The following is a 72089-nucleotide window of genomic DNA, read 5'->3' on the forward strand; positions in this document are numbered from 1 at the left end:
TATTCTTTTCCGCATTATATTTGCTTATATAATTGAAATATCACAGGTTGTGTATAGTTCAATCAATTGGTAAATATGACCTTGCTTGTTGGATAGAAATTGATTGACGCTTGGATATTAGTCTTTTGTACCATCCAAGTTATTTCTCATATCGATATGGCTCACAGATTTCTTTATGTTCGATTGCAGATTGATTTGAGAAATTGAGATTTAACTCTTGGATACTTTTCCGTGATTGAGTCTAATTGTTTAGTTGATTCTCTTGGATATGTATTGGAGTTGTCCATAAAGATTTTCGAACGAAATACTTGGTGGGGTTGTTAGACCCCCGCCTTTTCAATTGGTATCAGAGCAGGCGAACACGCTAAGACCTCATAAGTTTGTGTTTGTAGCAATCTGACTCTATGGACATAAGTGTTATCTCTATAAACATATCGCTAGTCTTCGATGGCTCGAATTACTTATGGTGGAAAATTGTTATGCGCGCCTTTCTCCAAGCATGTGATTTTCAATCATGGGTTCGTCTAGTTAATGGATATAATACGCCAATGGTTACAGTTGACAATATCACTGTTACAAAGGATATTGGTAGATATGAGCCCGACGAGATTCTTGTTTCAAGGAAAATTTCTGACGGCTTAAATGCTATCATACATGCCATTACCCCAGATCTTCAGCACCATGTGACTACGTGCACTCGGTATAAAGATGCTTGGGATATCTTAAAAACCGTATTTGAAGGGAATACCTCTGAAAAGGAATCTAGGCTTCAAAACCTAAATTCTGATTGGGAAAACCTTCGTATGGATGATGAAAATTTATTTCATGAGTTTAATCACAAAGTTCTGAAATTGTTAATGCATCTTTTGCATTGGGTAAGACTATTCCTGAAAAGGATATCGTGATGAAAATTCTCAGATCATTACCAACCAGATACGATTCTAAGAAGCATGCCATCGTAGAAGAAAATAACCTTGATACTCTTTCCAAGATTACACTTGTTGTAAAGCTAAAGATATTTGATCATGAGATTACATCCAAAACTGGAAAGGATATTGCTTTTAAAGCACAAAAAAACACTAAATTACTTGATAAAAGTAAGAGTGTTGGTAACTCGGTGGATGATCCGATTGAAACCGATTCTTCAGATGAAGATCTTGATAATTCAGTTTCTCTGATCACAAGAAAATTTAGAGATCTTCTGTTAAATAGGAGTAAACGTTTTACCAGAGAGAAGCCTAGGTCATCAGTTAAGCCTCACGACTGTGTTCCTCCTAAAAACAGAAATACTGTCGAATCTGATGATGAGGATATGCCACAGTGCTTCAAGTGTAAAGGCTTTGGTCATTTTGCGAATGAATTCCCAAATCGTAGAAAATATACTGGAAACAAAGGTCTTGTTGTAACTCTTGATGAAATGTTTGATCACTATGATTCAAATGATGACGAAAAATCAAGTATAGCGCTCCTTTGTGAAAATATCAATTTTGATGACTGTACCAATACTCATATCAATCTTGATGTCCTTCCTGGAAAATATTCTTCGAGAGCCTTGGAGGATGAAATGGATTTTACTATGTCTAACAAAAATTGTTTCTCACAGGTTTCAAGTACTTCGTTATGCTTAGAAGCATGTTCATCCACGGTACCTGAATCTTCCTCCACTTTGACATGTTCTTATTGTACTTTAAATGGTCATGATCTCTCTAAGTGTTTTAAGTACAAGCATAAAGTAAGATATGTCAACAAGCTGCAATGAAGAGCAAATCGTCTAGCAAAAAAGCTCAAATTTTTCTAATAAAAAATTCGCCAGAGGTAAGTAAATTTAACTCATCTCCGAATAAGTTAATTTCTAAAGAAAAAGTTATACCTTTGTAGAAAAGAACTAAGTCTAAGCAATCTATAAAATAGGAATGGAGATTTCCGTTCAGGAATCACATGGTGGACGAATTATTGTTCACCCCAACACAGTCTAAGTGTGTTGTTGGTACACCTTGTCTCTCTGCCCGAACTCAAAGAGACAAGTGTGGTTGATCGGGCTTTAGAATATGATTTTTTAGAGTTTATTTTTTCTCTTTATTTTTTCTGTCATTCTGATAAGCTTTTCATATCCTCAAATGGTATTGAAAAGATTCACCCTCTTTGATTTTTACAAGAGGGTTAAATTCGACAATTATACCTTTTCTAGGGTTGTAATTCAGTCGTATGTGAATCCTACTCTATATAGGTTCTGTAAACCTATATTCTCTTTTTCCTTCTCTAAAAACTATTTTTATCAAAAGACTGCTTGTTGAGATTTTTTGAGTATTCTCTCAATTTTATGGAGACTCCAAGCATCATGTTTTCTAACGGAAAAGATGTCAATATGATTGTTAAGCCATCAATCATGAAATAAAAAGGTAAATCTCATCCCTCTACAACTTTAAAGAGAAAAAGGAAGAATATGAAGAAATCAAGGGCTAATCCCTCAAACCTTCAGAAGTTTTCTGGTGTTCTTGAAGAGTTGAAAGAAACAAGGATGAAGATGCAACAAATAAAGTCTATTGTGTTAAGAACTCTTGAAATTCAGAAGGCCTTGGTTTTCCATCAGTCGAAAAGGTATGTTGAGATTGAATCCTATCTTTATGAACCTTAAGTACCAATGTCTGTTGACGACAAGGAGTTCGGGGACGATAAAGAATTTTTCAAGGATCTTAAATCCTAGGAAACTTCTTATGAGAATTTATTCTCGTGTTTCTAAGAAGGATAACTAGGGTTTGGAATAGCAATTATTGTGTTTTCACATGGCTATTGTCAACTATTTTCATCTTGCAATGTTTTTAGATTTATTCATTTAAATTCTAAGTTACTTGGAAAATGATTTTGCAGTATTAATCTTTATTGGTTTTGTATATTGAAAAAATATTTTTGTATGGGATATGTGGTTTACGTCCGTGAACTGTGATTATTCCATACATGTTCAAAAAGTTAAGTCTATTGTGTCATTGTGCAAAAATTGATGGAAAATAGAATTAACTTTTGGATTAAATGTCAAAGATTAAGTATATGGTATCATTATGCAAATTTTGATGAGAAATATAATGAATCTTTGAATATTCCGCAGTATTGATCTTTCCCTGATCCACTTTACGTGAAAGTACTGTATGGCTCCGTAAGTTTTCTTATGTTGAGCATTTCCGATTAAATTGATCATTAAGGTTCCTTTGTGGTTAATTTATTTGAGTTTTTTGTATACAAATTCATGTTTCATGTGATTTGTTAATGTCCAAAGAAATCCTTCTTTTCTTTTGAAAATAAGGTCACTCTTGTTGTTCCTTCTGGGAATGACATTTTATGGGGAAGACTTCTCAATTAAACTTGTGCTTAATTGCCAAATATTTGTGGGGAGTGCGTCTGTGGAATATTGTAGGAGTTATCTTGTATCTTTATTAACTCCTTGGTGAATACACTAAGTTTCGACTATGTGAAATCATCGAAACAAAGTTGATATGTTCACTGTTAGTTATGAATTATCTATATGATAATTTTATTATGATCTCGTTAATTTCCGTACCTTTACCAATTTATATTGAAAAAAGGGGGAGAATTATTTTGCAGTTCACACTACATACATATGGTTTACGGATCATTCTGTAAAGGGGAGTGGTTTTCATTGTGAGATGAAGTATTGACTAGGGGGGGTTGATACATATCACCATAGTATTATTATCAAAGTTGTGGTACAATTGAAATTTTGTGTTGTGTAATAATACTATGACACTGTATAACAATATGAAAACAATCTTGTTGATTATTATTATTGCTACGGATCTTCAACAACAATGATGATGGGTCAAACACATTCAGAGTCACTGGAATACTTGGAGCAGCAAAGAATTCAAGTAATGTTGAAGAACCAAGGAAATCAAGCATGATGGATGAGAAGCTACAAAGTCTTATTTATTTTGTAATGCATATGTATTGATAGTTTTGTCACTAAAATTGACAAATGGGAGATTGTTAGCGCATTGCTCGGTCAAACTCGCAAGCGTTGCTATCTCCAGCTTGTTTTTCAAGTTTAGTTGATCAAAACTATAGTCTTGATTTCTAGTCTACCTATAGGAGTTTTGGACTATGATAGATTGTATAATTGAGCTTTAGACTTCATGGCGCTTACAACTGAAGACGAAGATCTAATGAAGAACTCAGAAGAACTTCATCAACAAAAGGTATGTGGAGACTAAAACTTATATGTTCTCAGAAAGTCTATTCTATTCTTACTTATCTCTTATTGAGACAAAAATCGTATACGATATAGTCTTTCGTATCATACACATTTGATATTTCGAGCTGAGTATAACTCGCTTATCTATTTCTTGAAATACGTGTTTATAGCTTTCTGTCTTAGCTACATTCATCACTATTTGTGACTTTATGTCAAAAGACGGTCATGTGGAAATTGCCTTGAAACATCTTACATGATTTGTGTGAGACAGTCATTTGATGTCGACTTGAAAAGTTTCATATTGATCATTCGATCACTTGAAAATTTCTTATTATCTAATGGTGTGTGTGAGACATCCATTGTCGTCTACTAAGAATGTTTCAATGATTGAAATGGAGTTAAGAGCTAAAACCCATGTGTGGATACATTACAGTTTGTGTACTTAGTGTACGAATTGTTTTGACGGAATTCAAGACCGGAAGTTTGCATACCCGTTCTCAAACTTATTCAATTTTTTAAGTCAGGGTACTTAAGTTTGCATACCCGTTCGCAAACTGATTTAACTATTGAAGTCCGGGAACCAAGTTCGCATACCCGTTCGCAAATGGTTTCAACTGAGTTCGATCCGGAGCTAAAGTCTGCTTACCCGTTTGTAAATTGTTGGCTTGTGACCAATGTCCAGAACTTAAGTTTACATACCCATTCGCAAACTTAAGTGGTGCAAGTTCTTAAATTGGTAAAGTATGATTTCATACTCATTAACAAATACATTTATATAACAAGGAATGCAATCTTTGCAAACCGTGTCTTAAATGTTCGTAAATTGATTCTTCCGACTCAATCGGATCTTGCTTCGATTCGTTCATGTATTTTACTATAAGATAATGAACAACTGAACAACTCTATGAAGAACACAATTAGATCATTTTATTTTCTTTGACCATCATAGTTGATCTAGATGTGTTAGATGAATGTGAATTAGACAAAAGTGTTCATGTGGCTAACTTTGGTTAACTATTATTGAGCCAATCTCATGTACATGTTTAGGTACGATTACTCATATCTAAATGAAGTATATTTCATTTGTGTGTGACAAGCTAAGTCCATCTAACGGTGGAGAGATATTGTTTTGGTTTCAAGAAAAACTTAGCTTACATCTTAAATCTGGATTTCATCTAACGGTGAATAATAAATGCTTTGTTTCTAAGCAAACTAAGCAAATCCTGATTTAAAATCTATATAAGGGAGAAATCTAGCAACTGGGAAACCTAATCCCCACACCTCATGTGTGATGCTAATGGCGTATTAGAGTCGGTTCTCCATTAACCCAGGTTTTTCCAAAACCGTGTAGGTTAATGACTCGAAGGCTTCATTGGGATTCTGAAGCCAGATCCAACTATTTTCCCTGTAGTTCGGTATTCTGATCTTACTTATTCTATTGTATTGAGTACTGTTTTCTCTAAGATTGACTCGAGATTTATCTCTGATTGGTAAGATATAATAAGTAATCAAAGCTCTTTGTCTCATTCTTTGTGATTCCATAATAACTTGTTCTACTAACATATAGTTAAGTTATTGTGAGGTGATTGATATTTCTAGGCTGTTCTTCGGGAATATAAGACCATATTATCAATTGGTTCTTGTGCACCTTGATTTATCATAAGACGAAACAAAACTTCATAGGTATTTCTGTGGAAGACAGATTTATCTATCAGAATAGACATTTCTGCGGGATATAGATTTGTTTATGAGTCTTCGACTTTGGGTCGTAGAATCTCTTAGTTATGGGTGAGATCATCTAAGGAAATCAAGTGCGTAGAGTCCTGCTGGGATTCAGAGGCGTAAGGAACGCGACTGTACCTTGATCAGTGTGAGATTGGTTAGGGCACAATTACATTCTAGTCCGAAGTTAATCTTGTAGTGGACTAGTGTATGTAGCGTCTTAACACAGTGTGGTGTTCAATCTTGACTAAGTCCCGGGGTTTTTCTGCGTTTGCGGTTTCCTCGTTAACAAAATTTGTGATGTATGTGTTATTTCTTTTCCGCATTATATTTGTTTATATAATTGAAATATCACAGGTTGTGCATAGTTTAATCAATTAGTAAATTCGACCTTGCTTGTTGGATAGGAATTGATTGACGCTTGGATATTGATCTTTGGTACCATCCAAGTTATCTCTCATATCGATCCGGCTCACAGATTTCTTTCTGTTCGATTGCAGATTGATTTGAGAAATTGAGATATAATTATTGGATACTTTTCTGTGATTGAGTCTGACTGTCTAGTTTATTCTCTTGGAATTGTATTGGAGATGTCTATACAGATTGCCGAACGAAATATTTGGTGTGGTTGTTAGACCCCCGCTTTTTCAAGTTTGCTGGTCATCCTATTGGAGAAACAACTCTTATAACTATTAAATACCCACAAGAAAACCATGGACGTTGTGTATTAACTCTCTTGAAGTCGGCTTCTACTAGAAACCTTATAAGAACTTTATTTCTTATACCACTGAAAGTAGTAACGGTGGGAGTTTGAGCAAGAGGTCATTGATCACATATATAGTAACGGATGAAAGAAGTAGGTACAAGAGTTTCACTGCATAGATAGCCAACCATACACTACTTCCAGTTGTTATCAGATTCAGCTAAGATTACTGTTTCATCAATAAACACTGGTTCAGAGAGGGTTGAAGGTAAGGTTAACTTTTCATCCATTTGAGTAGTGGGTTTTGAATGTCTAAAGTCGAAGGATGACAGTTATCAGATAAACTGGGAAACTTCATATACCTTATAATCTTGATAAGTATGAGAAAATATATATGGTGAGGATAAACATGAGTATAAAATAAAATATTTATTTGTATAGAAAGGAATCTTGCTTTGGTACTTCTATGATGATACCGGAAAACTATCAAGATGTGGAGAGGAGATCAAGTATTATCTTTTATTAACGACTGAACCTTAAAATGGGAAGTATGAGGTAGTTGAATAAGTTTTAAAGAGTGTTCAGGTGAGAAATGGTATACTGTTTTAGTTGTTTTCCTGTTATTATTTTTGAGTTGAGAATCTTTATCATTAGATATGTCCTATTCCACCACACTTGTTAAGGGGATTGAAAGAGATATAAGCTTTAATCGCACGTGGGACTGGTAGCAACAATCCAAGGCAACAACTTGAACTTGTCCAATAATTCAAGATAATATTTCCTTATTACGTACATTTGATATGTAAGCACGATGAGAGACAAAGTTGGTAAGCCATAAATGGGTTTGTCTTTGCTTGGGTTGATACGAGAATGATGGCACAAGCGGCCAAGAGTGATTAAAGTATTGTTTTGAGGAAGTGGGTGCTGGTGGTAAGAGAAAATAGGGTATTGGGTAATAAGATCTTGTGGTTGGATGGGATCTGATGGTTAAAGTAATTTTTGGCATGGTGGTTCACCAAGTTGGTTAGGTTAGCTATAGGGGTAATCAATCTAGTAGACGTATCCCAAGTGCCAAAGCTGCCTCTCGACATGTGCTGCTTACTCCAGATCTGCATAAAATCAAAGATTTTAATTAAAACCATCAAATCTCTTCAAGAATAGGTGATCTACCAATACACCTCTTAATGGTGGTTCCAAAAGGAGTAAAGGCTAATGAAGCTTCTGAAATTAGACTTTGAAAATATGGTTTAGGGTGATAATGGTTTTGGAGAAGGTGTGCATGGCATGGAAAAGACGTGAATTTCCAAGCGACAAGACCCTTAACCAATAGCTATAAATGGATATTAATAGGTTTGCTAGGCTCTTTATAATGAGGATTATAGGATAGATTACCATATCAGTTCATAATTAAACCCAATAAGGAAAGATTTAGAGAGAAAAAAATCAAAAATGACAAATCCTGGTGAAAACAATCTTGTCAACCCTCCTTTTTCTGTAACATATGATCAGGCCAAAAATCTTGCATTGTCATTGAACAATCAGGATTAGAGCGGTTGAAAAATGATTTTCATGTGGAAATAGATCGATGTGCACAAGAATTAGCCAGTCAGCAGAGGAAGAAATATGAAACTGTTGAGTTTTTTGAATGGAAAGAGAAGAGGCTTGCCAGAGATGAAAGGAAACATGAAGAGAGGTCAGTGAGATGTAGGCTGAAGAGGTATGGCAGTGCAACAGAGAGTGATTTAGAAGGTTCTGATGAAGGGTTTGAGTATCACGTTGAGGAAGTAAATACAAGTGATGAAGATTTTGATGTTGTTGAAGAAAGGAAGAGGATGAAGAGGTATTATAAGAGGCATCTTTACAGGCAATACGAGCTTGAGAAGGCCAATCCAAGAATCTTTGCCAGGACCATGCGATAAGGAGAGACAAGTGATGATGAAGATGAATAGTTAGAGATGGAGACTGATGAAGAGGAAAGTAGTGAGGCCAGCACCTCATCTGGAAGTGTAACTTCTGCATCTTCTGGTAGTGACCACAACAATGAAACAGATGAAGAGGACTGGTTGAGCTACGATGAAGATGACTAATAATAGTCTCTTATGTAGTATCGAGGATAGTACTTAGGATTTGCAAAAAGTATGATAATGGTCAACATGTTTTTAACAAATAGGTTATCTCGATGCTTGCTCCTAGTTTTCTTGAAGATGCAGTGATTAGGTATTTTGTTATTGAAGATGTTTAGCAGTTTATTTTTTTGTCCGACAGTTATCTTAGGTTTTAAGTGTTGATGTTGATATTTTCCAAATATGAACTTTGTAATTATGAAAGGTATGAATGATAGTCTTTTGCGGTTGGGTACCTGAGTGACTTTTGTTTTTTTTGTAAGAAACTCATGATGTAATTCCTACTTTTTCTTAGAACTTGTTCTTAGAACTCTGGTACTTGTTATGAAAAATGTTATGAAGAATATTATTTGTTTCTGTGTTGTTGAATTGAATGTTTTCTTGCTTGTAATGGATATTGTTGTTGGTGATGGTAATTTTTATGGAGACTTCAGCTAAGAATTTAGAAATTGTGGTATACAAACTTATAAAGAAAATCAGTAGAATAGCAATGAGATTACTTGAGATGTCGTGACTTGAATCAATAGGATGAACATAGATCTACATACTAGAAATTTAGAAAGAAATTGTGGTATACAGACTTGTAACGAAAATCAGTATAATTGCAATGAGATTACTAGAGATGTTGTGACTTGAATCAATAGGATGAACATAGATCTACATACTAGAAATTTAGAAAATCAGGAAGAAAAGTATTAGGTTGCCGACCCTAAACTCGTCATAAGCCCATGGGTATAACTCAACTCTAAAACCGGTCTACAAGTTGAGGGATCCATTGACTTATAAACTACCCAATTATGCCCCGTCAAACCAATGTGGACTAAGGTCTCAACATCCTCCCACCACGCTTCCAGACTCAATGTCCTCATTATCCCACTCTATCGACATTGGCCCGGTGGTAACCCTTTCCTTATGGCGTCCTCGTTGGCCTACTCTGTCGACATTGGCCCGGAGGTAGCCTTTTCCTTATGGTGGCTCCACTCGACTACCAGTATTCAATGTGGTGGCTACTACGCCCATACATAGGTGTACTTACACCTTAATCCATCCTATAGGTCACCCCTTCTGTGGAGCGGGTATGGGTCGTGGTGGTTGGCTCTGATACCAAATGTTAGGGTACCAATCCTAAACTCGTCATAAGCCCATGGGTAGAAGGTACCAACCCTAAACTCGTCATAAGACCATGGGTAGAACTCAACTCTAAAACCAGTCTACAAATTAAAGGATCTCATTGATTTATTAACTATCCAATTAAGCACCATCTAACCATTGTGGGACTAAGGGCAATTTCTATGGTAATGTCCAAATGAAATTTTTTGTTGAGCCAGGTGGATGGCCAAACAGGTTTCTCCACTATGGAACATGAATGAGCGGTTGATCATCAAGCGCATGGGCTAAAGACATAGGCCAGCGTGTGAAGGTTAAACGTCGGAGTTGGAAGCACAAGTGATGGCGTTCAAAGCATAAACGCGGCGCTCGAACATAGAATGCTGGCATTTTTGCTAAAAACGCCAACGGGTAGTTTTTTTAAAATTCAAAATTCACTTTTTACCTCTATAAATTACCATCATCTTCTAACAATTCACTCACACCAAAATTTACTTCTCTTGAATTCTATTCTAAAATATTTTCAATTTTTTAGTTTATTGTTGGTGAAATGGCTGAAAAGGCGATCACACTTTTTTGCGATGCAAAACTTGAAGCTGTCGTTTCTAGAATATGTGGGAGTTTTAAAAAGATTGAAAATTGTAAGAGGTAAGTGCAAGTTTTTGAAGTTTCTCCAAGAAAATGTTCCGCTAAAAGTCAAAGAAGAGCTCCAGTTGTGAAAGTTAACAACAAAAAATTCAAAAACAAAGGCGAAACTATCAAAGAGCGCGTTGAATGGAAGATACGTCAAATGAAGATAAACATGAGGCCAAAACTTGTACTTGATTTTTACTGAAGTTGTTTAGACTTTTTATTATTGTCTAAGTTTATATTTTTGTTATAAATACAACACCAGGCGTTGGTTTCCTGGGTTTATAAAAACCTAGTGCTGTATTTATAACAAAAAATAGGTGTTGGTAATTCAAACTGGCCGTTTTAGTAAAGTCGCGCAGTTTTACTACAAACGCCAACTCCTATGGTAATTCAAACGGGTGTTTGAAGTAAAGGCGGGCGGTTTTACTACAAACGCCAACGACTAAATTTCCAACGACTCGATTTTATTTTTCGACCTATAAATTCCATTTTTCCCATCTCCAAAATCACATCTTCTTCTTCTTCCTTTTTTCTTCTTCTAAAGCTCTTAATCTCTCTCGCTCTACAGAAATGTCTGTAAGAAATTGTGGTCCCAAATTTACTGAAGAAGAGGATTTAACTATATGCAAATCATAGGGTAATCACTGGTGTTCTTTTTCAAGACGGTTCTTTTTGGGAGAACGTTTTTTCAATGTTCGTCTCACTGACAAGAAACCCAGGAAACCTAGATGCTCGTCGATTGCGTGCTCGTTTCAAATCTATTAGGCTTGCAGTCCAGCCATTTCTTGCTCTGGTAGTGGAAATTGATCGAGAAAAGTTATTCAGTGTAACTGAAGAAGAAGTGATCCAAACAACTCTTGATAATTGGGAGGAAGCTCACGGTAAACCTTTTCGTTACGAAGCGTGTTTTAGAATTATAAAAGATGGTCCATCTCAAGCACATCCGTACTGCACTCGAATGCCTCTCTCGGTCTTTACAATGGAAGTAGAGGTTACTCTTGTTCGATCTTGGTTACATCGTATGATGAGACCAATGAACAATGACTATTTCTGGGAAAGAGTATTGGGACATTTTGTAGCATCGCGAAATGGAAACCATAAGAAACAGTAAGAGCCTAGAACTAAGAATTGCATTCATCACTAAGGAAGTCAAACAGTATACAGAAGTTTTGTGGATGGTTCACCGTAGCAATTCCGGATTATCCAACGAAGAACTGGTGAGTATCTTACCTTTGTCCTCATGGACTCAACTGCATCATAAATATCTGAACTTGTTGTTTATCTGTTTTACAGAAAATCATCGCTCAGACCAAATTTACTGAAGAAAGCGGAAGAGAGTTTAAGCATTTTGAATGCTACGAACTCTACAAAGAGAATGTCGCTGGATTTGATGTAGTTTGATGTTTTTGTGGTGGTTTATTAAAATGTAGTTTGATGTTATTTGCAAGTTCAAATTGTAATAAATTTCGCTTAATCTGAAGTGGAAATCTCTATTTTAAAATCTAAAAATTTTCATTCAGTGATGCCAATTCTTTTACAAGATATAAACTTAGGCAATAATAAAACGTATTAAACAACTTCAATAAAAATCAAGTACAAGTTTTGGCCTCCTGCTTATCTTCATTTGACGTATCTTCCACTCAACGCGCTCTTTTGACAGTTTCGCCTTTGTTTTTGAATTTTTTGTTGTTAACTTTCAAAACTGGAGTCCTTCTTTGCCTTTTAGCGGAACATTTTCTTGGAGCGACTTCGAAAACTTGCACTTCCTTCTTACAATTTTCAATCTTTTTAAAACTCCCACATATCTTAGAAACAACAGCTTCAAGTTTTGCATCGCAAAAAAGTGTGATCGCCTTTTCAGCTATTTCACCAACAATAAACTCAAAAATTGAAATAGATTTTAGAAGAAAAAATTCAAGAGAAGTGAATTTTGGTGTGAGTGAATTGTTTGAAAATGATGGTAATTTATAGAGATAAAAAATGAATTTTGAATTTTTAAAAAACTACCCGTTGACGTTTTTGTTACAAACGCCAACGTTCTAAGTTCTAACGTCGCGTTTGTGCTTTGAGCGCTAGCGCTTGTTCTTCCAATGCTGGCACTTAACTGTCGGATGCTAGCATGTGTCGTAAGCTTTGGTGCTTAATAATCAACCGCCCAATAATTTACCATAGTGAAAAAACATGTTTGGCCATCCATCCCGCTCAACAAAAGTTTTCATCCGACCATTACCGTAGGAAGTGCCCTTACTATTTGTTTCTCTTAATAAAAGCCTTGATGGCAGACATTAAGAGAATTCCAGAAAAAAATCAAAAGAAAAGAAAAGCAAATGATTAACAAACAACTCTACGTGTCGTATTATGGACCATCTTTCTAAACACTCATCGGCGTATGGCCTCGTTTCTCTCTTTGATTCTCACAGTTTTTCTGTCTACTCTGCTCTGCAACCCAAAAAACCCAGTCCAGTCTAAAACCTTTTTCTTCTCTTCAATTCTATCTCAATTCGTGTAATTCTGGTTATCCACACCGTCATATTAACTAACTACCAAATTTCACTACACTACATAACAAGTGATACTCACAAAAAGAAGAAAAAAAATCTCAACTTTTTTAATTTATTCCTTCCATAGATTCTAACAATAGGTATGTGAGATCTTGTATTCCTAAATGGTTTTGTGATTTGGGGTTATTTTGTGTAAGTTTTTCTGTCTTCATCATGATAATTCTCTAGTTTGGTTTGACTTTTTAGAAAATTTCTGTTTAGTTTTTGTAATTTGTGGATAGATACTGCTTGATTTCTGTGATTTTTCATGTTTTTAGTGTATTATCTGATATGGGGTTTTCATTTTATTTATTTTAATCACTGTGTTGTAGAGAAATTTTCATTTTTGCAATGAAATATCTTAATTCTAGATTGATATTTTGCAGTACATACATGGTTAAATTTGGTTTGTTTTACTTCATTTGATCTCTAATTTGGACAATATATTTGGGTTTGATGAAGAATTGTGATTTTGTGACAATAAAAGATGATTTTTGCTTTTTGCAGTGAAGACATTGATGATGACTGGTCAATAGTGAGTAATGCTTTTAGTTGAGGTACCTGAGACAATTTCATCACCAATGGTTATAGATTAATATGTATGAAATAGATAGTGATACCGAATTTGATGAAATGGGTTATACAATGAGTAAACTAGAAATAGATTCAGAATTATGTGATGGTTCTATGAAAAATGGAAATGAAGCTTCAGGCAGTAGGAAACAGAAAGGGAAATTTAACTACTTGGATGGTGATGAATTTGCTCAGCTTACTAAGATGAGAACTGAACCGAATGAACGTCTTTGTAAGATTGGTCCTGGCAAGCCTGATTTGCCTGTTTCAATGGTTAAGTTGTTGGCTGGGCGAGAATGTAACTTTACGGGAAGAGGGAAATTTTCTTCGGCGGATTGTTGTCATGTTCTCAGTAGATATTTGCCTGTTAGTGGACCTTATAGAATTGATAAGATGGATAGCCGAGCTTATGTTTCTCAGTTTTCGGCTGATGGTTCGCTTTTTGTTGCCGGGTTTCAGGTATTTCGTTGCTTTCTTCTAGTTTACTTTTCATATACGTTACGTAGAAATGTGTAACCAGTTGAATTTGAAAAGTTGTGTTGTTTACGGCAATTAACTAACTGGTTAACTTGAACAGGGAAGCCACATTCGAATATATGATGTCGAAAATGGGTGGAAAGTTCATAAGGACATCCACGCTAGAAGCTTGCGTTGGACTATCACTGATACATCACTGTCACCGGATCAACAGTATCTTGTAAGTTCCTATTGATTGCTGACGGTACCGTGTATACCATGGAACATGATGGGGTAGTCATTGTTATCTAGTAGTCTCATTTATTCATTTGTTACTCTGCTTGCAGGTTTATGCCAGTATGTCTCCGATAGTCCATATTGTTAATATCAGATCTGGTGGGAAACAGTCACGTGCAAATGTTACCGTAAGTGCTTCAACTAACACTAATTATCTGTGCATTTGGGGTGTGATTGGAGCTATTATATAAGTCATGCAAGTAACAGTTTACGGAATCTAGAAACTCCCATGGCTACTTGTTTGTGTGACCAATCAACTTGTTATAGATAAATATAGATTATTAAGAGGAGCCGGGCACCCAATTTCATAAGACTCCAGACTGAGAGACAACTGATTGGAGTGGTTCTAATCATGCAACAATGATCTCATTTCTTTGTTCTCTGTTCCTTTTGGCGAATTATGCAACAGTGATCTCATTCTGTATTCAACTTCTTCTGGTTTACTTACTTTAGAGGATTAGTGATTAGCTTAATAGTTCATTTCTTATAGCTGTCATGAAAATCACAGTGTTTATTTTGGAAGTATCGGGTTTATCTTTCCAAGTAATGTTTCACATCGAAGCTCCTCTTAATGCAGGATATTCACGAAGGTCTAGATTTCTCTGCTAACGATGACGGGGAAGAAGAGGACTCTTTTGGGATATTCTCTGTCAAATTCTCCACTGATGGACGAGAATTAGTAGCCGGAAGTAGTGATGATTCGATATACGTCTATGACCTTGAAAGGAAAAAGCTTTCACTGAAAATTGAAGCACACACGGTATGAGAAGCTACCCTGTTCCCAGTTGAATGAAATCCTCTTTAGTATAAGTTGTTTTGATATATTTCCTTCAGTTTATACAAGTCGAATTGCAGAAAACTTCTTAAGTGCTTGATGAGCGTTTTCTCTGTGGCCAAATTCAAATGTTTCTTGTATATATTCTTAGGGAATTTTGATAGTTGTACTTCATTTTAAAATCTGCTTGTATATATTCTTAGGTAACCTGTGAAAGGCCAGTATAAATTTACTAAGATCTTTTTTTTATGCTATAACAGTCTGATGTTAACACGGTATGTTTTGCTGATGAATCTGGCCATCTCATATATTCGGGGAGTGATGATAATCTTTGCAAGGTAACCGTTAGATTTCTCAAACATATTTTGTCCTTCACGGAACAGACTGAGTTTATTCATGATTTCAGCAAGTGAACTCTGATGGCCTGTTAAAACTTACAAAAATGCCAAAAAGAAAAAAAGAAAAGAATACATAGAAAAATTACCTAGAAGAAGTTGTTATTCTGTAATAGAGGATAACAAATTAATGAGAAATAATAATTTCATTTTTGTTGGTAAATTTCTAGGTGTGGGTGGGATAGGCACAATTTCTGAGGAAGATTCATTTCTTTTTTGTTGGTGAATTTATGTTTCTTTAGGTGTGGGATAGACGTTGCTTTAAGGCAGAAGGAAAGGCAGCAGGTATTCTTGTGGGACATCTAGAAGGCATTACATTTCTCGACAGTCGTGGGGATGGACGCTATTTTATTTCAAATGGGAAAGATCAAACCATCAAACGTTGGGATATCAGAAAAATGTCCTCAAATGTTGATTGGTATGCATACTTCACCTGATTTCCATGTCACTCTCCTCACTTTATTTTCTTAAATCATACGTATAATTCATGATTATCCAATTTTCACCTATTTCAATGTCTTGCACTTAACTAAAGACTAGTGGTGACCAAGCGCTATTATAGGAAAGAAGAATTACCTTAGGAGACTCGTACTCTTAAATGGTGATTCTTTCACCGTTCTCCACTACTGACTGAGTAACAGATGTAGCTTTCTCGAACTTTTATCATGAGTGTGATTTGACCTTCGAACTATATGCGTATTTCCCTGGTTCAAGTGTACACCAATGAAACATTTAAGGCATGCCACGGGCAGAAGTGTTTTTCTGCATTACTGTTTTATTGGGTCAGGGAAATTGGTTCATACATTTCGTTTTCACTATCAAAGGTAAATTTATCTTCCTATGTTGCATGATTTAGTTACTCGACAAGGTACCTTTTGTCAAATTGTGTTGCGTATTTGTATGTACATAGTTTTGGTCAAGGCTGCAGATATGGTCTACTTATGTGTGCATGTCTTTCATGTATAGCTTGTAGCGTTAATGAGCGTATTCGCTCATCTTCATCTGTAGTTGTTAATTTGTAATCAGCATGGTCGTGAAAATGCCGAGTTATGAACCTTATGAACCTAACTCGACAGTTCCTTTGACCAGTGACTCGGGCCTGAGTTTTTCAAAGTAGGTTCTATTAAGGTTCATAGGTTTGTCAAGTGCCATCTGACTGTCCCTGCATCCTACTATATATTTTCTTTCTTCAGCCACGGTAGATTGAAAAACTACGAATGGGATTACCGATGGATGGAATATCCAGCACGTGCAAGAAAATCAAGGCATCCATATGATCAGTCATTGTCTACATACAAGGGCCATTCGGTTCTGCGTACTCTTATCCGTTGCTACTTCTCTCCAGTTCACAGGTACACGCTTTTATAACTCACAACTCCAGTGAACTATTTGACTCTTATTAAATACTGGAGTTCTATCCGAGTCAACTTGGCTTGCTGAAATCATCCAAACTACAAACCTGCTATGTACTGTGAAAACCTCTCAAAGTTTCTGGTAAAAGACTGTAATTTTCTTTAGTTAGTATGAATTTTGATGTTTGTCTTGCTGCAGCACTGGACAGAAGTACATATACACTGGATCTAACGACTCGTCTGTTTATATTTATGATGTGGTGAGCAACCAAGCTTTTTCAGTTACCACTATTTTGTTTTGTCATTCATGATAAAAACTATGCTAGAGGAATAATTACTGCCGTGCTAATGTAAGAAAGTATTGATGGTGGTTCATGTCTATAGGTAAGTGGATCCCAAGTTGCGAAACTTCAAAATCATGCAACAACTGTCAGAGATTGCAACTGGCACCCTTATTATCCGATGCTCGTCAGTTCCTCTTGGGATGGGGTCATTGCTAGAAGTGAATTCCCCGGGAATGCAGTAAACCCAACACCAATTCCGCGAAAAAGAAGCCAACTACTCCCAATATATTGAGAAGATGTGATATAGCTGGTCCATGTTGTTTAGGGTCAGATTAAAAGCGACAATGTTATTACATAGGATATAATGTTACCGATTTTTTTTTCTTCCTTCCAACTCGTCTTTAAGAAGTTAAGCTCTTCATCAAAGAGCAACGAACATATGTTTGTATTTATAGTATTCATAGGACCTGTATCTATCTCTCTCCGGTCTATGTATATAGCCCATCTTACTCTTGCAAGTTTGCAGTAATAAATTAGTGAATGCACTTCCTTGTAATTGAGGTTTGATATTCGCAAGTGTGTAGGCAATCCGCATGGTAGTTTTGGATGCTTCACTGTGCAGAGCACTATGAAATTATTTTGGATGCTTCACCGTGCAGAGCACTATGAAATTAGCATCGGACGACATTAAACACCAGTAAATACTTTATCACTGCAGTCACTGCGGAGTATGTAAAAGCAAGATTAGAGAAAGTGGTTTCACATTTCTTCTCAATAACCTGAAACAGCTGTCTCCAAAAAAATACAGCCTTCTTCGCATTATTTCTTATTTACATTAGCAGTTGCTACATATCCTTACAAAATGGAGAGCTGCTTGCTGTTAGTAAATCCCAAATGACCACCTTCCACCACGCACAGAAATCATCCAAACGTACAGAAAACCTATCGTCTCACCCGATTCCCAGTCGGTCATCAACCTGATGCCCAGTTTACGGACTCTTTTTGCCATACCTTGAAACAAATTATAAAGATTAACACTAAAATCATTCAGAGGAAAACAACTATAGTTAACAATTAACCTCATAAGGATTTCAGACGAAAGATATGCATCCACATGAGAAAAATGAAACTGATTATAGAGAGGAATGGAAGGAAGAGTGAAACCGATGCAAATTGGATTATCACTACATTCATTCACAGGGAAACAGTAACTAATGCAAATTGGATTATCAATACATTCATTCACAGATTCAAAAGAAAGCTAACATCGATATTGAAGATAAAACAACACCAAACAAGTATTTCAGTTTGCCGAATCTTTTTGCCATACATACAAATTATAGAGAGAAATGGATGGAAGAGTGATATTCATGCAAATGAGATTAACACTACACTCATTCACAGGAAAAAAACAATTAGTAGGGACTCAAAAGAAAGTTTCACACTTATTGAAGATAAAACAACACTTACCATCCTAAGGATTTCAGTGTGCGGACTCTTTTTGCCATACCTTTATACAATTTATAGAGAGAATGGATGGCAGAATGATATTCATTCATTCACAGGAAAAACACAGCTAGTAGAGATTCAAAAAGAAAGATAACATTGTTATTGAAGATAAAATAACAGTTAACATCATAAGGATTTCAGTCAAAAGACAGACATCAGCGTGAACTAGCAAAATAAGCAAGACATAAGACAACAGATGTTTGCTGTTATTGGTAGGAACATGCGTCATAACTGTTGCGCTAAACTTAGTAAACAAGATGAGCAATTTACCGTCCTCTTGCAATGTAAGTCGCAGATGCTGCAGCAAAGATAGTGGTCGCAGAAGATACCAATGCCCAAATGTTAGAACTCTTCGTAGCAGACTTCTTCAGGTTCTCAATCTGTTGAGTCATTTCTTCCAGTTTCTTATCCTTACTCTTGAAAGCCTTTCTGATACTTTCCAACTCAGATGCAAATGGTCGGATATCTTTCTCGGTTTTCTTCATATCAATATCAGATTCCACAGTTGCTTCCCTCTCTTCATCTTCAGCTCCGCACATTACTTCCACAGCATCCTTCAACATCAACAAAGCCTTCTCAGCATTCATTTGAGCAGACTTCATCTTTGAAGTCAAACTTTGGTTTCCCTTTTCAACTTCATCCAATTTCTTCTCTAGTAATGACTTCTCTTTAATCAACATTTCTGACCGAGTTTCCAGCTTCTTCATTTCACCAGAAAGCGAACCCGTTCCTTTCTTTTGCATCTCAATCTCCTTCACTGTATCATCCATACTCTTTTGCAATTCCTTCACTTTCAAACTCAAAGTCGACTCTTCCTTTTTCTTCAACTCAAGCTCCTTCACTGAATCATCCATACTCTTTTGCAATTCCTTCACTTTCAAACTCAAACTCGACTCTTCCTTTTTCTTCAACTCAAGTTCCTTCTGAATTTCACTCTTCTCAGCAGCAACCCTTTTGAGATTATCATTCAAAGACCCAACCTCTGACTTCAGATGCTTGTTAGAATCCATTTGATCTTTGTAAGACTTCTCAAGCTGAGAAACCGACATTTCAAGCGCACCCAATTCATTCCGAAGCTCTTCAACCTCATTTTGCATCTTCATCTTAGTTCTCTCAATAACATCTTTCTCTTCAACAATTTCCTTCACTTTCTTTCTTTCTGAATCCAATTCCACTTTCAACAGTTGTTGTTTCTCTAAAGCTTCGGTATAGCCTTTCTCCATTTCATCAACTTTCTTTCGCAAAAGCGCGTCGTTCTTGTCCTTTGAAGCTATAGTAGCTCCAAGCTGCTCAACATACTTGGACATATCAGCTACTTTCAGTAACTGATCGGCCCTGTTCTTCTCAATCTTGTTCTTCTCCGCAACAATTTCTTCCTTCTCTCGCTTCAACTCCTCGATCATTTTCCCCGAATCAACCAATTTCTGCTCAATCAAACTTTTCTCACCCAATAAACCTTCAAATGCTTCATCCCTTTCCTTCTTTTCTTCTGCAGCTTTCTTTCTCAACATCTTATCATTCTTCTCCAACGACGCAACAGTTGCAACAAGCTGCTCAACATACTTCTCCATATCAGCTACTTTCAGTAACTGATCCGCCCTGTTCTTCTCAATCTTACTCTTCTCTACAGCAATTTCTTCCTTCTCTCGTTTCAATTCCTCGACCATCTTCCCCGAATCAACCAACTTCTGTTCAATCAAACCTTTCTCACCCAATAAACTTTCAAATGCTTCGTCCCTTTCCTTCTTTTCTTCCGCGACCTTCTTTTTCAGAATCTTATCATTCTTCTCCAATGAAGAAATCGTTGCAACAAGCTCCTGAACATGTTTCTCCAAATCATTAATTTTCTCCAACTGGTAAACTCTGTTCTTCTCAATATTCTCCTTCTGCAATACAACCCCTTCCTTCTCTTGCTTCAAATCATCACACGCTTTCAAAGACTGGGCCAACTTCTTCTCAACCGAATTCTTCTCGCTTTTCACAGATTCTAAAGTTTTCTCAATATCTTTCTTTCCTTCGACAAGCTTTTCATTTGCCATTTCTACCTCACTGAGTTTCTTCTGAATCAACAGTTCCTTCTTCTCGAACTCGCTGATGTTCGCTTTCAGATTCTCGGACTCTTTACCCTGAACGTCGAGTTTCGCCTGAAGCAACACTTCGTTCTTCTCTAACTCGCTGATTTTCACTTTCAGATTGTTGGATTCTTTGTCCTGAACGTCGAGTTTCTTCTGAAGCAATAGTTCGTTCTTCTCTAAATCGCTGATTTTTGCTTTCAGATTATTCGATTCTTTGTCCTGAACGTCGAGTTTCTCCTGCAACAACACTTCGCTCTTCTCTAACTCGCTGATTTTTGATTTCAGATTGTTGGATTCTTTGTCCTGACCGTCGAGTTTCTTCTGCAGCAACACTTCGCTCTTCTCTAACTCGCCAATTTTCACTTTGAGATTCTTGGATTCTTTGTCCTGAACGTCGAGTTTCTTCTGAAGCAACACTTCATTCTTCTCCAACTCGCTGATTTTCCCGTTCAGATACTTGGATTCCTTAACCTGAACGTCGAGTTTCTTCTGAATCGTTTCCAATTCAGAAACAACTTCTCTGTCATGAACAAGATCTCCATTAAGAAGATCCACAGATTTCTTCAACTTGTTGATTTCGTCTTGCAACTCAGATTTCTCTTCCACAACACCGTCATACTTCGATTTCAACCGTTCGATTTCATCCAGTTTCTCGTTCTCCAACTCTTTAATCTTCATCTTCAACTGATCCCCTTCTTTCACTTTCTCTTCCACTTCAACTTTAACCTTCTCTATTTCATTCTCCATTTCAGATTTCACCTCCACCACTTTACCTTCAAGCTCCTTCTTCTCCGTCTCAAACTTCTGAGTCTCAGTCTGAAACCGAGAAATCTCAGATTCGAGTTCTAATTTGGATTTCTGCAACGTATTGATTTGCTCTCTGTTCTCAACTGTTTTTTTCACCAGCATTTCATTTAACGCTTTCAGATTCCTTAGTTTCTCAGCTGGATTTTCAATCTCTTCCATCGGGATTTTTTTAGGCTTTTCGATTTCTTGTGTCTGTGTTTCTGTCTCCTGATGGTTTTCTTGTTGCTGCTGCGATTGTTTCTTCTTCGCCATTGATTTTTTTTGTTTTAGGGTTCAAGATGAAGAGATTGGAGATAAGAGGTTAGGGTTTTTTGTCTAGGGTTTTGGGTGATAAGATTCTTTCCTATAAATGAGAGGGAGAGAGAGAGAAAATAAGGAAAGGAAATCGTTTTTCAAAATTCAAATTATTTTTGCACATTTTACCAGGATGGGATTTCTGATTTTTATAGGGTTTTGAAAAGGTAGATCCGAATTACTAGGGTATTGTTTGGAGATTTTACTGTTGTTTTCTTTTGCCTACGATATCAAAACGTGGGTGGATATTACTTACTCTTTGAGTGTTAAATTATTATAGATCTCATTTCAAATGATTAAACGTCGGTTTGTTTAGGTTTTGTACACCTACTTCAATATAAATGGGTCGTGGTGTGTTTTTTTGTTTTTCAAGGTGTGAATCAAAAGAAGTGACTAGGACTTTCCTGTTCAAAATGAAATTGTACTCGTCGGTCAGAGCTGGTCAAAAGTTGGTGACCTGGAGTCCGGTAACGCAACTAATCTTCTTGGTAAATTAATTATGAAAATCTATACACGTTAAAAACATTTAGATGATAAAGAAAAAAAGAAATCAGTATAATGGGCCAAATCGCCAGTCAGATGTCGCCCAAACTAATGGTCTATGTATGGGTTTATCAGCTAAGTTTAAACAAAGAATGGACCAATATTACAAGAAAAAATTCTAAGTTTAGTAATGTTGCTTTTGGCAATGTTATTATAAACATACAAACATCATATCAGCTGAATATTACGTCCCAAAAGGAAAATAAAGAAATCAGAAGAACATGAATATAAACTCATGATTCATGAACCATTGTGATGCATGTAATAAAATGTCCAAATCCCTAAACCTAACGTTCAAATTCAATTTGGTGGTGCCTCTGAACACTATTATTTGTCTTAAAGTGTTGTTAAACTATCTTATCCGTTATCTTTGTGTTCAGTGGTGGTGGAACCAGAAGGATGCAAAGAATTTATGGGAACATGTTGATTTAGTAGATTTAATGTTATATTTCGATTTGGTTAAATAACAATTATTGGATCCACATTAAGATAAAGGTTTCACAATTTTGCCTCCACTTATATTACGAAGAAAACAATTATATATAGGATAATTATCTTTTTATCGAGAATTAACAGTCCACTATTATGATTCAACATACCATAAATCAACATTTAGTTATACTGATTTTGATGCTGATTGCGAAAGTAACCATTACTTAATATGAAAAATAAATATATTTTTTTGTATACAAAAGATATTGTCAAACTTATAATCCCTAAATTATTATTTTTTCGTACTTATTTTGCCACAACCACCTCTAAGAAACAGAGATCCCTCACCGCTATTGTTTCTTTCTTGAAATTGTGAAGGTAAAAAAAAATCAGATTTTTCACTATTCGTTGAGTGAAAATTCGATTTTTCACTAAGAAGTCAAGTGAAACAAATCATTTTCTCGCTATATTATATTGGTGAAAATAAATAAATTTTGACGGCAACATTACCAGCAACAAATACAATTTTTTATCATCTATATTAACAACAACAGAAATTGACATATAAGACAAAAAAAACCACGCCGAAAATTTAAAGATGATATTTTAATGTAAAATCAAACAAAAAAAAATGGCAATTCCAAAACACAAATCAAAACTAGAAAACGAATATTGACAAAGCACATATGAAAAGAAATATAGGTTAGATGATTTAGTTTTGTTCTATGATCAAACCAATTTATGATATCTAATTTTGGAATTAGCTGATATATAATAGAATCGAAGTTGATTGATATATCATCGAGATAATCAATCGACCATCGAAAAGAAAAATGTATTGGAATAGAGACTTACTATGTATAAAGTGGAATTAGTTGAGTGCTGAGAGAGAAATAAACTACTCAAATCTCAAATGAATTGTTATATATGTATATTTGATTTATATATTTATAAAGCACGAGAGGTTGAGCCCAGGACTAACCCCAGTAATAACAAAGGTTATATTTACCTATCATAAAAATATCAAATATATAGATATTAGTAAAATACAAAACGCCGCGTACATACCAATCCTTTATATTGGTTTCTCTAGGATTGAGAAAGTAATAATTTATTTGGTTTTCCGAAAAATACCTTGGTTTTTCTTTTTTGAATTTAACTTAGGTTTAAGTTCTTCGTATGTTATATTTTAAATTATTTTTTTCTTCGTAAATAAATAAAGTTCTTATACTCCTAGTTGAATAAGTATTTAATTTACTCGCAAATTTTTGATTAGTTACGAATTTTTAACTACGTACCTTCAATTTGTTTCTAGAGACGGATCCGAAAAAAAATCTTGGATCAACCGGTTGGGGTGGTTAATATGGAAATTTATTTTTTTAATTGACATATCCAATAAATTATGATATAATAATAATAATAATAATTATTATTATTATGATCACGCAATCCATTGTGCAAGCGAAGTGGGCCTGAAATACAGACATGATATGGTACGAGACCTCTTTGCGGAATTATGTTATAAAGCCGGAGTAGCAGCCAGGAAGGAAGCTTCGATAGGACTTACCTCCAACATGAACACACCCCTTAAACCAGCAGATATTATGGTCTACAATTGGGAGAATGGCAAAGACACATGTTTCGATGTGACAGGTGTTTCACCATTTTCTAAAGGTGGGAATCGGTCCTTCACTCCAGGGCATGCAATATTAACAGTTATTACTCGCAAACGTAACAAATACGCCAGTCTATGTCTGACTCATGGATATGAATTTGAGGTTCTAGCCTTCTCAACCTTAGGTGAGTTAGGTGATGACATTATCGTCCTTGTAAATCGTTTGAAAAACTGTATGGCAAGTCATGATGTTAATAATAACTTGGGTAGTTCTCTCTTCCATAGATTAGGTATTATTATTCAAAAAGGTGTGGGAGCACAACTTGTTGCTCGACTCCCTGCCAAATCTTTGTAATTAACTCTTTTTTCTTCAATATAGCCTTAGTGGCATCTTTTATAATAATAATAATAATAATAATAATAATAATAATAATAATAAACACCCAAATGCTCCTTCACCATCTATCCCCCTGAGCCAGTTGAAGTTGATGCTTTGTCTGTCGATTCTAAAGTTGTTCTTGATGCTTTGAAGAGCTTTCCTAAAGGCACAACATGTGGCAGAGATGGGATTAGGGTACGTTCAACATCTCTTAGATGCTTTGAGTGGTGCAGTTGCTGCTGTGGGTGAGGAGCTTTTAGCATCCATTACTGGGGTGGTCAATTTATGGTTGGCTGGACAATGTCCATCTGCTTTAGGAGAGTACATTGCGAGTGTTCCCTTAACTCCTCTTCTCAAGCATGGATGTGGGATTATGCCTATTGTTGTTGGTACAATATGGCGTAGATTATGCTTAAATCTCGATGCCAAATCAGTTGGTAAAGACATGTCTTTATATCTAGGGGATCATCAGTTCGGAGTTGGGGTTCCATGTGGAGCAGAAGGTATTCTTCACGATGCAAACAGACTCTTGGAGATGAAAGGTACTCTCAATAGTATGTCTATGCTTCTAATTGACTTCTTTAATGCTTTTAATATGGTTGATCGAACCACATTAATTAAGGAAGTTAGACTTAGATGTCCTAGTATATCCAGATGGGTGGAGTTTTGTTATGCTTCACCAGCAAGACTCTACTATAATGAGTTTGTTTTGTCATCTGCTATTGGGGTACAACAAGGGGATCCATTAGGTCCTATATTATTTGCTTTGGTTCTTTACCCTCTAGTGAACATGATTTCAAGTCAGTGTAATCTGAATTTTAATGCATGGTACCTTGATGATGGTACTATTGCTGGTGATAGCTTGGAAGTAGAAAAAGCATTCTCCATAATTCAGGCTGAAGGTAGTAGTCGTGGGTTACATCTTAATGTTAGCAAGACTGAATTATTTTGGCCATGTGTTGATCCTTGAAGCCAAGATGATGGAGTCTTTCCGGTCAACATTAGTAGACGTACTAGTGGTGTAAAGCTGTTGGGAGGGCCGGTGAGTCTTAATTTTCAATTCTGTAGTGATCTTGTAAAGACTAAAATTGATAAGACTTTACAACTAATGGAATCTGTTAAGCAATTACATGACCAGCGATGTGAGTTATTACTTTTACGAAGTTGCGCAGGTGTGTCGAAGCTTTATTTTAACCTGAGAACCACTAAACCTAATGCTCTCCAACAAATTATTTCTTGTTATGATCTTCCTTTGGTACAATTTCTACGGCATATTGTTACAGGAGATGGTGCAGGGTTTAGTCTTCTCCAACAACGTATTGCTACACTACCAATGAAATATGGGGGTCTGGGTGTTTACACAATGGACAACACAAGTAAATAATGTTTTCTTGCTTCTTGTTTTCAAACAAGAAATCTGCAAGAGGTCATTCTTAATCTTCCACCTGAATCTGAACCAAGCCTAAGTTTTTCAGCATGCTTTGTCACAATTCAAGCAGGTATGTGGGTTGTCTTATTTCGATATCAATAATATTGCCACTCGTCCTATGAAATCTTTGGCAAACAGTATTTTGAGGTTGTTAAGAAAGATATGCCTTAAAAATTTGTTATGTCAGAACGTGATACTATACTTTGGCAAAGCAATAGGCTTGAACATGCGCAGGATTATCTTAAAGTTATACCAATATGTGGGATTAATCAGACACTTGGGCCTCGCCATTTCAGGGCAGTTGTTTGTTACATGCTTGGTGTACCTATTTTTAATACTATTGATGTTTGTGCTTGTTGTAAGAGGAAGATGGATGTCTATGGATATCATGCACTTCATTGTGCAAGTGAGGTGGGTATAATGTTTAGGCATGATTTTGTTAGGAATGTTGTGTCCATATGTTTTACAAGGCCGGAGTTGCAGCTAGAAAGGAGGTCAATCTTGGGATCTTACCTGATGATGCCAAGACTTTAAAGCCTGCTGCCATTTTTGTCTATAATTGGATCAACGGGCAAGATTTTTGTTTTGATGTTACGGGTGTCTCACCCTTTTCTGGTGTTAGTGGTCGGGTTTTCGTCCCGCGTGTAGCCATTTTTAATGCTATTTCACGCAAGCGGGCAAAATATTTGGATAAGGTGATGGCTCATGGGTATGATTTTGGAGTCCTTGCTTTCTCCACTTTATGTGAACTTAGTGAAGACATAATGATTCTTTTGAAGAGGTTGAGAAATTGTATAGCTAACTATGACCTCAATTACAAACTAGGTAACTCTCTTTTTTATAATAATAATAATAACAACGAGTATCTAGCTCAGCTGGTCATCCCTGTTCCAAAAAGATTTGATGCGCTCCAGGAGGTCCCAGATTCGAGTCCCCGATGACGCAATATTGCAGAATTTGACATGGAAGGTAGAGTTAGCTTGCCTCTCCTTGAGACATAATCGGCCCCTCTATCCGCTTCAGCTCCCTTGACTGGTTCCTCATAAGGCTCGCTGGTAGGCTAGCACGGTAACCTGTTAAAGTAATGTAGTAGTGCGTTGTTGGAGCCTAGCTTGTTAGGCTTCCAACTAGTTTCATGTAATAATCGTTATCCAATAATATAATAATGTATTAAAAATGAAAAAAAATATAATAAAAATAATAATAATAACGCAGGAGAGAGAGACTCCGGCGAAAACCCATGCAATTGAAAACCTGAGTTGCTTTCTATTATCATAACGCAATCTTCAACAGCCTAACACTTTCAGATTTTTTTCATATTAAGCATCACTGATTCCCCCACTTTTTTCCTGATCGTTTGAGATAATTTTCTGTTGTTTTCATCGGGTTTGCCCTAACTCTGGAAAAACGGTTATTGCAGTTTCATTGGATCTGCAATTCCAAGAACCAGGCGATTGTCGTTTTCACAGGCCCTTCCATCAGATGAGGATGAACCTGACAGCGATAGGAGTCATAGTCTGGTGGATGATTCAATGGCTCACTGCCCTTTCAAGCATTTTGATGATTTTCAGGATGGATACAATGGACGGGGTTATGCCAAAACTTCCATTCGACGACACATTAAGGATCATCATTGGCCTTCTCAAACTAGCTTAACGGTATGCAACGAAAGGATTGGTACTCACTTAAGTGTTTATCAGTCCTGGGAACGCCTTCTAACTCTGATGGAGACGTGGCTTTGCGGTGATTGCATGAAAGTGCAGTCATGGAAGCGCCCATGTCGTCCTCATGGGGGTAACATACTATTAGGTCCATTTAATGGCAGGTCTGCAGATTTCCTAATACACGGCATCGATAAACCACATGCTGAAGCAGAATATGTATCGGTGTCCAACAACACTGACATTCCTGATAAATCGTTTGGTCTTTCATTAGAACTTCTCGACTTGGTTTATCAGAAACAAATTACGACAACAGCCAGCATTCCTCCCCCGTGTATGTTGAATTTTTCCAGAGCATTGAAATCGGCAATGGACAAGGTGATAGCAAAACCCACTGGATTACTCCCATGGATTCAACTACTGTTGTTTCCTGTGTGCACTCTTAATCTGTACGTCCCTAACAACGCCAGTGAAGCCATATCCAGTACACGGAAAAAGATGCAGATTGATGCCATCAACAAATCCCTGGTAGAATGGGGATAACCTAATGGATGTACCAATATCGTCCAGCGTCTGTTAGCTCTGGCTCGTAAGAATCAACAACAGCGGCAAAACACTAAGAGACCTCAGCGCACCAAGAAAGCCAAGACCAATGTAGAAGCTTGCCATAAGAAATTGGGGGAAGGACATTACACAGCTTCCATACGTGTCTTGTCGTCTGGGGGTGTTGCACCTGCAACCCCAGAAACCCTTTATGAACTGCAAATGAAACACCCTTATTCACGGCCCCCCGTCGTCCCTGCTGGTAACCCAAATGTTGCAGCGGTAATTGTTGATGTCCAGGATGTGGTTAAAGCATTGAAAAGCTTCCCGAAAGGAACATCATGTGGGAGGGACGGTTTCCGATCTCAACACTTGCTAGATGCAACGAATGGCGCTGCGTCTGTGGCAGATGAGTTATTGTCGTACATCACCGGAGTAGCAAACCTGTGGATTGATGGCCAATGCCCACTAGCTCTCGGAGAGTACATTTCCAGCGCACCATTAACACCTCTCCTTAAACCTGGTGGTGGTATTCACCAGATCGCAGTAGGTACGATATGGAGGCGTTTATACTCTAAACTGGCAGCATCTGCAGTGCTTAAATATATGACTAGTTACCTCGGAAAACATCAGTTTGGAGTTGGCACACCATGCAGAGGAGAAGGTATTTTACACTCGGTGAATCGGCTTTTAGAATTGAAAGGTACCCATACTGACATGACTATGTTGCTTATCGATTTTACTAACGCCTTCAACATAATTAGTAGGACTGTTTTTATTAACGAAGTACGTGAATGATGTCCGAGCATTGCTAAATGGGTTGAAATATGTTATGCGCGGCCTGCAAAGTTGTATTAGAATGAACATACCTTAGCATAAGCACAAGGAGTCCAATAGGGAGAACCACTCGGGCCTCTACTGTTTTCCTTAGCTCTTAACCCATTGATATGCAAAATTACTGCACAATGTAAACTGGACCTGAATGTGTGGTACTTAGATGATGGGACACTGGTTGGAGAGACGACGGAAGTGGCAAAATCTCTTCAAATCATACGAGAAGAAGGACCTGCAAGAGGCCTGCAGCTGAACATACAGAAGACAGAGATCTTTTGGCCACACCCTGACCCAAGATGCAATGATGTTTTCCCATCTGCTATAGGCATGCCAGAGACCAGTGTCAGTTTGATCGGTGGTCCAGTAAGTCTCAATGACGAGTTCTGCAGTAATATCATCCAATATCATGTAGACAAGACGCTGCATCTGATGGACTGTGTCAAGAAGCTCCGAGATCCCCAAGTAGAGCTCCTACTACTTCGATACTGCGCTAAAGTTTCAAAGTTATACTTTTAAACGCGTACAACGAGACCAAAATGCATGCAGGCAGCGCAACAACATTTTGATGAGTCTCTTATTCAGTTCCTGCAGTATTTTGTCACAAGTGATGGAGCAGGGTTTGGCCAACTTCAACAACGTCTCACCACTCTCCCAATCAGGGCTGGTGGGTTAGGCGTTTACACTTTGCATGACACCACCCAATATGGCTATATATCCTCTTGCTTCCAAACACAACATTTGCAGAACCAAATTCTACAAGGTACACCTAGAATTAGCCCTCACTTTCAAACAGCTCTGGACCATTACATTCACGTATGTGATTTATCTCCTTCATCTTTCAACATCAACGAAGTCGCCCCACATCCCATGCATTTACTGGCAACTCGTTATTATGATGCTATCATGAAAGATATACCATCTACTTTTGTTATGTCCGAGAGCGACTCTATCTTATGGCAGTGCAATAAGAAACCTCATGCACAAGACTATCTAAAGACAATCCCTATCCAAGGGCTTAATCAGTCCTTAGGGCCACGAGCCATGACAGTTCAGGTCGGTACTCCAGTATCGCTTGGGTATACCGTTATTTGCAGAAGATAGTATTTGTTCATGTTGTAATCGGCTTATGGATCGGTTCGGTGACCATGCCATCCATTGTGCTAGTGAAGTGGGTCTTAAGTATCGCCATGATATGGTTAGAGACCTGTTTGTTGAGTTGTGTTATAAAGCTGGAGTAGCTGCAAGAAAAGAAGCGTCAATGGGTCTCATATCTGACAGGAGCACCCCCTCAAACCGGCATACCTCATGATATATAACTGGGAGAATGTAAAGGAAATATGTTTCGACGTCACCGGTGTTTCACCATCTTCCAAAGGAGGGAACCGCGCCTTCACACCGGTTCACGCAATCTCTGCCGCTATCACACGCAAACGCAACAAATATGATGACATGTGTTTGACTCATGGATACGGTTTCGGGGTTTTAGCCTTTACGACATTGGGGGAATTGAGTGAAGACAATATAATCCTTTTGAAAAGAGTGAAGAACTGCATGGAAAGTCACGATGTCAACAATAACTTAGGCAGTTTTCTTTTCCTCGGGTTAGGCATCATTATTCAAAGAGGCATTGGGGCGCCACTTGTCGCGCATCTCCCTGCCAAGTCATTGTAAATTTCAGTATATTTCTTCTTCTTAATAAAAGCCTTCTTGGCCCCTTTTCATAATAATAATAATAAGTTTCTCGTGCATAATAATAAGTTTCTTGTGCGTTGAAGACTGCCTTCGACAACGTGCTTACACACCATTCTAATTTACAGGCTTGACTGCAATTACTGCTTCTGCCTATTTGCATCTTGAACTGGTATATCCCAAAGTGCTCTAGTGAAGAACGCTCAGGCAATAGGAAGAAACTTCAAATATCTGCCATCAACAAAGCCATTCAGACATGGAATGAACCTAACGGATGCTCTTTTATGGTTCAAAAACTCCTGTCATAGCAAAAGCCTCCACCAAATCAAGCCAGCAAGAAGGAGAAGAAAAAGAACAACCCAAACATTGAGGCTTGCAAGAAGAAACTTAGCCACGGTCAATACTCGGTAGCTATATGTATCCTAACATCTAATTGGATTGCACCATCTTCTCCAGATACCTTGCTCGATCTTCAACTGAAGCACCCATATGCACCACCTCCATCTATTCCTGCTGAACCAATTACGACTTTTGCATTATCTGTGGACTCCAATGCCGTACTATCTGCCTTGAAATCATTCCCTAAAGGAACAGCATGCGAAGAGATGGACTCAGATCCCAACATCTGCTGGATTCCTCTGCAGTTGCTGACGACCTTCTGAAATCAATCACAGGCGTGGTGAATTTATAGCTCGCTGGTACGTGTCCACTTTCCCTGGGTGAATTCATCGCTAGCGCACCGTTAACGCCTCTCCTCAAACCGAGAGGTGGAATTCGACCCATTGTCGTGGGTACTGTCTGGAGGAGATTGTGCTCCAAAGTGGCGGCTTCCGCGGTGACTAAAGATATGTCAACATATTTGGGTACGTATCAGTTTGGCGTGGGAATACCATGTGGCGGGGAAGCCATTATGCACGCAACTAATAGATTATTGGAGATGAAAGGTGATGACCCTACGATGACAATGTTACTTATCGATTTATCAAATGCGTTTGTTAAACAGGTCAACTTTTATCAAAGAGGCTAGAGCACATTGTCCAACTATTTCACGTTGGATCGAGTTCTGTTATTCGAAGCCTGCACGACTCTATTATAACGAAACAACCCTGTCATCCACTCAAGGCATACAACAGGGAGACCCACTTGGTCCTCTTATTTTTGTCCTTGCGCTACACCCCATTGCGGAGAAAATTGCAGCAGCGTGTTCACTAGACCTACAGGCCTGTTATTTGGATGACGGAACTATCGTAGGCGATACGCAGGAAGTCTGTAAAGCTCTACAGATCATACAGGCAGATGGTCCACAATGGGGTCTCCATTTGAACATCACCAAAACGGAGATCTATTGGCCTTCTATAGACCCACCAAGAGACATCGCAGGAACCTTTCCACCAGATATCGGTAAGGCAACATAGGGAGTAAAAATCTTAGGGGGACCAGTCAGCTCAGATTTGCGGTACTGCAAAGGCATGGTACAAGGCAGGGTCGAAAAAACTCTTCGACTCATGGATAGAGTTAAGAAATTACACGATCCTCAAAGCGAGTTGTTGATTTTGTGCAACTGCGGTGGGGTTTCGAGGCTGTACTTTACCCTTCAGACTACTGATCCCCTCGCAATTCATGATGTTGCTACACACTATGATCGACATCTTATGGAGTATCTTCGCAATATTATCGTGGGAGATGGTGCTGGCTTTGGGTTGCTTCAACAACGCCTTGTCACGTTACCTATCAAGGATGGGGGATTAGGTGTATATACCATGATCGACATAGGCCAATACTGCTTTCTTGATTCTCGAGCTCAGTCACGGCACCTACAAGATACTATACTCCAGCAGGCACACATAGCAGAATCAAGCCTCCAGCTTTTGAAACGCACTGCAGTCATTTACACAAAAGTGTGGGCTCTCTAACTCAACTTTCGACGTTGATACCGCTGCCCTCCCCCCCAATTTATGAAGAAATTGGCAGCATTTTACTTCAACGTCGTTAAGGAGGAGATACCCAACAAATTCCCAATGACACAGCGTGACATGACCCTTTGGCTAAGCAATAGAACTGAGCATGCAATGGACTTCCTCAAAGCGATTCCCATACCCGGCCTCAATCAGGATATTGGTCCAAGGCAGCTACGATCTGTGCTCATGTACATGTATGGAATACCGTTTTTCAGTGAAGAGAGCATGTGTTGTAAAAGACACATGGATATATTTGGGGACCATGCAATACATTGTACAGGCGAGGTAGGGCAGAAATTCAGGCATGACATGGTGAAGGATCTCTTTGCGGACATATGTTATAAAGCAGGGGTCATCGCTAGAAAAGAGGTATCTCTAGGCCTTGTATCAAACACAGATTCTTCCCGTCTCCCTGCGGATCTTCTTGTTTACAACTGGATGGATGGAAAGGATGTGTGCATGGACGTCACGGGTGTTTCACCGTTCACAACTGCCTGCACTCACAATTTTACACCCGGACGGACCATTTCTGCAGCAATCGCTTGTAAACGTCACAAATACCTGGATATTTGTATGGCGCATGGATATGGGTTTATGGTCCTCGCATTCTCTACATTGGTAGAACTTGGTGAAGAACTTATCACTTTCATGAAGAGATTACGTAATTGCCTTCTTACACAGGATGCAAACTTTAAATTCTGTAATTCTCTTTTTCATAGACTTGGTATCATTATTCAGAAAGGTGTAGGAGCCCAATTGGTAGCTAGGCTTCCTATCACCGAAACATATGATGATGTGTGATGACTCCTTTGTTAGTTTGCTTTTAATAAAGGCCTTACCGGCTCCCTTCAAAATAAAATAATAATAAATAATAAAATAATAATAATAGGTTGATTTGGATATGGATCAGCTTTAACTGATATTAAAAGGTCTATTTGAATGGTGGTTGTCGGGTGATGGTTTGATTAAGCAATTATAGTTTGTTTGTTTGTGACAAAAAAAAGTGGGTACTGTTTCTGAAGATGAAAAAATTATTCGTCATGTTCACATGAGATCACATATTAAAATTACATGAAAAATGTAAGGATTTACATAATTTCATGGTTCACTACATCCATGGACCTTTGGTTTCATGGTTTTTGGTCAAAGAGATTTGTTATAAAGCTCTAAAAGGATTGAGCGAGGAGAACAAGATCCCTCGCCAATCTACATAAGTGGATATTTTCATTAGTTAAATTGTATTTTTCTCCATGAATTTTTTTTTCTTTTTCTTTTAGCGAACTTCAACTCAACATTATTTACAATTTATCCCTTCTCGAGCTTGACTGATCACCTCCTGAAATAAGAGTTTCCAAAAATACTTAACGACAAAAATTTATATAAGTCTTTGTCAAGATGCCTAGCATAGGAAGGAGTACAACTTCATCTTGTCAAGTTCGAATGCTTAGTCAAAGCGCACGTAGGTCTTGACAAAACGACGGTGGATGTATTTTGACATTAAAACTTTAAGCCATTTGTCTCCTTTGGGTTGGGCTCGGGAAGTCATTTCATATTCTTAGTATATGTGTAATATGAATCTTGCTGATGGTCAGAGTGGTTTAGTTGGATCTTTAAGAGGTATTTTCTTTCTTTTCAGCAGGATACAAAGGGCTTTATTTCACTGTATTCTTTCTTTCCAATGTGTTTATTCTTTGTGTATGTGGGATGTTATATATGCTGGATTTTCATTTGCACTTATGTTAGATACCCATAGACATTAGACTTTTTAGCTAATTTACTCCCTCGGGTAAAGATTGGCAGTCAGAACATGCATTTCTTACGGGTGTGGGGTTGAGCATGTTGATATTCAGAAATGGGGTATTTGGATGCTTTAAGGGTATTTTGTTGAAGATATTATAGACTTATCTATTAGTTGTTTTATCTCTTATTATTGCAAGCATTTATTGGTACTTTCATCAAATTTTGGTAAAGAAGATTCTACTTTTGTTTTTTATGTGCATGTGGAAGGTTTTCCACAACTGATTATGTTTGTATGACACTTTTTGAAGTTTCAACATACATATCAATCTTCTTTTGAGAAGCTTGGTAGTGATCCATTAAGCCTTTTAACTCGTCGGATGTGTCTTTTCACTTTCATTGTGGTATACAAATCTTTGTTATCCTCAAGATTTGTGTTTTATTAGAGCATCACTCGCTCAAACTTACAAGGTTTGGGTATGTTAAATTCGTTGTCAAATTTAGTTAATCAAAAATTTATCTTGATTTATAGTCTACTAAAATCAGACTTGAACTAGGACAAGGACATTAGTAGTTGAGTATCATAATTTACTGATTGAGCTTTGAATATTGATGACTGGAGAACAAATGAAAATATCTACCATGACTTCATCAATAAAGGTATTTGAAGAGTGATTATCCCATTTACTTATCAGTTCTACAGTTATATCTACTCAGTCGATGTCATATGAATTTGGTATTATGATGAAAATAAGAAATTTCGGGTTCAATCTAGTACTTGACAAATTTCAAAATATATCAAGCAATAGAAGTTCTAAAGGATTTGTCGCACAATAGTTAAGCACAATTTATTGCTCGATAAATCATACTTGAGAAAAAAGTCCATTAGGAGACATCAAGTTACATACATGTTGACGATTTGACTTGGTAAGTACACGAACTTTGAATTTATTGATAATATACTTGACGAATAAAATCTCTTATCAACTCACATACTCTAACTAATTTATTCAGTTCGGATACTGGTTTATTTTGAGATGTTCCTGGAATTTTTGAATTGATTTGGTAAATACGCGAACTGACTGATTTTAAGTGATTCGTGGACACTTTTATACAATGCACATACACGAACTGATTCAAACAGTTCGTGAACTTGTAGATGTAAAAATTTCATGAACTCCAAGATAAAAATATTGTTCACAAATTGTTTGACCAGTTCATGAACTGATTCTTTCTTTGATAGTAATCAAAGTCAATTATTAGGGGATTTTGTGTTCCCACTCAAAATAAATAACTATATTACATTACCCCCTTTATAGATCGCCGATTGGCAAAACTCTCTTTCCGTTATAACTGCCGTTACAATCCACTTAGCAGTTGACGTGCAACCCACTGTGTGTGAAACAAGGTCATCGTCGTTTCTTCTACGATGGTGACCATAACTGCGACTACTACAAATCCATTGAGATAATGGAGAACGAACTTTTGTAGCCTTAAGAGACGAGACCCTAACTTGTAGTACTCTCACTGTCATACCTTAATTTCAAAAGAGTTTTCATCTAATTCATGGGCTATCAAACATAATTTCAATTGATTTCGTGGGTGAAAAATTGTGATTAACAATATCGAAAGGAATTGATATTACTGATGTTGATGAAATAATTAATGGCAACGACGACGGTGTTGTTAATGGAGACGACGGTGGTCATCATGAAAATGGTGAACATTGTTTAGTTAAAAATAATATTCAAAGTCCAAAAAGGCCTATTTTCTTGCTTGATTCGTGGGTTTTAGGTTAATATAGGTGAGATTAGATTGGATTGAGAAATGGTTGCTCTTTTTGAATATTTTCATGGTGGTTCCTGTAATAGTCGAGCGTTTTAGCGAGAAGATGTATAGATGACTAACATGTTTTCTTTAGATTTAATTAAGACCTTTAGATCAAACTTGGCACGCAATAACTAACCGAGAAAAGACGATACAGATAACAAAAAGGGGATTTTTCCAATTAGTGATCTATAAAAGGGGTAATGCAAAATAGCTATTTATTTTGAGGGGGAAACACAAAATTCCCCTCAATTATTGCTTGATGATTCATGGGAAAATTAACCATTATTCTTGAGATAACTTTTTGTGCTCACAGCTTGTATTGATAAATATGCGGATGCACATTCTACATTGTAACTGAAGGAAAACTTCTCACATACTTACATGAATGAATATATATTGAGAAGTGTATTTTATATTCTATCACTTTGACTGTAATCTACCTAGCCTTTTTCATTGTAAATAATAGAGGACCCTGTTAGAGATTTTATCGGTCGAACTCACAAGTGTCTCTATCTCAAGCTTGTTGTCAAAATTAGTGTTAAAACTATATCTTGATTTCTAGTCTACAATTAATTAACTCTCGGATTAGGATAGAAGTGTAGTTGAGAAACGGACATCACGACAGTCATCATTGCATTCTACCCTTTGAAGGCGAAGATCAACCGAAGATTTTAGAGAACTTCTTAAACAAAAGGTAAGTGAAGACCGAACCACCTATTTCTCAAGTTATATTCATCTTTATATTTATGAAACGATGTTGCATAACTAATTAGACTATCGTAAGCATATCAAGAATTTCAGGTCAAGTTTATCTTGGTAATTAGTTCTCAAAATATGACTAAGCTTAATGAACATTATTCATACTTGATGAATTTCGTTAAGGACAATTTATTGCTCACAATCAAAATCATGATTTAAGTTTTATCATTCCAAAATAGCATGAAACAGCGATCTGTGTCATTGATGTTATTCGGGAATATTTTGAATTGATTTAGAGAGAAATATATAACTATTGTAGATTGGATATAAGACAGTGTACATACCAGTCTTACAAACAGGGAAAACTATTATAAGTTTGAATTTATAATACATGTACTCAGTGAAAAAGCGAGGGGTCTAACAACCACACCCAATATTTCGCTTAGCTATCTGTATGGACAAACTCCAATATACTTTCAATAGAATCAACTAGACAGTCAGACTCAATCTTTAGAAAACTATATCACAGAGTTTATATCTCAATTTCTTAATTCAAACCGCAATCAAACAAATAGAAAAATTTGCGAGCCCGATTGAATAAGAGAAATAACTTGGACAGTATCACAAACCAATATCCAAGTGTCAATCAATTCAATCAACAACCCAAAGGCCGGATTCAAGAACTGATTGAACTTAATGCACAACCTGTGATATTTCAATTATATAAATAAATATAATGAGGAAAATAAATAACACAGACACCAGAAATTTTGTTAACGGGGAAACTACAAATGTAGAAAAACTCCGGGACCTAGTCCATCTTTGAACGCCACACTGTATTAAGCCGCTACAGACACTAGCCTACTACCAATGAACTCCGGACTAGAATGTAGTTAAGCCCTGATCAATCTCACATTGATCAAGGTACAGTTGCGCTCCTTACGTCTGTGAACCTCAGCAGGATTTTACGTACTTGATTCCCTTAGCTGATCTCACCCACAACTAAGAGTTGCTACGACCCAAAGTCGAAGACTTGATAAACAAATCTGTCTCACATAGAAAATTCTATTGAAATAGATAAATTTGTCTCCCATAGAAATACCTATGAGTTATGTTTCGTCTTTTGATAAATCAAGGTGCACAGGAACCAATTTATAAACCAGACTTATATTCCCGAAAAACAACCTAGTATTATTAATCACCTCACAATAATCTTAATCGTATGGAAACGAAATAAGATATTGTGGAATCACAAACGATGAGACGAAGATGTTTGTGACTACTTTTTATCTTGCCTATTGGAGATTAAATATCGAGCAAATCTTAGAGAAGATAGTACTCAATACGATAGAAACCTGCAATATCAGAACACGCAACTACAGAGAAAATAGTCGGGTCTGGCTTCACAATCCCAATGAAGTCTTCAAGTCGTTAACCTACGGGATTTTGGAAAAAACCTAAAGTTAAAGTATAAACGACTATAGTCGCAACTAGTATCATACAGGAGGTGTGGGGATTAGGTTTCCCAGTTGCTAGAGTTCTCTCTTATATATTTTTCAAATCAGGGTTTGCAATCAATGTTACCTTGGTAACAAAGCATTTAATATTCACCGTTAGATGAAAACCTGATTAGACTAAAGCTAATATCTTTCAACCGTTAGATTGAACTTAGCTTGTTACACACAAATGAAATGTACCTTCATTTAGATATGAGTAACCGTACATAAACGTGTACACCTTGTTGGCTCAACAATAGTTAACCGAAGTTAGCCATATGAACACTTTCATATCAACCTTATTCATCTTAACCACAACTAGTTCAAATGACAAGAATGAAATTAGTTATGTAGTTTTTCAATTATTTATGTTCTCATAGAAGTATACAAGACACAGTTGAAACAAAATTGGTTTGATTCACTCGAATCGATTCATGAACATTATAGCCACGGTTTTCAAAAGATTGCATTCCTTATTATATTAATGTATTGATTCATGACATAACCGATTTTAGAACATAACTCACTCAAGTATGCAAACGGGTACGCATACTTAAGTAGCCGGACTTGGACTGTGTTCGACAGTACGCAAACGGGTACGCATATCGTCACACATCCAAACCTCAGTTGAAATCAGTATGCGTACGGGTACGCATACCAAAGTTCTTGGACTTCAACTGAGTTCACCAGTACGCGTACTCTAGCTCCATGACTTCACCTGACCTTGCCAGTATGCATACGGGTATGCATACTACACCGGTCTTGGATCAACATATATGCATGTACGCATACTATGTCTATAATCCAATTAAGGTTAAGTTTTCTAAACTCCATTTAAATCATTGAAACATTCTTATAAGACGACAATAGTTGTCTCACACAAACTATTAGCTTCAAAGCAATTTTCAAGTGATCGAATGATCAATACGAAACATTCCGAGTCTACATCAAATGACTGTCTCATGCAAATCATATAAGATGTTACCAGGTGATTTTCACATGATCATCTTTTGACTTTCGTCAAGAATATAAGATGAAATTGGTTAAAGAGAAAGCTAACTAACACATATTTCTAGAAATATGAAAGCGAGCTAAACTCAGCTCGAAATATCAAATGTGTATAAATCGAATACTATATAGTTATACGACTTTTGTCTCAAATAGGAGATAGAGTAGAAATAGAATTTCCGAGTGATAGATGAGTTTCAGTCTCCACATACCTTTTGTTGATAAAGTTCCACAAGATCTCCTTAGTAGTTCTTCGTCTTCAATTGATGAATGTCGTGAAGTCTAAAGCTCAACTACACAATTTATCCTAGCCCGAGACATAACTATAAGTAGATTAGAAATCAAGACTTATAGATTTGATCATTAAATTGACAAACAAGCTTGATATAGCAACGCTTGCGAGTTCGACCGAGCAGTGCTCTAACACTCAGTACACATAGCAGAGTAGATATATGTCAACAAACAGACTTTTGGTACGCATATTCATATGCATACTTTTTAATGGAAGGGAACTCGTGAATCCGGATTAGTACGGAAACTAGTATGCGTACTAGAAGAAAAAATGTGGTTACAGAACTGGTTTGGTATCCATATTGGTACACGTACCAGAAAAGTTATGTGAAATTCGGAACGTGGCTATGTTTAAATGGTATCCATACCAATACATGTACCACAAAAGTTATGTGGACTCCGAAAGTCGTTATTTTTAAATGGTGTCCACACCAGCACGCATACCGAAAAAGTTCCGTGAACTCCTGAACTCGGTTATGTATTAAGGTTTACATACTGGTACACGTACTATGACATAACTGTTCACGAATGAGTTAAGTAATAGTACCTTGTACACCTACTTACCATGTCGATTAAATTCTTAAGCACATAAATTATTTCTCCAAGATATTTAGTATTTGAATAATCTCTAAAAACACCATAGACATATTTGATCATTTGATTGTGTTTCGAGTTAAGTATTAAGAGTTTATGAAAATGCTCAAGCTTATAGTTCAGTTGGATAGCTTCGACTAACCATTCATGAGCGTGGTCTTATACACGATTCGGTTACGGTTCATCCAAACCAGTGTGTATATCTTGTTATGTAAATCACATTCAAATATTTATCTGACGGTGGATATTGTTTGCTTGGTTCCGAAGCTATCTTAGCTTAAACCTAAAGCAACCTATGCTTTGAATGTTTATAAAAGGGGAACTTCAAGCAACTGGGATCTTTGAATACCGACATTACTTTTATAGTTGTGTCCTAGTTGTAACTAGAATCATCATATTCCTAAAACCCTTTTAGGGTTTAGCGACTACAAAGATTTCATAGGGATTCGTGAAGCCAGGTCCAGCTATTATCTATCTTGATAGCTCGAGTATCCTGATCTTGTTCGATTGTTGAGTTGCTCACTTGAACAAAATAGATAAAAATAATCAAAGTTCTTTTCTTCTCAGACTTTGTTGATTCCACAAGTTTTATACTTGTGAGGTGAATAATAATCTAGGCTGCACTTCGGATTGCATAAGTCCAGATTTTGAGGTTAGCTAGACTTTACCTAATGCTATCGATTTCCATCACCTTGATCTAAATTTTTGATCATAAATGAAATCACGTATAGGCTTATCTGTGGGAGGCAGATTGGTTTAAAGTCTTAAATTGAGTTGAAAAAACCCTTAGTTGGTGTGACGTCAGCTAAGAGAATCAATTGCACGAAGTCTTGTCGGGATTCAAGAGTCGTAAGGAGCGCTAATGTAACTGAATTGATGAGAAGGTTTAATTCCATCTCAACTACATTCCAGTCCGAAGTTAATTGGCAGTAGGCAAGTGTCTGCGACGAATTAATACAGTTTGGTGTTCAATCTGTACTAGGTCCCGGGGTTTTTCTGCATTTGCGGTTTCTTAGTTAACAAAACTTCTGGTGTTTGTTTTATTTCTTTTTTCGCATTATATTGTTTATCTTTATAATTTAAATATCGTTGATTGTGCGTTAATGAATCAAAGTAGGTACATCCATCCTTGTTTGTATACGACTTGATTGATACTTGGAAATTGATCTTTGGAATCACCAAGTACTCTCAGCCCCAAATCAAGTTCACGGACTTGCCTCTGTAAACTTTATGATTGTGAGAGAAAGAGATATAGATATGAATTCTCTTTCTTGATTGAGATTCATTAAGTTAAACTCTCGGAATTGTATTTGAGTTTGTCGATACATGTTGCCTAAGAAAAAGTTGGTGGTATATTTTGGTAGCCCCACATTTTCAATTGGTATCAGAGCAGGAAAACACGTTTAAGACTTAACAAGTGTGTGTTTGAAGAAATCTGACTATATGGACATGAGTAAAATCTCAATAAACGTACACCAAAGTTTCCTAAAGATTATTCAGAGTTTATTTCCTTCAAGACGGTTTGTCTTACAGGATGCTCTCGACTCATTTAAGATTTCCAATATCTTGGTTGATAGTAAAGAATCAATGGAAAAAAATAATGAATCCTCAGTTAAGGTAAGAAACAAGAAAAGGTGAGAAACAAGAAACGTCCTATTAAAAGTAATAAGCTATGTTGTCTTAAAAGATTGTTAAATAGTCTCTTTAAGGAATGCAACAAAAGAGGGTCTATAGACTAAGATCTCTTTCTAGATTTTGAAAAAACTTTTAAGTTCTTAGATCACATTTCTTTGATCATGAGTAAAGAGAAGTACTCACAGTTTTCAGACTGTCAAAAAAACTTGCACTTCTAATAATTACCGAAATTCATCTCTTAATCAATTTGAGGATAAAGAAACAAAACCGAAAGAATGTCAATCTAGAATGGTGTATGACCATTTTTCTCATTCAACCTATTGTTATCTTGAGATGGGGAAAATAGTAGTAAAGGGTTGTTTCTATTTGTATTAATTTTATGTTCCGTGATCCATCTATCAAGTTTCTGAAATCCTGATCATTTGTGGTAATTGACCCTGGATAAAGGAAGGTTCTTGTAATCAGTCTGATCAAAACATCATATATTGTTGAGCTGGATTCAATATCACAATGTCATAAGGTCAGACTAAATTACAACACTTCTAATCCCGTGAATATCAATTCATCTTGTGCACTGAAAATTTTTCATCGAGCTAAGAATAAGATTAATCATCCTATTAAATTAATTCTTTTAATGTCATTTATTTCTGTTGGTCTGGAAATCAAAACTTGTTATGATTATGTTCTCCCAACGGAATATGTAAAATTCTCTTAAATTCATGGGTTTCCGCATCCAAACCCGTCCAAGCCCATTAAAGATTTATAAAAGGAGTATGCGTATTCTCCTGCTCCTTATTCTTCCTAGCATTCAAGAACGGGGTTAGAAGTTGAGTTTAGGATTTCCAAACCGATGTGATATCCTTTTGAATTGAAGATAGTTATTTAATAATTTTTGTTCTTTTTTCTTTGATATCAAGAAGGTTTGTCAAGAAGAAGTCAATAAAGCATTCATCTACAAAGAAGCTCTTCAAGTAAGATCCATCCCTATTTTCTACTTTGAATTTACTTAATTTTACAAGTATGAGAACCAAAGGTGTTAGTAAGAAACCTATTTCTAAGAGTATTTATGAGCCCAATCTTAATGAAAATGAAGAACCTAGGATTGTCTATGTTAATAAAGATTTCTACGAGATCTATGAGAGAATTTGTACTAGAGAAATTATTCTAGAGAAGAAATTAAAAGAAGGGTATGTTAAAAGTGATGATCTAGCTTGTTTTGATGAATACAATCTAGAAAATGTCTTTTGTGGTTTTGGAAAAGGATTTGACACACTTACAAGAGTATTTTATGCTAACATTTTTTATGTTAATCTTGAGAAGTTGTGTTTTAAGGCAATGATTGGAAGAGACAAGATTGATGTAGATCATGAATTAATTTCGGGAATCACTATTCTTCTTACGAGTGATTTTCGTCTTCCTATACCAAAGGGAGAAAAACCATCTTTTGAAACCATTTCTCTAAAACTTTGTGGAAAGAGTTTTGGTTGGAAAGACGAGAAGTTTCCTACGTAAGAGCTTAGCATGGCTTTTTAGGTCTTTGAAAAGTTTGGAATTCCAAACATTTGTCCCTCCACGATAGAAGATGCTCATTGGAGCCGTGACTTTGCGGAGTTGGTTTATTTTATTGAAATGGATACTCAAGGTCTTGACATATGTAGATGGATTATTCATCAAATGGTAACAATGACCTTATCCAACAAGAAATTGGGGTTTCCTTGTACTATGTACGCATTTTTGGATAATTCTACATTGATTCGATTAAAAATTCTATTGGAACTCCTATTTTAGTTCGTGAAAGTACATTCAAACGTATAAGAACGAACTAAAACAAAATAAAAAGTGCATCTATTTCACCTCTTGTGATCCAACAACCTTGAGTCTACTTCAACGAATGGACAAGGATATTTGCAACATCAAATCCAAGATAAAAGGTATGCAAAAAAAAATTATGTGTGATTGCTACAAAATTTCCCGACATCAAGGACGAAATAGATAAGATTCAAGCTTCAATGGGTGATTTTGATAGTGAGGAAAATGAATAAACCTTTTGTATTATACTTCTTTTGTTTCTCTTACCTTATAGGAAACTTCTTGTGAGAATTTATTATTGCTTCTGATAAGGATAACTAGGGTTCGGTATTGCGAAAATTGTGATTACACAAGTTATTTCCAACGTTTTTCATCTTGCATGTTCTTAGATTTATTTATTAAAATTCTAGAGTTTTTGGAAGATGAACTTGCAGTATGTAATCATTATTGGTTTAATTACTGCAAAAGTCTTATGAAATATATGTGCCTTTGTGTTTTCGTGAATCGAGCTAATATTTCATATAGGCTCAGAAGTTAAATCTATTATGTTTATAAACTAAAAATATAAAAACCTCTTTGAGAAATTTTATCGCAGTATCGATCTACTCATGATCACACTTCTGTGTTATTACTGCATCATACACTCCGTAAGATTTTCTTTCGTTGAGTCATACTGATTAACATTGTCTTTTTCTTCGTAACTAGCATTAAGGTTAATTTAAGTCGATATTCCGGATACAAATCCATTTGATTTGTTAATGTCCGACAAAATCCATATTTTTCATAAAGAAAGGTCACTCATGTTGTTCTCTTGGGAGTGAAATCAAATGGGGGAGAGTTCTTAAATGAAATTGTGCTTAATTGTTATATCTTTGTGGGTTGTATGGCTGTGGAAATTAAAGGGGATGCTTGTATCTTAAATATCCTAAATGAGCGCTAAGTATTTTCTTCCTATGTGATATCATCTAAATAAAGTTGATATGTAACCAACTTTGAATCCTGAATTATCTTTTGGTTGTATTCATTACGATCCCATGATTTTTGTATCTTTGTCAATTCTTATTCACAAAAGGAGGAGAATTATATAATAGTTTCGCACTACATACATACGATTTACGGATCATTATGTAAGGGGGAGTGAATCAATAATCTATAGGTTTTACCTATTATGCAAAAGATGCGAGTATTAAATAAGGGGGAAAACATATCACCGTAGTATTACTTCAGAATTGGGATACAACTTTGGTAAAGATAATAATACTATGTTTCTGTATAACAACGATTGAGAATATTTGTTTTCCAAGTTGTTATAGCTACGGATCTTCAACAGCAACGATGCTGAGTTGAACACGTTCAGAATCATAACAATTTGAAGTAACAAATAATTTAAGGAGTCGAAGAAACCAAAGAAATCAAACATGATGGACTCGAGGAGTTTTTGCAGCTTTATTTTTTATCCATATGTATTGATAGTTTTGTCACTAAAATTGACAAAGAGGGAGATTGTTAGAGCATTTCTAGGTCAAACTCACAAGTGTTTCTATCTCAAGCTTGTTGTCAAATTTAGTTGTCAAAACTATATCTTGATTTCTAGTATACAATTATTTAAGTCTCGGATTAGAATAAAAGTGTAGTTGGGAAACGAACATCACAATAGTCATCATTGCGTTCTACCGTTTGAAGACGAAGATCAACCAAAGATTTTAGATAAATTCTTCAACAAAAGGTAAGTGAAGACTGAACCACCTATTTCTCAAGTTATATTCATCTTTATATTTATGAGACGATGTTGCATAACTAATTAGACTATCGTAAGCATATCAAGATTTATAGTCAAGTTTATCTTATTAATTAGTTCTCGAAATATGACCAAGCTTAATGAACATTATTCATACTTGATGAATTTAAGTTAAGGACAATTTGTTGTTCGCAATCAAAATCATGATTCAAGTTTTATCATTCCAAAATAGTCTGGAACAGTGATATGTGTCATTGATATCATCCGGGAATGTTTAGAAGCGATTTAGAGATAAATATAGAACTACTGTGGGTTCGTATATAAGACAATATATATACCAGTATTACAAACTAGAAAAACTGTTATGAGTCTGAAGCCGTAATACATGTACTCAGTACACGTAGTGGAGTAGCTATATGTCGGCAAACAGACTTTTGGTACGCAATATCGTATGTACACCTTTTAAAGTCTGGGAACTCGTGAATCCAGATTGGTGTGCATACCAGTACACGTACTAGAAAAGAACTGTGGTTACAGAACCAGTTTGGTATCTATACCGGTACACGTACCAGAAAAGTTCCGTAGAATCAGGAACGTGGCTATGTTTCAATAGTATCCATACCAATACACGTACCACATAATTTCTGTAGACTCTGGAACTCGTTATATTTAAATGGTATCCATACCAGTACGCATACCGATAAACTTCTGTGAACTTCGGAACTTGGTTATGTCTTAAGGTTTAATACCGGTACATGTACTGTGGCATAACTGTTCATGAACAAGTTAAGTAATAGTACCTTGTACGCCTACTTACCATGTCGATTAAATAAAAATCATCAAAGTTATCTTCGTTTCAGACTTTGTTGATTCTACAAGTTTTATACTTGTGAGGTGAATAATAATCTAGGTTGCACTTCGAGTTGCATAACTCCGGATTTTGAGGTTAGCTAGACTTTGTATACTTCTATCGATTTTCATCACCTTGATCTAACTTTTTGATCGTAAAGTAAATCACCTATAGGCTTATCTGTGGGAGGAAGATTGGTTTAAAGTATTCAATTGAGTTGAAGCAACTCTTAGTTGGTGTGACGTCAGCTAAGGGAATCAATGGCGTGGAGTCCTGCTGGGATTTAAGAGGCATAAGGAACGCGACTGTAACTGAATTTCCGGGAGGGTTTAATTCGGTGTCAACTATATTTTAGTCCGTAGTTAATTATTAATAGGCTAGTTTTCGTATCGGATTAATACAGTTTGATATTCAATCTGGACTAGGTCCCGGGGTTTTTCTGCATTTGCGATTTCCTCATTAACAAAACTTCTGGTGTCTGTGTTATTTCTTTTTCCGCATTATATTGTTTATCTTTATAATGAAATGTCACAGGTTGTGCTTTAATCAATCAAAGTAGATAGATCCATCTTTGTTTGTTGGATACGACTTGATTGATACTTGGAAATTGATCTTTGCAATCACCAAGTACTCTCACCCGCAAATCAAGTTCACGGACATGCCTCTATAAACTTTCTGATTGGGAAAGAAAGAGATATAACTTTGAATATTCTTTCTTGATTAAGATTCATTAAGTTGAACTCTCGGAATTATGTTTGAGTTTGTCCATACAGGTTTTCTAAGAAAATATTGGTGGTGTATTTTGGTAGCCTCGCGTTTTAAGACTCTTTGCATATTAAAATCTCAATCCCAACACGATGTGTCTAAGTTACAACTGGATTCGTCCCATAAATACATAGGTTTCCTCGAGAAACATACTTAGGTTAAAGGTCTTGAAGTTTACTAAAGGATTTATGAAGGTCGGTCATAATATATTTTCTTGATAGTTTTTGATATCCAGATTTTTATCTTGGTGATCGTAGTTCTTGTCTATTCTAAGGTCCGTCTCTTTGGCTAAACATCCATTCAAGAACTATTGATCAAGGAATAAAAATGATAAAAATTGCTAACTCAAACTTTGTAACTCCACAAGATTAAATCTCGTATATATTAATCTAGTGAGGTGTTGATTCGGCCTCAACTACATTCCAGTTTGAAGTCTAATAGTAGGTTAGTGTTTGTAGCGGTTTAATATAGTGTGGTGCTAAAGTTAGACGGGGCCATGGGGTTTTTCTACAAGATTTTAGTCTTCCTGTTAAAAAAATGTCTGGTATTTTATGTAATTATTCTTCACATTTTTTCGTTTATGTTTATAATTGAAATATCACAAGAAGTTCGTTAACAAACTAGATAGCTTTTTTAGCTCAACTGTAAAGAACCTACTTACGAATTTGTATTGAAGTACAAAATTATAAAACTTGATCTTGTTAGAATTTGGCACACGTGAAAAGACGAGGGTACCCAAATATACCTCAAACTAAAACTTTTTCACCTATAAGTCATTTCTACGAAAGTGATTGTCTATGGACTGAGTCGAGATAATACAAAAAATCGGTTCACACTTCGTGTGATCGTCTATGGATACGAGATCGAGATAATACAACAACGAAGTATGTTTACTTGATAAAAAGTTCGGACTTAACCAAACACAATATGATTACTTATTAAGTAAATAGGAATTAACGTTTGTGTAATTTACTTTAAATTATAATAACAACAATTATAACTGCGGAAAATAAAAGTAAATGACACAGCAAGATTTTGTTAACGAAGAACCCACAAATGCAGAAAAACCCAGGGACCTTGTCCAGAATTGAATACTCTCAGGATTAAGCCGCTATACAAAATCAAACCAACTTCGTATAGTTGAGACCAAGCAACTAAACCTATAGTTCACCTAGTTCCGTATGTATTCCCACGCCTCCGACCTGTAATAAGTCATGTACTTGGAACAATTCCTTTGGTTCGTATTCCAAACAGTAAAGGAACAACAAATCTGTTTGGTATCAACTCTTTTCAACCAAGTGATCTGAGTTCGACAAAAGGCTCTTCTGTTTATCTCAATAAACTCCTTTGTCAGGTTCTTAGATCTATCTTATTATCAACTACCAAAGTAATTGTTAAGATTTTGCAATCAATACTTTTAATCACAAAGAATTGTATTGATGTCGATCTACACAACTAATCAATATAATCTATCACAAGGATAAAGCGATTATAGTTGAATCCTCTTTTACCGAAACAAGTATTGTGCACATCAAAGATTATGAACCCAAATCAGAAATCTGCAAAGTTTTATTTTTCTTCAAATCTTCTTAGATCCTCAATAAACACCTCCACACAATCAACTTGAATCTCTTGTGATCAATCAGACACAGAACGGAGTCTGTTAATGATGGATTATCACAAGACGTCTTTAGATCTACAAACAGTCTAAAGATCCCCATCAAAACTTTGATCTAGCTTGAGTGATTCTTATATCAGAAGAGAAGATTCTCAAGCATAAACAAAACTAGGTGCAATCAAATTTCAACCACCGTTAGTCAATCAAATCAATCGAAAATAAAAGATAAACTGCAATTATCTAGTTTCCCACCAACGATACTAATAGAGCTTCTCAATCCCAAAGAATTCTTTAAACTGAGCAGCCGTAAGAGATTTCGCCTAATTAGGTTACTCTCCTCTCCGAATAGGCGGCTTCACCAGTAGCAACACAACTGAGATAGTTTTGTTGTGTCTGAGGATTAGTTTGTTCGAAATGCAAACTTTGATATTTATAGACCAAGGAAGTTTGGACACCAAGGAATTTTCAAAACCGAAAATATTCTCAAGATATGCAATATATTCCAGATTTGGTTTCCATAATTCCTTGAAATGCTTTTTCCAAGTAATGACCGAAAATCTCTTAGAAAATCTCCAACTAGCAAATGCACATTACTAATTTTCATTTTCCAAAAATAAAATTAAAAACCTTAAATAAAATATTATCAATTTATTTTATTCAATCCGAGATTTTCTTCCTTTAGCTATTAAGGAATAACTTTGAACAATTAAAGATAAGCGTTACTGCACATGTTCAAAGTATGTCAACATCCTTATTTTGTAAGTCCTCTTTTATACTTACAATCTTGAAACCGATTTTCCACACTTCCATACAAGTATAGAATTGGTTCATCTGACTTTCAAGAACTGCGTGATTGATCAAGAACACTCAATCACCAAATATGGGTTTCAGGGTTCTACCAAAACAATTTTCGGTTCTACCTCCATGTAAGTATTTTGCATAGTCACGCTGGTTACCAAAATTCAGTTGACTAGGAACTAGGATCGACTCCCCACATATATATGGTATCTAACTTGTACTTGCTGCACATGTCCATAGGATCGGTTCCCCTTTGCCTAATAACGTGTTGCACATGTCCATAGGATCGGTTCCCCTTTATATTAAAAACTTGATGCAACTCATACAAGGATCGATTCCCCTTTGTGATAGGTTGAACCTCTTACTAGGATCGGTTCCCCTTTACCCAGAGTCGGTCATACCAAAATCACTAAATGGATCATACTATCCCAGGTGATTACTTAAGATCGATTCGCTAATAAAAGTCATACCAATACAAAAGTCAGACCTTTGTGAATAGTTTTACCAGGAACATAAACAAGTCATGAGCGGTTATACTAATCACACATATTGGTATTTCAAAAGATATGCAATGAATAACAATACCAATAATGCCTGGCGATTTCTCTTTCGATTCACAAAACAAGTTCATGAATTTACTTCTTTAAAACAAATGTAAAACATTGTTTCCTAGGATGAAATCTTCACCTTATACCCATACATAATTACAATAGCATTCAAATGATTATGCCGATGTCTTGTCTACAAAGTTTAATGGTTATGCAATAAACCTCGTATTGTATTCCTTAATACTATGTCTAACTAGAGTATAATCATTCATGCTTCGCAATTTTGTTTTCAATATGCACGACTTTAAAGATACCTTAGGGAATGAAACAGTTCAAGTCAAATATCACTAACCTCAACTGGAAGGATGATGTTATCGTTGTAGCTCCTTACTTCTTTACTTCTTCAAGCTTCACAATACTTGTAATGTCTCGTATTCTAATACTTTCAAGCTAACCTATACGAAGTTGACTCTAGTACATAATCAAGTGACTCTTAAAATGAGTTTTGGCTCATTAAAATATGACAACCAAACTTGACATACCAACGATTAGTGGGTTCAACCGAGCTATGCTCTAACAATCTCCCCTTTTGTCAATTTTAGTGACAAAACTCTTACATCATATGGATAAACAAATTACAAGAATTCATTACACATACGCTTGATTCCCGAATTCAACAACACAATAAGCTGTATACATTCAATCCATAAATGCCGTTGTTGACATTATAATAACAAAGCTAATACCCCCCCTACAATTGCTTGGTCGACAAGACCAAAATAAAGATAACTCTATTTTTCTCATCGGGTGCTAATTATCCATATAACTTAGACCTTTAAATTTTAAACAAGAAAGTACTAGGTTAGTTAACTAGCATTTCTTGTTAAGGCATTCGATTAGACTTGAATAACCTAAACCTCCACTTTGATAAGTCTAACTAAGATCATAATTAACTTAGTTTCTCTTATCCGGAATCGAATTAGACTAAACAATTCATCCCGTAAACCTTTTCTTTCGTTAAGCCATAAACAATTCATACAAACCAAATAAATCAACTTGCATAATTATTCACCTCAACCGGAAGCAATTGAAATGACATAGACATTAAAGCAGCGCAATTGCAGCGATATTTTGTAAGCCTAAACGGCTGATATCAAACAATAAAGTAAGATAACAATAGTTTTTCTTATCCGGAAACAATTAAATCACACATACATCCATACACAATAATGAATAAAACATCTATTGTACCGAAATTTTGTTAATCAAAAGAAATAAATATATGAAATAAAGTCAGGCTTTTTTTAAACAGGAAAACGATTAACTAACAAACTCGTTACCTCAAATTTCGCATCCTCTCCTCCAATATGTTTGCATCTTATTCTAGGGAGAATTGATATCGAAATATCATTATGTTTTCATCCTTATGCAGAACAAAAGAATAACAACAACCAACCTTTACCAGAGAAAGGTTGAAAACTGGTTTTTTAATAATTGCAAGCAAAAGTTGAAAACCCCGAAATACATATGCTTTTATGCTAAACCCAATGATTCGACATATTGTGACTTTTTCACATATTGTTTCTATCAGAACCCCTCATGATCCTTTGATAAAGCCCACCAACATGGGCTAGAACTTAATCATGCTAAACCAAAAAGTCACCTAAACCATAAGGGTTCACAATATTATGAGATCGAATATCAAGGTAATAAAACCGAAATCAAACATCCCATAAACATATATAGCAATAACATAAAGCATTCAAGCACGGGCTATGTAAATCAAAAAACTATCACAAGAAAAATTATAAATCAAATAATTTTATTCATAATAAGATAGTTGTATTCATAATAGCCCTAATACAATCATTGAAAGAAATCAAAAATTGATGTCTATTATCTTTTGCAACTCAGTCCTTCATATCAGTGCTAAATGAAGGCGGATTATTACTTTCAGTCTTCAGCTTGTGAATTTCTTCAAGTAGAAAACCTTGTTACTTGAGCAGAATTTCTTGCAGGTGAGAAATTTTCTTGAAGGCTTCTGCAAGAGCATGTAATTCTGTCTTTGATTGAACACAAAAGTGTGTCAATACTTCAATACACCGATGTTTCCTCAGCGTATTCTCTCTTTCCTTCTTGCTAAGCCAATCCCCCTTTTTGATTTTACTCTTAATATCAAGAGAAGATCCAGACTTAATCTTAAATTGATCTTTCTGATCTAGCATCTTGCCAAGAGAAGATGTTGGATCCAGACTCATGGTTCGGACAAGGAATGACCAAAGAAGGAGAAGGATCTTTTAATAATTTTCATACTTCCGAAAATATAATATTCCTAAAAATACGAATATATAAAATATTTTCAAATACTAGATTTTATTCCCATAATCTACACACAAGTGCCTTGATTTTTCTTCTTCCTCACTCAAAATTCGGCACACATGGCGAGGAAAGAATTCTAATACCAATCAGGTGGTATTAGTATGAGATTTTCTATCATTATGGAAATTTGATCAAACAGAGTGTCCTTGATCTAGCATTGTATGACAAATTCTCCTCTTGTTACCTCGAACTAGCGAAGTATCTTGAGATTGACTTGGGTTGCCTATGCAACTTTTAGTAATTCTGTTTTTGAGAGAGTTTTTGCATCTTGTCTTATTTTTCCATTTTCCATTAGATGATTTAATAACATCGGAAGACATGTCCATTTTTAAAATGGGTAAATCACTAATGGAGGAGGAAGAAATAAGATTGACAACTAATGCAATATTAGTTGTTTCCTGTTCTTCAGAATCATATGAATCAGAGCTCTCATCTAGAGTTACAGCCAGAGCCTTGCTTCCAGTGTATTTCTTAAGATTGGGACAGTCTTTAGCAATATGAACAAACCCTTTACACTTAAAGCACTGCGGCTGATATTCAGCATCTTCTTCATGATCATTTTTGACAGGAACTCGATCATGTGGGTGAGAAGATCGATGAGTATCCTTAACGAATCTCTTATTTATCTTCTTTAAGAGATCTCGAAACTGTTTAGTAATCAATGATAATGATTGTTCAATTTCATCATCAGAATTTTCTGCAATCTGTTCATTAGAATCATCCATCTGTCTATTCCTCTCCATTGGAGCTTTCAGAAATTTTGCAGCTTCAAAAGCGATTCCTTTACTTTGAATAGACAGTATTCATGATCAAAGATCTTTAACTTTCCAACTAGTGTGCTCCGTGAGAGAGTTGAGAGATCATTTACTTCTATGATTGCATGTTTCTTAGAATCGTATGTTGGTGGCAATGATCTGAGAATTTTGCACACCATATCCTTTTCAGAGGTACTCTTTCTAAGAGAGAAAGAGGCATTAATTATCTCAGAGAGTTTAAGATGAAACTCTTCAAAAGTGTCGTTGTCATCCATTATAAGGTTTTCCCTATCGGACGTAAGAGTTTGAAGTCTAGCTTATTTCTCTGAAGCGTTTCCTTCGAATACGATCTGAAGATTATCCCAAGTTTATTTCGAAGTTTGACATGTTGATACATGATGTTGTAGATCACGACTTACAACATGTATTATAGCATTCAAACCATCTGAATTCTGCTTTGTAAGAGCCTTTTCTTTGTTTGAAAAATCTACTAAGCGTTTAAACTCAGTTTCCGAATTTTCTATCTTTGGACGAATGTAACCGTCGACGACTAATAGCCATGTGTTAAAGTCTCGTGATTTAAGAAAAGATCTCATAGCATATTTCCACCATAGATAGTTTGTTCTGTCAATCGCACCAAACACAGATTGTTAGATATTTTCGTGTTTGCCTGCTCTGATACCAATTGAAAAGACGAGGGTACCCAAATATACCTCAAATTAAAACTTTTCCACCTATAAGTCCTTCTCCGAAAGTGATTGTATATGGACTGAGTCGATACAATACAAAAAATCGGTTCACACTTCATGTGATCGTCTATGGATACGATATCGAGACAATACAACAACGAAGTATGTTTACTTGATAAAAGGTTATGTTAGAGCATTTCTCGGTCGAAATCGCATGCGTTGCTATCTCAAGCATGTTTGTCAAAGTTAGTGATCAAAACTATAAGTCTTGATTTCTAGTCTACTATAGCTAAGTCTCGGACTATGATAGAAAGTGTAGTTGAGCTCAAGGACTTCATGGAGATTCATCATACAAGAAGAAGAACTACTCAAGGAACCGGTAGAACTTATCGACAAAAAGGTATGTGAAGACTTGAACTTATCTGTCACTCAAAAGTCTATCTACTATATCTCCTACTTCTTGAGACAAAAAGTCGTATGCTATATATAGACTTAGATTATACACATTTAGTATTTCGAGTCGCGTATACCTCGCCTATCTATATCTTTAAATATATGTTGGTAAGCGTTTCGCTTCGACCATGTTTATCTTTACCTAGTGACGAAAGTCATGATATGTTTCGATTGCTTTGACGAGAAATGGTGTAGCAACTATATAACGTCCTATAAGAATGTTTCAATGGCTGGAATGAGAGTTTAGATTACATAACCAATGATGGACATAAGTATTATTGTGGAAACACATATGTGCATAAGTCCTATTCCTTGAACCAAAGTTTGCGAACTTTGTTGATCAAGAGAAACCGTAAGAATGGCTTGTTGCCGAATCCGTGAACTCAGTCCGTGAACTGCCGAACTTCTCATCCTGAGAAATTCTGCTGGAGTTGACAAACTTGTTACGTGAGTACCAGTCCGCGAACCGGCGGAAATTCTTTGCCGATATTTTCTGCTGGAGTTTGTAAACTCTTCCCGGTTGCTTAAGTCCGCGAACCTAGTGTGCGAACTTAAAAAGGTTATATATCTGAAGATGATTTCTGAACTTAAACTTATAAGGACTAAGGAATGAAAATTGCAAACCGTGGCTATAAAGTTCATGAACCGATTCAAGTGAATCAAATCATCTTTGTTTCAATTGTGTCTTGTGTAGTACATAAGATTTCCTTGCAATTGAACAACTCTCTAACTAGTTCATTTGAGTCACTTGAACTAGTTATGGTGAAGAAGAATATGGTTGGTATGAAATGCTCATATGGCTAACCTTTTGGATAACTATTGTTGAACCAACAATGTACACGTTTGGGTACGGTTAACAAACCTAGAAGCGTACATTTCATTTGTGTATAACAAGCTAAGTTTTAGATCTAACGGTTGAGAAATATTAGCTTGAATATAAATCAGGTTTTCATCTAACGGTGGATATTGTTTGCTTTGTGACCAAGGCGAAACCCTGATTTGAAAGACTATATATGGGGACATCTAGTAACTCTGCAAAACTAATCCCCACACCTCACATGTGATACTAGTTTGCGTGCTAGAGTCGTTTCTCCTTTAACCTTTGGTTTTCTTCTTCTAAAACCAGGTTAATGACTTAAATACTTCATTGGGATTGTGAAGCCAGACTGATACTACCTTTATCGTAGTTGTGTGATCTGATCTTGCATCTTCTATCGTACGAGTACAATCAGATTGATTAGCTTGAGATTAATATCTCCGATAGGAAAGATATAAAAAGTAGTCACAAACATCTTCGTCTCATTGTTTGTGATTCCGCAACATCTTGTTTCGCTACCATACGATTAAGATTGTTATGAGATGATTTATTTATCTAGGCTGTTCTTCGGGAATATAAGACCGGATTATTAATTGGTTCCCGCTCACCTTGCTTATTATCAAAAGACGGAACAAAAATTTTAGGGTTTTTCTGTGGGAGACGGATTGATCCTTTGATAGACTTGTCTGTGTGAGACAGACTTGTTTATTGTTAAAGCCTGCGATTTTGGGTCGTAGCAACTCTTAGTTGTGGGTGAAATCATCTAAGGGAATCAAGTGCGCAGTATCCAGCTTGGATCAGAGGCGTAGGGAGTACAACTGTACCTTGGATCAGAGGGAGAGTGATTGGGGTTCAACTACAGTCCAGTCCGAAGTTAGCTTGGAGTAGGCTAGTGTGTGTAGCGGCTTAATACAGTGTGTTCAATCTGGACTAGGTCCCGGGGTTTTTCTGCATTTGCGGTTTCCTCGTTAACAAAATTTCTGGTGTTTGTATTATTTCAGTTTCTGCATTATATTGTTTTATCTTTATAATTGAAATAATACGGGTTGTGCGTTAGATCATCAAAATCCAACCTTTGGTTGTTGATTGTCATTGATTGATCCTTGGATATTGTTCTTTGGTACCATCCAAGTTATTCCTTGTCTTTGATTAGTACTCGCAGTTTCTGTTTGAGGAAATCAAATCAAGAGAGAGAGATATAAACTCGTTGATATACTTTTAATTGATTGAGTCTTGTTGATTCTCTTAAAAGTATATTCGAGTTTGTCCATAGAGATTGCTAAGAGAAATATTGGGTGGTGTTGTTAGATCCCCGCTTTTTCAATTGGTATCAGAGCAGGCAAACACGTTCAAGACCTTACAAGTCTATGTTTGTAGCAATATGAGTATGAGGACAAAATCTCTTACGCATACCAAGATGTCTCCTAAAGCTTTCAACTATGTCAGTTGTCTCGGGAATACCTCAAAGGATTGTTCCTTAGTTGATTCTTCCGAATTCCGAGGTAGGAAGATTGTCTCATATTGTGTTGATCACTCTTCCTCCAATGAGACATTGGACACAATGGAGAAAGCTGAAATGGAGCTAACCAGAATTGCAAAAAATTCTACTGAGTTTGTTGATCTTCAGAATCATGATCAACTCATCGATGAATATGAAAAGTCAACATTATCGAGTCTTTTTCTAAGGATATTGAGAAACTTCTTCAAGAGAATAATATACAACGTGAAAATATTTGTGATCTTGAAAAGGTCATCAAAGAAGGATCAATTAGAGAAAAACGTTTGATCAAGATGCATTCATCTGATCTTGACGGACTTCGTGTTGAAAAGGAGAAGCTAGAAGCATCACTTTCACTAGACCATGAACAATGTATGACCTTGGAAAAGGAAAACTCTGTCTTAAGGAAAAATTCTTTTGTTCCAACTGTTCCTCTTGACATACAGTACATGAAGAAATATCCTCCAAAAGAAGATTGTGTCGATAAAAGTGTATATAACTTACGATCTTCTCACAGGGCTGTAAAGTTAAAACAGATGCCGTCTGTTGTGTCTTCTCCACGAACCTGCACTTTCTGTGGAAAAGGGAATCACTATGCTATCCGTTGTTTTTCCAAGAAGAAACAAATTTCTATACTTCGTAATTTGCTTCTTTCCACTGTTAATGGGGTAAATAGTCAGTCGACTATTGCAGTGATTCTCATGCTCACAAGAAACCAGACATCTTATAAAAATGATCTCTTTCCTAGGAATCATTACATGACTTCTGTGCATTCTAGTGGTATAAAGTCTTATGCTGCTGATGAAAGCATGACCTGTGCTTATAAGAACAACTCTGGTGAATCTAAGTCTAGAGTTTGGAAACCCATATCGGAAAATCCTCTTGAACCAATCCCTAAAGGTCCTAGGCTCAGTAATCATAAATCTCCTTCTCTTGAGCTTTCAAGAAGAGCTATGAGAAATTTCTCCAAAAATGGAAACTACCATGGGAAGACAAGAAATGTTGAGATCAGATATCCTGGTGAAAATCACAACTACTCTCTCAAAACCTATGGTGAGACTATGTCTCCCTCTGCTACCTAGTAGCAGAAAGTTCCGTTCTTGTATCTAACTTGAGAGATACAAGGATGATGTTTAAGAGATGCTCAAGTAATTGGCTGATTTTCATTAGTTTGTATGTTTGATGTCTTATGATGTGAGTTTTTAGTATTTCTTTCTTTCTTCACTGTGACCTTTCTTTTTAGGGCTGGAAATTTTTTGAAAGCGACATAGTATGTAGTTTTCCTGGTTGGGTCCTTTTTCGTTTTGGTGTATGGCTTAGTCCAGGAACGTCCATGTCTCCTCAAGGAACTCTAGGGTTTCCAACCAAGATGTACACTTGAACATATATATATTTCATATATGCGTTCATTAAACTTCAAGAAAGGAACTCAATGGAAACTGTTCCCAAAGAACAAGTTAACCCTACTGTAGAGGATGATCTCAAAGGAAGTGATCCTTCTCAAGAGTTTATTCTGAAAAAGATGCTTGAAAGGAAAGAGTATAACTTTTGGATTGGAGAATCTGTCAAGGATTTAATTTTCGTTCAGAATGAAGTAAAGAACGAACTTGCTAACCTTCAACTGCAGATAAACCAACTTATTGATGGACGGGCAAAAATCCTTGGTACTCAGAATATCTTGATCAGGAATCAGAAAAAAGTTATTCTTGACTGCGCTAAGGCCCGACACTTTGTTCGAATTGTTGATCGAAAAACTAACGTTCTGACTCATGAACATGGCGTCTCTACGGTCAACAAATCAAGGATATCAGTGACTCCTATTTCGATGGACCATTCCAGAGGTATGAAATCATCAAGGAGAACTAAATTTTATTGTTGCCTAGTATGTCTTATTTTTGGTTTAGTTGGAAGAATAACTAGTGCTTGAATAGCAATGATTGTGACTACACATAGATATTATATTTTTCATCTTCTTGTTTTTTTTTAGGTTTATTGGTATTAAACTCCAAAAATATTTGGAGGATGATGGTTTGCAGTATTTAATCTTTATGATTTGGTATATTGCAATTTGTTATGGGATATTGGTGTTTACGTCCATGAACTATGTTGTCCCATATTTTGTCAAAAGTAAAGTCGTTCATCATCGGTATTCATGTATTGATTTAAGGATGAATAGACTTTTGACATATACAAAAGTTAAGCCTATATTGTCAATTATTTGATGGAAGATAGGTTAAAATCTTTTGTGTTCAAGGATTATGTCTATTAAATCGTTATGCAAATAGTGATGGAAGATAAAATGAATCCTTGTATATTCCACGGTATTGATCTTCACTGATCCATATTTTATGCAATACTGCGAGGCTCCGTAATGTGTCTTTTGTTGAGCACGATACAACCAAGTTGATTATTTTTGATTAGCTTTGTTGGTTGTTCCGTAAGGTACTTTATGTTGAGAATTCTTGAACTAAATTAATCATCTTGTTTGGTTATTTAGTTATTGCTCCATAAGTCTTTTTATGTCGAGAAAAACAAATGACGATTAAATTGATTACTTTTGTAATTAGTTTGATTGTGTATTCCAATTAGATTAATTATGGGTTCTCTTGTAATTAATCTAGTTGAGTATTTTCATACTCCGTAAGATTCCTCTTATGTTGAGTATATGAACGACTATACTATTCATTTTTTGATGGGTATGTTAGTCGTATGCTCCATAAGTTCTCTTATGTCGAGCATAATCAATTAAGTTGATCACTTTTGTGTTTAATTTGATTGCGTATTTTGATTAAATTAATCATGGGTTTACTTGTGATTAATTTGATTGAGATTTTGGATATAGAAAATCATTCTCATGGTTTTTAGTGTCTAATAAAAATCTTTTCTTTTTCTTTTGAAATTAAGGTCGCTCTTGTTATTCCCTTGGGAATGACATCTAATGGGGGAGAGTTCTTTGAACTTGTGCTTAATGGTCATATCTTGAGGGGTGTGCGGCTATGGAATGTTAAAGGGGTTATCTAGTATCTTTTAAACTCCTTGATGAATGCTATTAGCTTCGGCTATATGATTGCATCTAAATTAGATTTTATGTATTTTTTATTTTAGTCATGAAATGTCTCTTACGAAAATTTCATTATGATCCCGTTCTTGTACCTTTGCCAATTTTATTGACAAAAAGGGGGAAGTTAATATGTAATTCACACTACAAATACATATGGTTTTCGGATCACTGTGTAAGGGGGAGTGGTTTCCATGTGATATGGAGTATTGACTATAGGGGAGTGATACATTTCACCATAGTATTATTGTTGAAGTTGTGATACAATTGGACTTTGACACTGTGTAATAATACTATGACATTTTATAACAATGATCGAGACCAATGCTTTCTCATTGTTATAGATACGGATCTTCAACAACGGTGATGTTAAACTTACAACCTTTGGGATCGTTGGATTACTTGGAAGTGACGAAGATTTCGAGGAATGTTGAATATTAGACGTGTGGAATAAGAGCTACTAAAGTTTCTTTATCTTTTTTGTATTCCATATGTATTGATAGTTTTGTCACTAAAATTGACAAAGGGGGAGATTGTTAGATTATTACTCGGTCGAACTCGCGTGCGTTGCTATCTCAAGCATGTTTGTCAATGTTAGTGATCAAAACTATAAGTCATGATTTCTAATCTATTATAGCTAAGTCTCGGACTAGGATAAAAAGTGTAGTTGAGCTCAAGGACTTCATGGCGATTCATCATACAAGAAGAAGAACTACTCAAGGAACCGGTGGAACTTCTCGACAAAAAGGTATGTGAAGACTTGAACTTATCTATCACTCAAAAGTCTATCTACTCTATCTCTTACTCTTTGAGACAAGAAGTCGTATCCTATATATATAGACTTGGATTATACATATTTGGTATTTCGAGCTGAGTATACCTCGCCTATATATATCTCGAAATATGTGTTGGTCAGCTTTTCGCTTCGATCAAGTTTATCTTTACCTAGTGACGAAAGTCATGATATGTTTCAATCACTTTGAAAATTGCTTTGACGAGAAATGGTGTAACAACTATATAACGTCCTCTAAGAATGTTTCAATGATTGAAATGAGGGTTTAGATTACATAACCAATGGTGGACATAAACATTGTTGTGGAAACACATTTATGTATAAGTCCTATTCCTTGAACCAAAGTTTGCGAACTTTGTTGATCAAGAGAAACCGGAATAATGGCGTGAGCCAAATCCGCGAACTCAGTCCGCTAACTTCCAAACTTCTCATCCCGAGAAATTCTGCTGGAGTTGACAAACTAGACTAGTCCGCGAACCCAGTCTGCAAACCCAGTCCGCGAACCGGCGGAAGGTCTCTTGCCCAGATTTTCCGCTGGAGTTTGTAAACTCTTCCCGGTTGCTTAAGTCCGCGAACCTAGTGTGCGAACTTAAGAAGGTTATATATCTAAAGATGATTTCTGAACTTAAACTTATAAAGACTAAGGAATGCAAATTGCAAACCGTGGATGTAAAGTTCATGAACCGATTCAAGTGAATCAAATCATCTTTGCTTCAATTGTGTCTTGTGTAGTATATAAGATTTCCTTGAAATTGAACAACTCTCTAACTAGTTCATTTGATTCACTTGAACTAGTTATGGTGAAGAAGAATATGATTGGTATGAAATGCTCATATGGCTAACCTTTTGGTTAACTATTGTTGAACCAACAATGTACACGTTTGGGTACGGTTAACAAACCTAGAAGCGTACATTTCATTTGTGTATAACAAGTTAAGTTTTCGATCTAACGGTTGAGAAATATTAGCTTGAATATAAATCAGGTTTTCATCTAACAGTGGATATTGTTTGCTTTGTGAGGATTCAATAATTATAGACCCACTAGCAAAAAACCTTACTGCTACAAACCTTGTTGCACCCCATACAAGGATCGGTTCCCCTTTCTGCTATAAACCTTGCTGCACCCCATACAAGGATCGGTTTCTTTTGATGTACTGCACCCCTTACAATGATCGGTTCCCCCTTCCTTTTAATTGGTCAAACATACAAAATCCGATCATACCACAGGTGATTACTTAAGATCGATTTTACTAATAAAAGTTATACCAATACATAAGTCAGGCCTTTGTGAATAATTCTACCCCGAACACAACAAGTTGTGAGCGGTTATACTCTATCAAACATATTGGTTGTTCATAAGATATGCAATGAATAACAAAACCAATAACACCTGGCAATTTCCTTTTCGGTCCATAAACAAGTTTATGAACTTACTTCCTTAGAACACATGTAAACATTGTTCCCTAGGATGAAATCCTCACCTCATACTCATACATAATCACAATAGCATTCAAATGATTATGACGATGTCTTATCTACAAAGTTTAATGGTTAAGCAATAAACCTCGTATTGCATTCCTTAATACTATGTCTATCTAGAGTTTAAATATGCTTCGCAGTTATGTTTTCAATATGCACGACTTAAAAGATACATTAGGGAATGAAACAGTTCAAGTCAAATATCACTAACCTCAAGTGGAAGGATGATTGTTGTCGTTTTAGCTTCTTGCTTCTTCAGATCTTCAAGACTTAGCAATACTTGTAATGTATCAGATCCTAATACTTTCAAGCTAACCTATACGAAGTTGACTCTAGTACATAATCAAGCGACTCTTAACATGAGTTTTGATTCACTAAAATATGACAACCAAACTTGACATACCAATGCTTGGTGGGTTCAACCGAGCAATACTCTAACAGTATAAAGTCTCCTTTTCACGTTCATACCACCACCTTGATAGTTTTGCCGTGTTATGTTGAGTTATCTTAATTCAATTTGTATATAGGTTTGGCAACTGCATCATCGATGATTTAAGCCTCTTTAGTCTTTGATGATGGAAATTCTATGTTTAATGTAATTTGTGATAATAACCTTTATAAATAGTCTTTTTAGTTGTTTATTAATTTTTATTCGTAATAGTTGTATACGTATTTTCGACTTGTCTCTTTCTTCTGGCATTGTTCTTTTGTTTGGGTATCTCGGGCCGTTGCGACGGATTGGTAACTTTTTTCAAGGACTTCCATGATAAAAAAACTGAAATAAATAAATATGTAGATGGATTTGGTTTTCTCGCCACCGATTGTTCATTTCACTCGAACATGGATTTTTTTATAAAGAAAAATCTCAGTTAGCAAGCTAGATTTCGAGTAACGAATAAAAACTATTGCACTGGTTTAAGTCCCGCGATGTCATACTCTGGTTAGAAATCTGAAAAAAAACCCCAGAAACACGTATGTACCCTCGAGAAATTTAGGGGGTCGGAACGATATGTAGAATCCCCTCTTTAACACATCTTACACTCATAATAACTCAATCATTTGGAGCGAGTTTCTCTTCAAGATTTCCCACTTATCAGGTATCGTCTCTTTTTTTGCTCACATCTAGTCAGTCCAAGCATTATTCATTTTTTTGGTTCACTTTCTAAATCTCTCGACGAAAATTTGATGGTGTCTTCACGAGTTAGAAATTCTTAAATTGAAGAAAGTGAAGGGCGTGACAGTTACATGAAGACGTGGAAACGTTTACCGAGTGGCGAACAATTACTTACTATCCTACTGTCGGCACAGATGGAAAGAAAGGGGCAAAAATGTAGTGGTATAATATCTTTATACACGTAGAAACATCCTAGAATCCGATCTACAAAAGTATAATAAAAAAAGTACCAAATCCAACCTACCAGTCCAACGATGTAACCAAGATATCTACCACATTTGGATGCGAAAAAACACATAGAAACTTACTAGCTAGGAAGATCGACGACCAAGTTTGAAACGGGAAACAACAAATTTAACAACACTGAGAAAGTACATAGGTAGTGAGCAGAAAACCAGAGTGAGGCGAGATTCGATCACGTGAAGCATCGCAATACAAGTCTAATATCAGGTCGAAGCTAGGAGGATATCGAGGAACAATGAAGATTATATCGAAAACAATGCATCAAAAACTCGGGTCACACACACAAAGAGAGCACAACATCATAGATACACATATTTAACAGTGAAACTTTGTATGTATTAGCGCTTCTGTCTATAAATGCTGGGTATATGAGAAAGTTAAGTTCTTTGTGGGAGAGAAAAGCATAGAATGAGAGTGAGAGTGTTGTTGAGAAGAATATTTTAGCCCTAATTCTTTGTAATCATCTTTCATTCAATAAGAATAGGTGTTTCGCATTGTAGACGTAGGGAATCATACCGAACCACGTAAGTCATGGTGTGTTGTTACACTTTATTATTTGTTATTTTTTGGGTTTAATGTTTATATATCATGTTAAAGGTTATACATACATGTAGTTAATTAGATTTTAGGAAAAACAAAAAGGTATCATCCAAACATCCATACTTTCTTAATCAGGTTCACAAAATAGTCACACTGTTTCAAACTCTTTGCAAAATGGTCATTTGCCATTAACCAGGTAGTTATGTCAATTGACAGTTAACTTCATGCTGCTATTACCTAATATTCCCTAGATATTGTTTAAGATCCTTATATGGAATTCACCCTTTAGGGTTCATCGTTTCTCCTCTAGTGTTTAAAGGACTTTAGTCTGGTTCAGGATCGTCGCATGGTATTCGCCCAAACGTTTCACCCCTACCCTATGAGATTTAGAGAAGCTTCCACAACACCGCCATCGGCACCACCACCACCATCACTTCATCACCACCACCTCAACCACTCAAGTAAATAAGGGTGTGTGTTTTGATAATAGATAACACAACTTTTCTCAAAAGTGTTAAATCGCATGGAGAAAAATATTTTGTAAAAGTAACACGCATGCTATCTAATAAGATTCATATGGAGATTTTAAAAAACGATAAAAAAATCTCCAGAATTCCAGACGTAATGATATCAGTTGAATCCCAAATTTATTTCCATCTATTTGATAAGAAAAGCATCAAAAAAAGTCTACCGATGAAGTAAAAATGAAAAAGATAGGAAATATATCAACAACTAATAAAACTTCTATCAAAATCAGATTTTTATGAACCAAGCATCATCCCTTCGTAAAGCAAACAAACAAAATTCCAGAAAACAAATTAAATTTATTTGCTAATCTCTCAGTAAAATAACAAAATCAGATTTACATGAACCAAGCATCATCCCTTCATAAAAACAAACAAAAAAAATTTCCAAACAACAAATTAAATTTATTTGCTAATCTGTCAGGAAAATAATTAATAAAAAAAACAACTAAGGATATGAATTCGTCAAATACCTAGATTTTCTAGGAAGAAGATAAAGAGGAAAATGATAAGAAAATGATTATACTAATGAGTGAAAGTGAGGACAAGTCCAGAAGCAACTTCTCTACGAAGTCGGGAGTTGAGATTTTTTGTTCCAAAAATAAATCACCATTTTACTTATATAAGAGCAATGGGCAAGGCAAATTTTAGGCAGTTGTCCGTCCATGTTGAAGAGCATACGTGATTTCTCAAAGTGGTCAATAAGCAAATTTAACTAGCACGCCCACTTTATTGTATAGACGAATATTCTTTTTAACTGGTGAGACCCGTTTTTATATAAAACAATATGTTACAATATCACGTGGGATCCAATATAAAAAAATCTAATAAAACAAAATATATAAAACCAATTTTAACTGGCTTTGACAAAGTGTACGATATTTTCTTTTGTTTTTTTCAAAGCAGTGTTTCGGCTCAAATTGAGTCGGCCGATTCAAATTGAGTCGAGCCTTGTCTCAATTTGGGTCGGTCGTCTCCATTTGATCTGAACGACCCAATCCGAGACATGAGGCCTTTTAATTGAGAATTTGTCCATCCCTTTAAGTTGTTTGTCCATCCTACTGTAGGTTATAATGGGAAAATTAGATAGTTTGTCATGCCTATTCGAATTACTCTAAATTGTTTCCAAATAACATCCCCAAACATGCTCTTAACTTCTGAAGAATGCAAAAAAAGAAAAAAAGAACACTGCTTTTTGAAGCGTATCCAAGATTTCAAAACAAGCTGTTAGAATACTTTGCATAAACAATTTGGGAAAGACAAATACTATCACACACGACTTTGTTGGATGGTTTCCCGTAAAAGCGACTTCTTTACCATTGGATGATCAAATCAATGGTTAGATTCACATTCAGGAACGGACCCACCACTTTCAGGAAAGGATCCATCATTTTCCTTAAACGGTTCAAGGCCATTAGATCTGGCTTTTAGCATCATCTAACGGTATAGAAGCCGCTTGAGCGAGATAACTTACTGCAAGGTCGTGCGGGATAGCACTGCTCGGCGGGTAATGTGACTTAGAAAGCCGAAAAAACCAGTAACACGTGTGCACCCCTGAGAAACCTCCGGAGGCGGATCGATGTGTAGAATACTAGTTTCCTCTCCAATACATCCTACGCTCATAACTAATCGATAATTTGGCGCGATTTTGCTTCCCGATTCTAAGATATCGCCTCTTTTCTGCTCACAGCCAGTAAGTCACAGGCATTCTTCATTTTTCTCTCTCTTTAAATCTCTCGACTGGCGATGGTGTCTTCACGAGTTAGGATTTCCGTTCGAGTATTCTTTATCCTCCTCCTCCTTGCTATCATTTTCTATACCGGTCGTCCTCTTTATTGGAAAATCTCTGCAACTATTCACGAGATTCGAGAGAATAGGCAAACTGTTAAACAAGGTCTCTCTCTCTTTCTCTGATAAATTAGGAAGTGGATTCTGGTAGTGGGTTTTGTTTCTGATTCTAGGTTTTGGTTTTTAATTTTGATTTGGTGTTTGTTATTTCAGGAATTTCACAAATTGTTTATGAAGCTCAGAAATCAGTTGGATGGTTCCATGATGAATCTGATCCTGGATTTGAAGATGTACACAGTACTAAGAAATCTGGTTTGATCACTACAACTAGAAGGATTCTTAGGGGTTAATTCATCTTAAAGAACTTATCAGGTTTCTTCTATAACTTCATTGTTTTTTTTTTCCTGCCACATTAATTGAGAAATTGGTAGTTGTCATTTTGAGACAGTTACTTGTAATTTCAAATTAGTTCAAGGATTTTACTCTGTTACTTGTTTATTATTGATTTTGTGTTATAATGTCTTGCCCCAGAATTAGTGAGAGTTGTTTTCATGCTTATGATTTCACAGTGTTGTCATAGAAATTAGGTATGGGTCATATTCTCTCGTAGTGCCAGTGGTTCTTGGCAATCTAAGCTCCTTCTAGTTTAGCACCATCATTTGTATGGTGAGAAGCCAATGGCCCGAAAACCTGAAGGTTCGTCTAGGGAGGGTTGTAAGCCTTACTGGTTACAAACAAGCAAAATATTCGTAGTTTTTTGTTGTTGTTGTAACCTACGAATCACTAACAATATTTCAGATGTTGGTGTCCTTGCATGCATGTCTTCTACAAGTTCTATTTATATCAGCACTTACATCATATTCATTTCGAAAATGGACTCATTCGGTAGACATCTGATTAAAAGTTGGTTTAGATGGAATAGAATTGGTTGGGTTTGTTTGTAATTGATCGATGTCAAAACCTTCCATCAGCTATTCTTTTCTCTGGTAGTCTTACTTCTTGAAACTGCGTAGTTGTTACATGGAGTTTGATATTTGTAAAATTATGGGCATGTAAAGTTGCACCACGGGACATGAAACTGATAGGTGGCTTAGTTGCTTACTACAATGTATATTCTTTATATTGTTATTGACATACGGTATTTACTATTAACCAAGCATAGAGATGAGTAAATGTTCGAGTCTTACAGTCATCGGTTACAGTACAAGAAAAAAATGATTGCTCTGAGTATTCCCATTTCAACTACTGTAGTCACTGTGGCTTGTTGGATTCTCGTTGCTGTCTGAGATGCTAGGGCATCTGTAGGGCTATGTGCATTTTTGGACTACAATTGAGGTTTTGCGGTGCTTGACCGTTCATGTTAGCCAGGTACCTATCGATAAAATGCACTAAAGGTGATGAATCAGATTTAAATTTGGCTAGTTTTTATGCAATGCCATCTTGGCAGCCATGAGTGGTGCCCAAGTTTCAGCCAATCATAATAGTTTGTAGTCCCTAGCGGAGCAGCTACAACTTTGAGTGTTTTCCTATGGGAATTCTGCAAAGGATTCTTGCCGGTCTTGGGTAGGCTTTGGCACTCCCATCACCAGGTTTTCCGGTGCAATCAACCAGCTAGTTGAGATGCTTGTGTCAGTTGTGTGGTGTTGTTGGCGACTCCCCCGACTATCATGTTGTGGTGTTGGGCCATGGATAGAAAAATGGGTTTTGGTGCTTCCAAGTGAATTTATTTTGCAGTGGTAGGGCCATGGCGGCGAACTGTATTAGGATTTACGTCGTATTAGTTTCGAAAATGGACTTATTTGTTAGACATCCGACTAAAAGTTTGTTGTGTTTAGTTGTAAATTGGTAGTAAAGTATACTATCATCTATTCTCTTCTCTGGTAGTCCTACTTTTTGAATTGCATGGAGTTTTTTTTTGCTAGGAACATGGAATTTGATATTTGTAGGATACGTTGGGCCATCACTCCTTATGGCCGAGCAATGAGTTGTCTCTTAACAATTACAGGAGAGTACCTAGTGTTGTCTTAGGCTACGTAAGTTTGAAAAACGAAGGAAGTGGCAGTTCCCGGTCGTGAAAAGTAGATAGGAGGAGAGTTTTATGCGGCCGTGAAAGAGCTTGTAGGAGAGAGTGAAATCAGTCTGAGAAGCTTGAGGTTTTGCCAAGGAAGTGTTTGACTAAATCTTGGTGACACTAATTTATTAAGTTTGACTGTTTATTTTTCGCCCAAGTTTGGTGATTCTAGAGTTTGTTCATAACCTAGTAAGTATTTCTACCATTTTTCTTGTTGATGCTCTGTTGAAACTTACCTATTGGGTATAAAGAGTTAATCCACCACTAGCGATGGGTGTATTGGCATTGTTATCAGTCTGAGAAGCTTGAGGTTTTGCCAAGGAAGTGTTTGACTAAATCTTGGTGACACTAATTTATTAAATTTGACTGTTTATTTTTCGCCCAAGTTTGGTGATTCTAGAGTTTGTTCATAACCTAGTAAGTATTTCTACCATTTTTCTTGTTGATGCTCTGTTGAAACTTACCTATTGGGTATAAAGAGTTAATCCACCACTAGCGATGGGTGTATTGGCATTGTTATCTAAGTGCCAGTTTGCACCTTAAAGTTGTGTAATCCATAAACTTGAAGATGTAATTGCAACCCATTATTTCATAGTGGAAGTTTGCCCATGGTTTATTACTCTCATTGAAGAGGTTTCCACGTAAGTCTTGGAGTTATGTGATTGCGGTTATTTGCATATTTCGGATATTGGTGCTTATGTAGGTTCCACATTGTGCAGTGTCTTGGAGTATTGATTCCCCAGCAAGTGGAACCCAAACAAGCAATCAATATGTATAGGGTGAAAGATGCAATTATACAACACTAAGATTGATGTGGCAAGACCTCTTCAATGAGAGGAGGAAAAAACCACCAGCAAACTTCCATTATGAAATAGTGGATTACAACTACTTATAAGTTTGGAATTTCTTAATTTCGGTTTATAGCCGGTGAGTAGTTTGCAACAGGTAAATAGACTTGGTCTTAAGCTGCATGTCCTTTGCAACTTGTAAGCTAGCATATGGTCTCTGTTGGATGGCGAATTTGCTGGATGTTGATAAATATGCACTCGAAACTCTTCTACGCACTAATATTTCATTTTAGTAAGCCTGTCAAGGACTTGCTCAGTTGTGTTTGATGCCCTACATTTTGGGCGTATAAACTATCTAATTAGTTCCGGCCAGGCATGTAAAGAAGCTTTTTGCAAAATTTGTTCCACCTCCTAATTTTGTGGCATCACTGCTCTTCCATTTTCAAGAAACGGCCAAGCAGTTTGTTCAATTTCTGACATATAATAAACCAAAAGTTACAAATATTCTACACCGGTTTCATGCAATCCAATACGTGGATGGCCAACATTGTTTCCATCTTCTATTAAATCTGACTGAGATCACACTGGGAATTCACAAAAAAAAATCCATAGGAAATAGCTTCATTTCAGTACCCCGTATTATCATACAATGTCTCTTCTTTCTGATTTAATTAACATAGATCTTACTGATTCAACTGAGAAAGTCATAGCTGAATACATATGGATCGGCGGGTCGTCGTGCATGGATCTACGTAGCAAAGCCAGAACTCTTTCCGGTCCTGTTGCTAATCCTCTCAAACTTCCCAAGTGGAACTATGATGGTTCAAGTACTAATCAAGCTACTGGAGAAGACAGTGAAGTTATTTTGTACCCACAAGCAATTTTCAAAGACCCGTTCAGACGTGGCAATAATATTCTCGTGCTTTGTGACACTTACACTCCCGGTGGAGACCCAATTTCTACCAACACTAGGTACAATGCCGCAAAGATATTCAATGATCCGGATGTTGTTGCTGAAGAACCCTGGTTTGGCATTGAGCAGGTAAAAAATGAGACAGTGTGTAAATGTTTGTTCATAACCAAATGTTATGGATTTTTTTTTTTGGTGCAGATTATTGTTGAAGTGCTTTAAAACTGTGGTTAAAAGGCCGGTGTCACTGTATTACAGTGGTAAAGTCACCTGGTGATGATGCCAGTGTTTGCCAACATCAATTTCTTTACTTACCAAAAAAAAAAGTGAATACTGTTGATAAAAGGGTCACAGACTGGTTTTATCTCTTGTCGTCTAATCTGTTGGTTGCATGCATGGACAGGAATACACCCTATTGCAAAAGGAGTCTAAATGGCCAATAGGGTTTCCGGTGGGAGTCTCTCCGCCTGCTCAGGGACATTACTACTGTGGGATTGGATCCGATAAGATCTTCGGACGCGACATAGTTGAGGCTCATTATAAAGCTTGTCTTTATGCTGGTATTAACCACGGTGGAATCAGTTCTGAAGTAGCACCAGGACAATGGGAGTATCAGGTTGGACCGTCTACTGGGATTTCAGCTGGTGATGAATTATGGGTTTCTCGATATATCTTGAAAAGAATTGCTGAGATTGCTGGTGTTGTTGTCTGCTTCGACCCAGAACCAGTGCAAAAGGGTTGGAATGGTGCTGGAGCACATACAAATTTCAGCACTAAAACCATGAGAAATGAAGGAGGGTTCAAATTTATTAGGGAGGCCATTGAGAAGTTGGGACTCAAGCACAAAGAACACATTGCATTTTACGGCGACGGGAATGAACGACGTCTTACGGGGAAGAATGAGACTGCAAATTATAATAATTTCATATGGGGAGTTGGAAATAGGCAAGTTTCTATTCGAGTTGGAAAAGATGTTGAAAAAGCAGGAAAAGGGTATTTCGAAGATCGTCGTCCGGGATCGAACATGGATCCGTACTTGGTTACTTCCATGATAGCCGAAACTACTCTTCTTTGGAAACGAATGTAATAGTCTTTTTCTTCCAGGCCTCTTAGTTCTTCTTTCAGTTATTACAAAATTCCTTTGGCAATGCTGGTGGGCAGTGGACACTATAAAAATGGGTTAGCCATTGTTCATGAACTAAATTGAGGGGCTAGTGTTTGTTTGTTTACTTGTTTGTTACGTATAGCAATGATGAAATAAATTTTGGTTTGCAATTTTCTTTTCGTGTGCTTAAATCTTAACAAACCGCCCGTCTCCTCACAGCTTTTCAATGGCGGCAACAAAAGCATCCCCGGCTCATTTCCATGAGAGTATATGCAGTTTTTATAGGGAAGTGGTACAGGTACCGACGGGTTTTTATATACAAATTACTCTCTAATATATACAAATTTGGTATATTAAAGTTTATGTTGGGCAAAGTTTAGTTGTCCTTTGTGGCTCGTTCAGCACGTCGTTTGTGTTTACAAACCAACCAATGCCACTGCATAAAGTGGAGTAGAACTAATGGAAATCGACCAAGAATGTTGTTTTTTTTTCAACTTCGATAAAAAGTAAAATTACAATCAAGAAACTGCGACAAACTAGAAAGAAGAGCTAAAGAAGTCAACCAACCTTGATATCCTTAAAGAGTTTTAAGGTCAAAAAGTGTTATGAAGTGTTGACGGGGGACACAGCTAGCAAGGCATTTGAGGGGTATTTGTGGAAGAAAAATATACCTCCTG

General features: G+C 36.3%; 5 protein-coding genes across 8 annotated transcripts; 4 read left to right on the forward strand and 1 right to left on the reverse strand.

The window, feature by feature from the left end:
* Positions 1-12793: 12793 nt before the first annotated feature.
* LOC113336689 (LEC14B homolog) lies at positions 12794-17733 on the forward strand. Of its 2 annotated transcripts, none has more exons than XM_026582336.1 (10): positions 12794-13185; positions 13540-14064; positions 14183-14302; positions 14409-14486; positions 14936-15118; positions 15394-15471; positions 15771-15946; positions 16722-16880; positions 17080-17140; positions 17265-17733. In XM_026582336.1, exons 2-10 carry the CDS (start codon positions 13630-13632, stop codon positions 17454-17456), a joined length of 1482 nt encoding a protein of 493 aa, XP_026438121.1. In that variant the 5' UTR covers positions 12794-13185; positions 13540-13629; the 3' UTR covers positions 17457-17733. The 2 variants fall into 2 exon arrangements, with proteins under 2 accessions (XP_026438121.1, XP_026438120.1); XM_026582335.1 differs by having other exon boundaries at positions 12794-13133.
* Positions 17734-17897: 164 nt separating this feature from the next.
* On the reverse strand, positions 17898-21954 carry LOC113336688 (intracellular protein transport protein USO1-like). 2 transcript variants are annotated; one of them, XM_026582334.1, is made up of 2 exons: positions 18944-21954; positions 17898-18175 (listed from the first exon to the last, which is right to left on the reverse strand). In XM_026582334.1, exons 1-2 carry the CDS (start codon positions 21805-21807, stop codon positions 18154-18156), a joined length of 2886 nt encoding a protein of 961 aa, XP_026438119.1. In that variant the 5' UTR covers positions 21808-21954; the 3' UTR covers positions 17898-18153. The 2 variants fall into 2 exon arrangements, with proteins under 2 accessions (XP_026438119.1, XP_026438118.1); XM_026582333.1 differs by lacking the exon at positions 17898-18175 and adding an exon at positions 18296-18674.
* A 6714-nt stretch (positions 21955-28668) lies between these two features.
* LOC113336957 lies at positions 28669-29835 on the forward strand. The gene is made up of 2 exons (XM_026582675.1): positions 28669-29154; positions 29449-29835. The coding sequence occupies exons 1-2, from the start codon at positions 28674-28676 to the stop codon at positions 29799-29801; spliced, it is 834 nt and encodes a 277-aa protein (XP_026438460.1). The 5' UTR covers positions 28669-28673; the 3' UTR covers positions 29802-29835.
* A 36491-nt stretch (positions 29836-66326) lies between these two features.
* Positions 66327-69942, forward strand: LOC113336697. Of its 2 annotated transcripts, XM_026582346.1 has the most exons (3): positions 66327-66644; positions 66752-66910; positions 69329-69942. In XM_026582346.1, the coding sequence occupies exons 1-2, from the start codon at positions 66497-66499 to the stop codon at positions 66886-66888; spliced, it is 285 nt and encodes a 94-aa protein (XP_026438131.1). In that variant the 5' UTR covers positions 66327-66496; the 3' UTR covers positions 66889-66910; positions 69329-69942. The 2 variants fall into 2 exon arrangements, with proteins under 2 accessions (XP_026438131.1, XP_026438130.1); XM_026582345.1 differs by lacking the exon at positions 69329-69942 and having other exon boundaries at positions 66752-67036.
* A 104-nt stretch (positions 69943-70046) lies between these two features.
* On the forward strand, positions 70047-71398 carry LOC113336696 (glutamine synthetase cytosolic isozyme 1-like). The gene is made up of 2 exons (XM_026582344.1): positions 70047-70439; positions 70711-71398. Exons 1-2 carry the CDS (start codon positions 70047-70049, stop codon positions 71392-71394), a joined length of 1077 nt encoding a protein of 358 aa, XP_026438129.1. The 3' UTR covers positions 71395-71398.
* The last annotated feature ends 691 nt before the right edge of the window (positions 71399-72089 follow it).

The sequence above is a fragment of the Papaver somniferum genome, unplaced genomic scaffold (genome assembly GCF_003573695.1).
Source record: "Papaver somniferum cultivar HN1 unplaced genomic scaffold, ASM357369v1 unplaced-scaffold_154, whole genome shotgun sequence".
NCBI lineage: Eukaryota > Viridiplantae > Streptophyta > Magnoliopsida > Ranunculales > Papaveraceae > Papaver > Papaver somniferum.

Excerpts from the sequence above, each read along its gene's own strand:
- LOC113336696 (XM_026582344.1), top strand. The coding sequence starts at position 70,047 with ATGTCTCTTCTTTCTGATTTAATTAACATAGATCTTACTGATTCAACT. Across the intron at positions 70,440-70,710 it reads CCTGGTTTGGCATTGAGCAG|GAATACACCCTATTGCAAAA; the intron begins GTAAAAAATGAG and ends ATGCATGGACAG.
- LOC113336697 (XM_026582346.1), top strand. The coding sequence starts at position 66,497 with ATGGTGTCTTCACGAGTTAGGATTTCCGTTCGAGTATTCTTTATCCTC. Across the intron at positions 66,645-66,751 it reads TAGGCAAACTGTTAAACAAG|GAATTTCACAAATTGTTTAT; the intron begins GTCTCTCTCTCT and ends TTGTTATTTCAG.
- LOC113336688 (XM_026582333.1), bottom strand. The coding sequence starts at position 21,807 with ATGGCGAAGAAGAAACAATCGCAGCAGCAACAAGAAAACCATCAGGAG. Across the intron at positions 18,675-18,943 it reads ACTTACATTGCAAGAGGACG|GTATGGCAAAAAGAGTCCGC; the intron begins GTAAATTGCTCA and ends AATTGTATAAAG.
- LOC113336689 (XM_026582336.1), top strand. The coding sequence starts at position 13,630 with ATGTATGAAATAGATAGTGATACCGAATTTGATGAAATGGGTTATACA. Across the intron at positions 14,303-14,408 it reads CACCGGATCAACAGTATCTT|GTTTATGCCAGTATGTCTCC; the intron begins GTAAGTTCCTAT and ends CTCTGCTTGCAG. Across the intron at positions 17,141-17,264 it reads CTGTTTATATTTATGATGTG|GTAAGTGGATCCCAAGTTGC; the intron begins GTGAGCAACCAA and ends TCATGTCTATAG.
- LOC113336957 (XM_026582675.1), top strand. The coding sequence starts at position 28,674 with ATGAAACACCCTTATTCACGGCCCCCCGTCGTCCCTGCTGGTAACCCA. Across the intron at positions 29,155-29,448 it reads TCGGCTTTTAGAATTGAAAG|ATGATGGGACACTGGTTGGA; the intron begins GTACCCATACTG and ends TGTGGTACTTAG.